Genomic DNA, 63,373 nt, shown 5'->3' with positions numbered 1-63,373 from the left:
ATTCAATCCAATCCATGTTTCTCACGTCTAACCAATGTAATATAATTAGATCGGTAATGATATGTATACCTAAAATATGCACTCAAACATTACACACAGTAGTATGACATTAGTTTTTAAACAATGAGTCCTAGCATAAAAAAATGTGATTGGTTGACAAAAATTGTCACGTCACTGTCGTATATATTGTGTTTATATATAGAGTACCACTGTAGTTTTGAGTGTATTAAATTATCATCTATAGGGTACTTTTAGTATTTTCAATATATAAATAAGTTGCAATTGTATATTTTTTTTTACTTCATTGTGTATAATTTAAAATCCAAATTTTCAGGAAATTCTAAATAATTTAGGATGTTGTAATTAGGATCCAAACAACTTGTACCATGTGTGCTTATTTTGATATTTTTAAACAGTGTAATAAGTTATTTGAATTTTGATTTCGGCATCTTAAATTATTCAAAAAAATTTAAAAATATGTCGAAGATCTCATATAACTATATTATATAACATCATGTAAAAAAAAGTTACAATTTATCCATGTACCGAAAAATACTAAAAGTACCTATGAATAGTAATAAAAACACAATCACTACCCAATAATTTTCCATATATTTAAATATATAAATTTACAATTTAATAACTATGTCGATATATTTTAGTCCGTAGATTTTATATTTTATAATTGATAATAATTCCACTTAAATACCAAATCAATTTTTTTTTTTTTAGGGCAATATAAGCACCTTAGTGCATGACATATTGATGATTTTTTTTGAAGAAATAACTATTTGTTTCTTGGTAATAAAACTCGTATTTAATTGATTCCAAACCAGGATGAAGAGTTGCTTCATTTTAATTTATATTGTGTAATGGTTTTGTTATATGACAAAGGTGAAATTTACAGCATAAACCAGTGGTTCGACACTTTTTGAAGACTAATTTTCCAGCCAAATTAAAACGACAATATATGAAAAAACGACATTAATAAATGTAAAATCACAGAATAAATGAAAACAACAAATATTTGTATAAAACAACAACAAAACTAAAAACGACAATATTTTCAACAAACGACAATTATTATGTAGACAAAACAAAAAACGACAATGATGGTTGAAAACGACAATATATGTGAAAAACGACAATACAAATGAAAACGACAATATTTGACAACAGATATGCTCAAGTTTCACTCCAATCACAAGTGAGGCTGATTTTGAAGCAAAATTCTCAGCTAAAATTTCATCTTACTTTATTGACTTACAACATTTACCCTATCTTACTTTTCCACCAAAATCATTGACTTACAACACCTACCTTACCTTCCATCATATTTTAATTTCCAAAGTTCTCATTTTCTTAACCCAAAAATCATCAACTTACTATACTCTCTCTCTCTCTCTCTCTCTCCATAACTTCTTCAATAATTTCTGCCATACATCATAGTGTGTCCTCTGCATCCACTCCAGGTATTTTTTTTCTCAAAATAATTTTTTCTTGACAATTTCTATATATGATGTAATGTAATTTTCTGTTTTTCTAAGGCCTTGTTCGTACTTTGATTTTAAGAGAGAAAAAAATGAAATTCAAAGGATTCCATTTTCTCATGTTTTGATTGAATCAATAAATTGCGATTTTTTTTTCTATAAAAATTGAAACTTAAATGTAGTATAATTTTTTAAAATTTACAGCGATTATAAATATAAAAAAAAAACTCTATTCTATATAAAAAGTATGTAGATAACGAAGTTCTTGGTTTTAATGATTTTTTATTTTTTTCACATCAACTTTAATGGAATATTCTTATATTTAACGGTAAATTGTTAACATGACTTAAACTTAGATAAAATTAATTAAATAAATAATTAAGAAAATTAAAATAAGATATTTTACAATGATAATTATTTAAAAATAATAAAACCATATGTTTTATAACTTAAATAAAATTTAATTAAACTTAAACTTCACGTATTAGAATAATATCATATTAAATATATAATATAATATAGTCTACTATCAACTATCAACTAGCAACAAACTTAAATCTAAAATCACATATAATATTAATATTATATTAAACATATAATATATAATCCATTGTTGTCACTGTCAAATTCAAAAACTAGAACAAACATAAACTTAAATAAAAATTAATTAATTAATTAAAATATGATATTTTTAAGATATTTTATGATATTTTAAATAATTAAATCATATTTATTAAAAAATAATAAAGACATACATATTATTTTTTTATCATATAAATTTTTGTAATAGTTTATTTTTTATTAAGTGATTGTAGCTCTTTTTCTTCATCAAATTCACTAAAAAGGACATTCCAAAATACATTAAAAAACTAAAATAGTTTATGCATATATACTACGTACTGTCTACACTATGACTTTTTCGATTCTTATTTTATTTCTATTATTAATTTCTTTTTAAATATTATTATATTTTATATATATGTCATGTAGTCGTGTAAATATATATATGTAAATGTTGTGTTTAGATGTCATATATATATAGATTATTGATATAAATATTTATATATATTATAGAACTATAATTCATTCTATTATATATTTTTTTTTAAAAACAGTGAACTAGTTTTTATTAAAATTATAAACAATGTTTACAATTTGTACCTAGTATTAAAAAAAATCTCCTATCAAATTTGTGGAAAACATTTTATTTCATTTTTTTCTTTATAAAATGTTTCCTTGTTAAAATCTAAGGTACAAACAAGGCCTAAGCTCGAGGAAGAAAAATGGCCGAGGCATTCTTAAATCCGATCATTCAAAGTTTGATTCATCTACTTAAAGATGAAGTTAAATCCTTAAAGGGTATCAAAAAACAAGTCGAAAGCCTAAAGAGAGAACTAGAGATCATTGAGGCTCTTCTCAAAGACGCAGATTCAAGAGCAAATAGAGAAGATTTGATCAATGATGCTGTGAAAATTTGGATGAAACAACTGAGGGAAGAAGCTAATCACACAAGAGATTTCATTGATGAATACCGGTGGCATGTGGCGCAGTGCACTACTGACAAGACTGGATTCATTGGATTTTTCTGCAAAATAGGTGGCCGAATCAAAACTTTGAAGTCTCGTCATCTTATTTCTTCTCAACTTCAAGACATCATTGAATCTTTGCAAGTAGGTCAAGGGTTTGGCTTGAGTCAATCTCTGCAAGCAGGTTCAAGTGGCAAAACTTCGTACACAGAAGAGTGTAGCAACCGATTTGGTGCTCACTTTGTCGAGGAAGATGAAGAATATGTGGATGTTCCTTTGTTTCAGGGAGAGCTAAAAAGCTTTTTGGTGGAAGGAGAGTCTGAACTTATGGTTTTATCATTGGTAGGAGAAGGAGGGATTGGCAAAACTACACTAGCTAATAAAGTCTACAATGAGGTCAAACACATATTTGATTACCATGCTTGGATCACAGTGTCTCAATCGTATGATGTGAAAATTTTATTACAGAACATGATGAAACAGATGGGCTTAGTTGCTAGAAGCACTAGTACTAGTTCATATTACGATATGGTGATTCAAGAGCTAATTACACCGCTCAGGAAACATTTGCAGACAAAAAGGTATGTGATCATTTTTTATGATATTTGGGATACAGATTTTTGGGAAAAGATCAAATATGCTTTGCCTGGCAACAATAATGGCAGCAGGGTTGTTATCACAACACGCAATGAAACAGTAGCTCCGTGTGATGATTTAATTCAAAGGTTGGAAACTTGGACTCATAATATGGCATATGAGTTGTTTTGTAAGAAAATATTTAGATGTGAGTTGTTTAGGGGTCGTTGCCCTGAAGAGTTAGAGATATTGTGTCACAAGATAATCCAAAAATGTCAAGGCTTGCCACTTGCAATTGAGGCCATAGCTGGTTTATTATCAAGAAAAAAGAAGGTGCAATTTGAATGGCAAAAAGTTCTTGATAATATTGATTTTGAGTTCAAAACAAATCCTCATCTCCTGAGAATCTTAAAAATCCTTTCTCTCAGTTACCATGACTTGTCTTACCACCTGAAACCTTGTCTGTTGTTCTTTGGTATTTTTCCTGAAGATTTTGTAATTGAGAAAGAAAGATTACGTCAACTGTGGATTTCTGAAGGTTTTGTTCAAGCAAGGGATGGAAAACCATTGAAGGAAGAAGTTGAAAGATACTTGAATGAGCTTGTTGAGAGAAGCTTAGTTTCAACTGAGACACTATATGGACCAGTGAAAGGTTACAAAGTGCATGATTTGATGCATGAGTTCATCACATCAAAGGTAAAGGATTTGTGCTTTTGTCAAATTTTCAGCAAAAACAATGTAGAATTTGATGAAAACAAACACTATTGTCGCTTGTCAATCCGTGGTGGAAGTATGCCAGAAACTATAACAAAAACTATGCAACAGTACACAACTGTTCGCTCAATTTTTTTACTTTTAAACTCCAATGACAATGAGTTGGTTATAAGCAATAAATTTTTGATTGCTTTGTTTCAAAAATTAAAGCTCCTGAAAATTTTGGACTTGGCCAATGCACCTGTTGATCATCTTCCAAAGGAATTGGGAAATTTGTTCCACTTAAGGTACTTGAATCTTAGTGGTACAAATATCAAAGTTCTTCCAGAGTCTATTGGTAAGCTACATGATCTACACTATTTGATTCTCGAGAACACACAGGTGGATAAGCTTCCAAAATCCATAGGCAAGCTTCACAATCTACGTGTTTTGAATATTATGTATGCCCTCGTAGTGGAGTTGCCAATGGAGACTAATATGCTACACAATCTTGAGAAAATTTATGCTTCACAGAAAAATGAGTTACTCAATTTGTGTGGGGTGAAGATACAAGAAGGGTTTAGTTATTTGGAGAATTTGGTAGCATTAATGCATGTGGAAGTGCATCAAGACGTGGCTGGTTTCACAAAGGAGCTTGAGAAGTTGGGCAATTTAAAGATGTTGGGCATTTCGAATTTGACCAAAGAAACTTCTAGGGCTATTTGTGATGTTTCTAAGAAGTTGAATCACCTTCACACTTTGCTTTTGAGTGCTCGTGATGATGATGTTCTGGACTTGGATCCAATCTCATCATCTCCACCACCATTGTTGCATCTATTGTACTTATCTGGACGATTAAACAAGTTCGAGTTTTCAAATTTCACTAACTTGGTGGTGTTGGTATTACGTCTCTCAAAAATGACAGAAAACCCTCTGAAATGTCTGAGAGGCTTGCCCAATCTAAATCATCTTTTCATGGAAAACTCATACGAAGGAGAACAGCTACACTTTGAGGAAGGTAGTTTTCCAAAGATCAATGAGATTCACTTTAAATATTTGCTAGAATTGAAGTTTATCAAGTTAGATAAAGGGACATGGCCTCTCCTTAAGATATTGATTATTGAATCTTGCCCACTTATTGAGGAGGTTCCCTCTAGCATCCAGTATCTAACAAAGTTAAAAAAACTTGGTATCTGGAACATGCCCAAGTAGTTTGTGGATCGAGTACTTCAGTCCAATGGGGGCATTGATTATTCCAAAGTTCAGCATTTTCCAGTATTGGATATTATCTCAACAATATAATGTTCTAAAACAAATTAGGACATGAATTTGATGTGTTTTTATTTTTTAAAAAAAATTATGTTCTTTTGTATTTTATTTATTGAATATGTAGTGCTTTCTCTTAGTATGTACTAATTGGGTGTTTATTTTGCTTTTTGCTTTTCATTTTGTAATTTTTTACTTTGTATTTTCTTTTATGTTAATTGTTCAATAAGGTTTGAATCAGTGTTGAAGATTTTAGAATTGGGTGTTGAAATTTCCCTCTTTAATATTACTGTTGATAACAAGTTCTCATGCAGAACCAAAATACTGTTACAGTTACTCAAAACAGTTACAACAGATTCAGAACAGATTAAACTCACAACAAACTTTTAACAGATAAAAAAAAAAATAGATTCCTATTAACTAACTCTCTACCAGGTACAAAGATATATATATATATATACAACTAGCTGCAAAAGGACTGTGACTTACCAAACTTACCAAAAACCTCATCAAAATAGTGAGATCTAAGAACCCAGATCGACCTTTATTGTGTTCTTGTTCCGAGAGAGAGTGTGAGGGTTTGTGGTTCATGTAAAAGAAAGAAACAGAGGGAAAGTGAGATTGAGAGAAAAGAAAGAATAAAAATCAAAGAGTTTAGAGGAGAAAGTTAAAAGAAATTACCAATTGTTCTGTTGTGACTTGGAATCTCCAAACCTGTTGTAATCACCATTAATGTAGTGCGGGAGCTAATCAAATTTCTGAGGCGATCTCAACGAGGACGTAGCCCCAAAATTGGTGGTGAACCTCGATAAAATCTGTTTGTCCTTCTCTTCTACTTTATCTCTTCTTCTTTGATTGTTTTTTGGATCTCTGGTTTGCATCTGTGCCCTAGCTTCTTGTCTCTGGTTTGTGTGTGTAATGAAAGAGCAGATCTAAAAATTGCAAAGTGTTTAGGGTTAGATATTTAGATAAAGTAATAAACAGAAAAGTATAATAGTGTCTCAATTTTTTTTTGGTCGTTGCTTTGTGTTGAGTGAAAGGTCAAGTTTGACCTTGTAGTGTATAACATACTTACTGAGTTGGTGTAGGGTTAAAATGGTAAATAAAACCTACAGTGGTATCAAATCCAGGTTTATTGGCTGGAAAGTTCAACTTAGAGGTGACACCAAGATTTAACAAGGATGGAGGAAGAAGATCCCCAAGTGGCAGGAGACAATCAAGAAGAGTTTGAGGATATTCCATTATCTGAACCTACTGAGAATTCTAAACCTTTATCTCTTTTAAATTCTAAATATATTAACATGAGAAATATTAAAATAGACATTGACAAGTTTGATGGGTCTGGTGATTACAGAATTTGGAGAAGAAAGATCAGATCTTTACTTGCACAACAGAAGCTATTAAGGGTGTTAGAGGAACCTATTGAGTGGCACCTGCGAGTCCTCTATTTGAGAGCCTTAAAAAATTAATTTGATAGCCAAATCTCCCGCCGGAGCTCCAACATTAATGGCGGCGCCACCACCCCACGATGGTGGTTCAGGAAAATGATCAATCCTTTAGTGGGTTTTGATGCCCAAAGCACAAGGAATGCATTGGTGGTGTTCGTTTGGGTTGGGGTGGCTCGAGGCGGTCGGAAAATACTCGGAAGAGTTTGGGAAAAATAGCACCACCGCGACTTCGAACAACTTTAGGCGACGGAGGGCGGCGCGTGAGGGGCTGGGCTCGTGGGGGTTGAAGGTTGCCGACCTTCTGCGTCCATTGCGCTGACGCGTGTAGGAGAGGGGTGGCCAGAGCGCCGCCGTCCGTGGCTTGGTTGTGGAGTTTGTGAGAGAGAGATATAGAGAGAAAAATGGGGGAAGAGAGCAAGGAGAGAAAGAGAGAGAATGGACTGTTGTGTTATATTTTTCTTTGTGAAGTAATAAATAGTAAAATTTTAGTTACAAAAAATAGGAGGGATTTTGAAATTTTTTAAAATTCAAACTTTTAGGACACACATAAGTTTTTAGGACTCGCACATGTTAGTTAAAAAAATTTGAGGGAATTTGAAATTTTTTGAATACACGTAAGTTTTTAGGACTCGCAATGCGAGTCCTAAAAACATTCTCGTAATTTTAGTTAAAAAATTTGAGGGAATTTGAAATTTTTTAAAATTCAAACTTTTAGGACATACATAAGTTTTTAGGACTCGCAAAACACACATAGTTTTTAGGGCTCGCATTCTGCGAGTCCTAAAAAGTCCAGGAGTTTGTTTTTAGGATTCGCATCTAGGTGAGTGCCCTAAAAAAGTGTCCTAAAATGGTGTTTTTGTAGTAGTGTGGCCAGAGGGTACAACCAAAATACAGCAAGAAGAATGCCTAGAAACAACTACAGGGATTATTATCTTCAATCTTTCAGATGCAATAATAAGATTGGTAGATAAAGAAGAAACACCAGCTAAAATCTGGAAGAAGTTAGAGGAACAGTTTCAGCAAAAATCCCTTACAAATAAGATCTTTCTAAAAGAAAGAATCTTTGGCTACAAAATGAGTCATTCAAAGACCCTTGAATAGAATCTTGATGAGTCTTGAGGATGCATATCGAGTTAGCAAACTCAAGAGAAAATGAAGCCTTGAGTGATGAAAATCAAGCCATCATCATCCTCAACTCATTGCCTGAATCATATAGGGAAATGAAGACAGCAATAAAGTATGGGAGGATAGAGATAACTCTTGAAGAAGTTATTTATGCTTTGAAGTCAAAGGACTTGGAAATGAAATCTGAAAGACCAGGGAGCTCAAGTGGGGAACTAAACTTGAGTCGTGGACATATTTGTCTCTAGGTTTCCAAAAAAATCCAAGCCTAACTCTTATCTATTTTTTTTTAAAGTTTAGTACAAAATAGTACTATGAACATATTTTTGGCCAAACTATTGTTTTTAAATACCAAAATACCCTCAATTATTTGAATACCCTATTATATATATATATATTAGAATTCAAATTATTATCAATACTGAATAATTTTTTCTCAAAAATTAACATTCATAGTATTTAAATTGGGTTTTATGGTCTTCAAAATAAAAAATAAAAACTATTTGACAAAAACCAAGTTCGGAGTACTATTTTCAAATAGATAGAGAAACTGAATGTTGATTTTAGTTTTTTTTTTCAAACTTAGAGACCAACATATAATATAGTCTCTTGACAATTATTTCAAAGTAGTGTCTTTCGGTGTATCGATTAGTTCGATCGTTGACCATGACCCTGGCGTGAGTAACACGATCACTTAGTGATAGAAATGATATGTGTATTAAAATGCACCAAAACATTACAAGAACAGATGTAAAATTGTTTTTTAAAACAGTGGGTCCCAGTCTGATATAGATTTGATTGGCTAAATGCAACTCCTTATATAATGTTGACAAAAATACGATAACCAATTAAAGGTTTTAATATTACTTTCTTTAAATATATATATATATACTTTAGGTACGCAAATCTTTATTGTCATATATATAATATATGGAAATTCTCTGGTGCACCCCTCAAAAAGGTACCCCTGGTGTTTTTGGCTTGGGAAGTATTTTCAGTAAAAAAAAATTATGACCGTGTATATTGTGTAGTATCATTCTGAATAATTTACAATGCTGAAAACTAGGTTTAAAATAGATTGTTGCACTGGTGACTAATTTTTTTATACGCGTGAAAGGTAAATTATTATAATAGAATTAATATATACAGAATGAGTGCACTCTTAATGGTTACTACTCATAGATGATTACTTTAATATTAACCATTAGATTAAGATCAATGATCCATATTTATAGTTGTTAATTAATATTTCTTACACTAGTAAATTTTGATTTTTTCATATTTTTGGAAGGGTTACCTGATAAAAAATGTGTATTTATTATAAAAATATAATATGTAAACTTTTTATTTTTCAAATGCATGTCAATTTCTAAGTATAAGTAGTATCTCTCATTGGTTGGTGTTGAAAGGAATGAATATTCCTTAACCGATTCCAATGAGGACCACCTCAATGCCAGCTAGCATATGATTGGCATCGTACAAGCCGTTTTGCCTTTTCCTAAAATTCAGGGATATTTTTATACAATTGTTTATTCCTTTTATTCTCTGTTTTTGCTCGGTTTAAATAGCCTGTTGCTATTCCATTTTTTTGTATCCGTTGAGCATTTAATAACAGTAAATAGGAGCATTCAATATTAGCCTTTTTTGGTCTCTATATTTTCCTTTTTGTCTTGGTATCAGAGCAGGATAACCTCCACCATTAGTGACGACCCCTGAAGACTCCAATACAGGTAGCTCTGCCACAACCGTTGATGCTCCCCCTGCTCCGGTTCGCTTCACTCCTCCAGTTTCCATTTTTCAGAATCTTGCTCCCTTAACTCTGAAACTTGACCGTGGGAATTATTCCTTCTGGAAGTCGCAAGTGCTGCCTGCTCTTCGTGCTCATGACCTAGAGGGGTTCATTCTTGGCACAAATAAATGCCCTCCTCAGTTTGTTGACAACACGATTGGAGGAACAGTCCTTGGAGAAACTCGTCAGCTGAATGTTGGTTATGCTCTTTGGCGAAGAACAGATCAAGCAATATTAAGTTGGCTGCTGAACTCAATCTCTGAGACCATGTTTGGTCATATTGTCAGGTGCACCACATCCTTTGAGGTTTGGCATACTCTTGAACTTGTGTTCACAACTCAGTCTAAGGCACGCACATTGCAAATTCGTTTTCAACTGCAATCTCTCAAAAAAGGCAATCTGTCTATACATGATTACATGCTAAAAATGACTAGCTTGGCTGAAAACCTCTCTGCTGCAGGCCAACTCATATCTGATGAAGAGTTGATTCTTTACATTTTAGGTGGTCTGAGACATGATTATGACCCAGTTGTGATAACACTAACCTCTCGACCAGACCCCATTACCCTGCAGGAAGTCCAGTTCTTACTACAGAGTCAAGAGATGTGACTGGAGCAGCTCAATATACCCACTGCAGGTGACCTTTATTCTCTAAGTGCTAACTTAGCTGCTCAGTTTCGCAGATCCACATCAATCAGTGGCAGTTCTTCTGGTTCTACCAGTGCTCAAGGCAGAGGTTATTCACCTCGTGGACGTGGCCGTGGACAAGGTGGAAAAGGAGGAAACCGCCCAGTTTGTCAACTGTGCAATAGAGTTGGACATGTTGTCTCTAAGTGTTACCACAGATTTGACATAAACTTCCAAGCCCCATTTGCCTCAAACCAGTCCAACACTAGCTTTTTCTCTGGCTAGCAAGCTTCAAACCAGGGACAACAAGCCCTCTATTCCGCAACTTCAGCTGATGGTCCTCACGACAATGCCTGGTATATTGATAGCGGAGCTACGAATCACATAACTTTTGATGGCCAAAACCTTCAACAAAAAGTTGAGCACAAAGGTAAAACACAACTGCTGGTTGGCAATGGACAGCCACTCTCGATTACTGCTATCGGTAAAAGTATTTTACATTTGCCTGGGCTATCTTCCTTATTGCTAAATAATATGTTCTGCGTACCTGAAATAACCAAAAACTTGCTGTCCATTTCTCAGTTAACTAAAGATAACCCTGTTTACATTGAGTTTTATTCTGACTTTTGTGTTGTTAAGGATCTGGCTACGAGGAAGGAGCTAGCTCGAGGAGTGCTTAGCAATGGCCTTTATCAACTTAAACTCTCTTCATCATGTTTCGGTTCAAAGTTGTCCAGCAACAAGAGTCAATGTTTTTCAATTTCTTTCAATTCCAAGAAGAGTCACAATACACAATCATGCTTTAAAAATCAAACAAATGACATTGTTCAGTCTGCCCAGTCTCTTTTTGTTCAATCTGTCAACACCAGTGATCCTAATGTTTGGCATATGCGTCTTGGACACCCTAGTTTAAATGTAATGAAAAAGATGCTCATTAATGAAAAAGTTTCTTTTCAAAGTCTATCTAATTTCTGTGATGCTTGTCATATTGGTAAATCCAAACATAAACATTATTCCTCATCCACAAAAACAACAAGCTCACCATTAGAGATCATTCATTCAGATGTGTGGGGTCCCTCACCAATTTTATCAAAAGATGGCTATAGATATTATGTGCATTTTGTTGATGAATTCAGTAACTTCACCTGGATCTTTCCTCTAAAACTAAAATCTAATGTGAAAAACATCTTTGTCAATTTTCAAAAACTAGTTGAAAGAAAATTTGATCTTAAAATCAAAACTCTTCACTCGGATTGGGGTGGTGAATATAGAAGCCTAGCTCCCCTTCTCACCTCTTTAGGTATCCATTTTAGACATCCATGTCCTCACACTCATCCTCAAAATGGCAAGTCTGAAAGAAAACATCGCCATATCGTAGAAATGGGACTCACTCTTCTTTCACAAGCCTCTCTTCCACTTCACTATTGGTGGGAAGCATTTAGCACAACAGCTTTCTTAATCAATCATCTCTCAACACCTACACTAAAGCATAAATCACCAATAGAAGTTCTTTTCAAAGTCAAGCCAAACCTGAATTTTCTCAAAGTATTTGGATGTGCCTCTTTTCCTCATCTCCGTGATTACAATCAACACAAACTCAACTTTCGGTCAACCAAATGTGTTTTCTTAGGATACAGTCCAAACCACAAAGGCTACAAATGTCTGCATCCATCAGGTCGAATTTACATAGTCCAAAGCGTTACCTTTAATGAACACGACTTTCCCTTTGCATCTGGTTTTACCACTTCTCAGTTCAAAAATTCAGAAATTGATACATGTTCTAATCACATCCAATATAATCAATGGCTACCTTTTGTTTCTTACTTTGAACAGGCACATGATGAAGCACATGCAGACATTGATAATGATCATAGCTCAGCAACCTCCGTGCTATCTCCAATCTTGAAGTCAGCAGCCTCCACTAGTCATGGTAAGACTCCATCTTCTGTCACCTCTTACTCCACTGTCCCACTTGAAATAAACCTGCCAATCTCACCTACATCTTCCACAAAATACCAGAAACTACATCCACCATCCTCACCTCCCAGTCCCAGCCAAATCGTTCCACCTCCACCCTCTAAACACTCTATGATAACCCGCTCCAAAGCCGGCATTTTCAAGCCTAAAACATTCCTTGCTACCACACCACCCACTACCTCCCTTGATGATTCCATTCCCGACTCTGTTGAAGAAGCCTTGGCCTCTCCCAAATGGATTTCAGCCATGAAAACTGAATTTCTTGCTCTAAAAAAGAACAGCACCTGGGTTCTTGTTCCACACCTACCTCACATGCACATTGTTGATAATAAATGGGTGTATCGTATTAAGTATAACTTCGATGGCTCTGTCAATCGTCTCAAGGCTCGTTTGGTTGCCAAAGGTTTCCAACAACAACCCGACATTGATTTCTTTGAGACTTTTAGCCCGGTTGTGAAGCCTTCCACCATTCGCATTGTTCTCTCTTTGGCTGTCACCTATGCCTGGGACATTCAACAAATCGACATTGATAACGCCTTTCTCAATGGCGCTTTACAAGAAGAGGTCTTCATGGAGCAACTAGCTGGTTTTGTCGATCCTAACTTCCCCTCTGCCGTATGTAAACTCCACAAAGCCCTCTACGGATTGAAGCAAGCTCCTCGTGCGTGGTTCGACAAACTCAAAACCAGTCTTCTTAGCCTCGGTTTCACTCATTATGTTGCCGACACTTCTCTCTTCTTTTATAACAAAGGTGATGCACTTCTCTTTGTCTTGGTTTATGTTGACGATATTCTCCTCACAGGCAACAATGCTGTCCAAGTTTCAACCATCATCAAACAGCTCCAGACCATGTTCTCCCTCAAATCTCTTGGCTCGGTCACCTATTTCCTCGGGTTTGAGATAACTAGGGGGCATGACAGACTACACTTATCTCAAACCAAATACACCATTGACCTGTTAAAGAAAACCAACATGCTTAATGCAAAATCCTGTCCAACACAGATGAACCAAAGCAACAAACTGAGCCTCCAAGACAGTGCCGAGTTTGAACATCCCACTATATATCGAAGCGTCATAGGAGCTTTACAGTACCTAACACTTAGTCGACCCGACATTGCTTATTCGGTTAATAAACTAAGCCAATTCCTTCAAGCTCCAACCCAAAATCATTGGAGTGCCTGCAAGAAAATACTGAGGTATCTAGCTGGTTCAATAGGTGACGGGATATCATTCACCAAAGCATCAAATCTGGACATTGAGGGATTTTGTGACTCAGACTGGGCAAGTTCACTTGATGACAGAAAGTCAACAACAGGATACTGCATTTACTTTGGCAATAATCTGATCAGCTGGGTTTCTAAAAAGCAAAAGGGAGTGGCTCGGTCAAGTACCAAAGCAGAATACAGGGCCTTAGCACAAGCATGTACTGAGGTAGTTTGGTTGCAATCACTGCTTGCTGAAATAGGAATCAAATGCAGAAAACCAGCGATATTATGGTGTGACAATTCAGGTGCACGGCAACTTGCATCAAATCCTGTATTTCATTCAAGGACAAAGCATATCGAAATTGACGTTCACTTTATCAGAGAAAAAGTTCTGAATCAAGAGGTTGAAGTTCGGTACATTCCCACAGAAGAACAAGTTGCTGACATACTTACAAAATCACTGAGTATACCACAGTATCATTACCTGAAGAACAAGCTGGTTGTTATTCATTCCCCACAGCACAGCTAGAGGGGGCGTGTTGAAAGGAATGATGATCCTTAACCGATTCCAATGAGGACCACCTCAATGCCAGCTAGCATATGATTGGCATCGTACAAGCCGTTTTGCCTTTTCCTAAAATTTAGGGATATTTTTATACAATTGTTTATTCCTTTTATTCTCTGTTTTTGCTCTGTTTAAATAGCCTGTTGCTATTCCATTTTTTTGTATCCGTTGAGCATTTAATAACAGTAAAGAGGAGCATTCAATATTAGCCTTTTTTGGTCTCTATATTTTCCTTTTTGTCTGTTGGAAACAACATTAATTATGATAAAAAAATAACTAAATTTGAAATTAATATAGAAAAAAAAATATTTACCTATTGGTGACTTGCTATACCAAGTCACTATGTTGCCACATCATCATAATTATTAGTACACATCTATGGATAGTAACCATTAAGAAGTCTTCCATACATAATAAGACGTTGAATGTGTTTATAGTGTTATTTTGTAACGAAATTATCAATTAAAATTATATATTATATATAGATAAAGTAAATATTATATATATTCCATCATATTTCCCAATTCCATTTTTCAAATCTAATTATGACCAAATTACTTTATTTTCTTTTGGTATATATATGGGAGCTTTTTTTGATGACTTGTGTTGTTGGTCAATATTTATTATCTCGTCCACTACTAACCAACTAATAATAATCAATATTATTTATTCATGTCCTACTCCGTTAAAGTCATACACTACAAAGAAAAAAAATATTTTTGGCATCAGTTTATAACTAAAACTAAAAGTTTTAAGACAAAATTAGCTTGCATCTTCGTGTTAAAAAATAACTAAAAACATTAAAATCCTATAGAAAGAATATGAGAGAGATCTAGACTTTATAAAAAAAAAAAAATACCACATAATAAAGAGAAATAAGATAGAAGATTGAGAGTAAATGTTCATTAGGGCTAGTATTTAATAAGGGTCTTTTCTTGGGATTTTACTTTTTTTTAAATATCTATTCACATTGTAGATATCAGTCCTTGATATTGATGTTTATAGTGTTGATGTAACGTCAGTCACCCCTATACCCAAAACAATTAATTTTTTTGGTGTAAGCCTCCAACTAATGCCTAAAATCTTAACTTTTGTGCATGAGTAGTGTTGATTGACGCTTTTGACTAATTCAATTTTTCGTCTCACAAAAGCGTTTTTTATATTTAGTAGATTTCGGACACCTATATGGAGGGTCGGTCCTACAAAATATGTTATTTTATAAAAAAATTATATATAAAATGACAATTTTTAAAATTTTAAAGCCTATTTATATGTGTAAAATATGGTATTTTTTTCCAAATTTTGGGGTCTCATTACGTAAGGACCCTAGCCCGAGGCCCGAGCCTGCCAATATGATCTAATTTCTTAGCTTTTACAACTTCTCATCCTTGCCTTAGACATTAGAAATATAAGTATTTATTTCAAAATCATGAAATTTTAAAAATAAAAACTTGCAATTTTTCATTAAATTCTTGTCAGTCTGGATGAAGGTAAAATTTTGACAATAAATTTGATACTTTTTGTATTTAAAGCATTTCTGCATAAACCTTGTTCTAATAAAAGTATATTTGGTGAAATAATATAATAAATCAAATTTTGTGTTCTTGGGTGTGTAGGATGATAAAATCCTCTCTTTATTGAGATTCAAATTCATTCACAAAATCTCTCGTGTCATACATATTAAGACACCTCAGCAATCTTGATTTACTTACTCTGTTATGTTCTGTTTTGTGTTGTAACTAGTGGTTATAACCACTCTCTTCTTTCTTCAAGTGTATATATCCTATGTTGTACCTTTTATTCAAACACGATAATACACTTCGTCTTCTCCTCTTTTTCATTTTCTGTTCTAATCTTAAACCTTAACATGGTATCAGTGCTTCTATGCTCCTAAGCCGATCATTCGTTTCTTTGGCTTCCCCATTTCGTTTCTATTTCGTTCTTTGATTCTTCTACTCCTTATCTTCTTCTTCCCATAATCATTTTCCCTTATCGCCATGGCTGCTCAACCTTCGATTTCGAAAGTCACCGTCAATTTCAAACATGCTCTCTCCATTAAATTGGATGACAATAATTTTCTCCCATGGAAACATCAGGTCCTTTCCCATGCACAAAATAATACTGTTTTTAGGTATCTATTAAACCCAGCAACATCACCACAATCAATTCATCTTTTAATAAAGAAAAAAAAACTATAGAACTATCTCAAATGAAAAAGAAAAAAAATGAAGAAGATGAGAAACAATGGGAAGAGAAGAAAAATAATTTTCTTATTTGTATTTTAGTTTCTTTTGTTTTATTTATCATTATATTTTTTTATTAATTATTTTTTTTAAATTAGCTTTTTTTAAAAAAAAATCAAATAATAAGATTTAAAAAAGAATTATAAGGTAGACCACTAATACTCTGACACGTGTCATCTAATTAGTCGTGACAACACTTAGCAGAGCTGGTAGTTACGGAAGTAGAGAAAACATTACGTTCGGTGTTTTTGCCACAAAAAAATATATTGTGTACATAAGCGTATTAAATAAAAAAACATTAAGTATTTATGTCACAAAAATACCCCTAAATAAAAATAAAAATAAAAAAACATATTATTGATTGTTTAATATCGTTACAAAAAATAAATAGAAATAAATCAACTACTTTTTCCCCAAAAAAATAAAGAAAAAGAAAAATGGTAGTACAAATTCGGACCTAACTACTCCGGTCCCCCTAGCTCTGTCATTATTTATTATATGAATAGTTATATATGGTCATATTAGATGCACATTAGTGCACTCACCAAATATTCTATTGAATTAGTCCACATTAGGGTTGTCTCAAGGGTGTGAAACAACTCCACATTAGTGCATGTCATCAAATTAGTCGTGTCAGCACTTAACAGAGTTGGTAGTTACGAAAGTAGAGAAAACATAACATTTGATGTTTTTGCCAAAAAAAATATATTATGTATATAAGCGTATAAAATAAAAAATATTAAGTATTTATGTCACAAAAATACCCCTAAATAAAAATAAAAATGAAAAAACACATTATTGATTGTTTAATATCGTTACCAAAAATAAATAGAAATAAATCAACTACTTTTTCCCAAAAAAAAGAAAAAGAAAAATGGTAGTACAAATTCGGACATAACTACTCTAGTCCCCCTAACTCTGTCCCCGGTCCCCCTAGCTCTGTCATTATTTATTATATGAATGGTTATATTAGATGCACATTAGTGCACAAAGCAAATATTCTATTGAATTAATCCACATTAGAGTTGTCTCAAGGGTGTGAAACAACTCCACATTACATTATAAAACTCCTATTAATTAAATGTAACATTATTATTATAATGTGTCAAAAAAAAATAAACATGTTTATTATGAAGTGATAAAACACAGCTAGCAATTTTAGTTGAATTAGTGTGAAATGATTTTTATAAACACCAAAGAGAACAAAACTCAGTAAAACAAAAACACCAATAATTAAGTAACTCAATAAATAGCAATCTGTTACAATGAAGTCTATTTATATACTTAACTAAAGAAAGGTATTAGTTATTAACATTATAATTAATGACCTGTACAATCACTAATTAAATAATTAACGGTCATTAGCATAACAAATAATATTCTTATTTGTATTTTAATTTCTTTTGTTTTATTTATGATTTATAGTTTTTTTATTAATTATAATAATTTTTAATTATTCTTTGTATAATTAGCTTTTTTTTAAAATCAAATAATAAGATTTAAAAAAGAATTATAAATAGTAGACCACTAATACTCTGACACATCTCATCTAATTAGTCGTGTCAGCACTTAACAGAGTTGGTAGTTTATGGAAGTAGAGAAAACATGTTTGGTGTTTTTGCCTCAAAAAAAATATATTATGTATATAAGTATATAAAATAAAAAACATTAAATATTTATTATGCCACAAAAATATCTCTAAAAAAAAATAAAAAAACATATTATTGATTGTTTAATATCATTATAAAAAATAAATAGAAATAAATCAACTACCTTTTCCCCCAAAAAAAAAAGTGTCCCCCTGGCTCTGTCATTTCTCATAACATGTCAGCCATTTAATAGTCTGGCCCCATATTAAGTAAAACATTATTTATTATAGGAATTGTTATATGTGGTCATATTAGATGCACATTAGTATTACATGATTTTTTTTCATATATTTGACGACAAGTATGTATGATAATAATAAATATTTATTTCTGCAATATACTCAAATAATAAAAATAAAAACAAGAATAAAAAATTTATAATATTACTGAAGTGATATTTAGGACAACGCACATATTTATTACACATACGTTAAATTACACTTTATAGTTTTTTTCTCTAAAAAAAAAAACAAATTTATAGGGTTCCTCTTAATTATTTGTTTAATATAGGAACGTGGTTGAAAAGACTAATTTTTAAAATAAATAAAAAATAATAATAATTTAGCCTCTTTTTCAATCCTCTCATAAATATGCACTCTCCCACTAACTTTGTCTTTGTCGGTTTGTACCCTCTTTTCTATATATTTTGATCCATCTTGTAAAATACAAAATTCTGAATTGTCATTTAACAAAATACATAAGTTAATTGGATATTTGAAAAAAATATAAGAATCAAAATAATATATAATAATTTAGTCTCTTTTTCAATGCTCTCATAAATATGCACTCTCTCACCAACTTTATCGATTTGTCCCCTCCTTCTCATACATTTATATTTTGATCAATTTTATAAAATACAGTGTCTGACTTATCATAATTTAACAAAATACAAAAACTATCGTATGTTTGAGAAAAACACAAAAACCAAAATTGTATTTTCGCAAATGATAATAATTTATTAGTCTCTTTTTCAATGCTCTCATAAATATGTATACCTCTCCATATATATCCACGTTTTTTCCAATTCTTTCATAGCCTAGCTATAATAACGAAAGAGAAAAAATAAATAAAAATAAAAAAATCACAAAAAGAAAATTATAGTATAAAATAGGGTTGGCTCTTACAACAATCTTCACAATATTCTTTATATCAAATTAAAATCTCTTTATCTATCTCCCTCTTTCGATAACATTCTCTCTCTCTCTCTCACTCTCACTCTCACTATATATTTATATATATATAGATATATATATATACATATATGAAAATGGAAAGTATGCAAATTTTGGAGAACAAAACAATTCTAATTACTGGAGCCACTGGGTTTCTTGCTAAACGTACGTATAAATTTCTCTTTACGCATTATTTATATTCTTTACTTTATAAATTGATTTTGCTATGTTATGTTATATATGCATATTATATAGTTATACTTTCAACTGTTTAAAATTTTAAAATTATGTTTATTTTTTAAGCTTTCAAGCGAAATCACTAATTAAGGTGTCTCACATGTTTTTCAATTTAATTTCACACCAAAAATATAACATTTTTTGCACATTATAGAGACGATACTAAGCCTTTTTTCTTCCTTCATCATTTTTTCAAAACATGTGTATATATATTTCAAAATGTTTTGAGACTGAATTTTATGTGGTAATATGAGAGTGGATTTTGCCAATTGTTTTATCTTTAAATATATATTTATATATATATGATAATTATTAATTTAGTACAGTTGGGTGCAGTATTTGTGGAAAAGATACTAAGAGTAGTACCAAATGTGAAGAGGCTCTATCTTCTTCTAAGAGCTTCGGATAGCAACACAGCCAGACAACGCATGCATTCTGAGGTTTACTTAATTATTACACAATACACAATACACAATTTGGGGATATATATTTATCATATAAATAAATATAGTATATATATTGGATTTTTTTGTATGTGCATGGACTAAAACGGTATGCATCAGTGCATACATTTCTGTTTTTGACTTGTGAAGTATTTTCGGCTTAATTTTTTTTATGATTGTATATATTTTACTTATTTAAAGTATCTTATAAATTTTTAGGAAATTTCGAATAATTTACAGTGTTGAAAAACCAGGTTAAAATAAATTACTTTCTACGTGCATAAAAAAAACACTCATGCGTGCAACAAATTTTTTACCCTAGTTTTCGACACTGTGAATAATCTAGAATTTCTCGATCGGTTGCTCTAAATAACTATAATATACAAGATCATAAAAAAATTGTGCCAAAAATTCTTCAAGAGCTGAAAACAAAAGAGTATGCACATGAGGAGTATCATATATAATATATATATATATATATATATATATATGTTTGCGTTTTTCTTGCTCAGGAACCTTATTAGGTGTTACAGAAAGAAAAAGGATATTAGGGAAAGTGGCATGCATTAACAATATAATTAAGGAAACAGTGGAAAATATATATAAATATATTTTTAGAAAATTTTGAATATTCTACAATATAGAAAAATAGGTTCAATTAGTTTGTTTTCCATACGCATAAAAAAAAAATAGTCAAGTGTGCAACGACGTGTTTAAATCTTATTTTCAGCACTGTAAATTATTCAGTTTTTTCTAAAAATTTGTAGGATATTCTAAATAACTAGAATTACTAAACATGGTTATAAAAAAAATTCGTACTGAAAACTATTCACGGTAGGAGAACACAAAAGAGGCGCACCAGTGTGCCTCGTTTTTAGCCCCCCTACCAAAGAGAAATCCCATACATATATATGGTATTTATTTTATATGCATTGCACCTAAATATTACATACAGTAGTATGACAGTTTAGTCTAACTAATCACATTTATTAAAAATTGATATTTACTGATTTAATAAGTAATATCACGTCACTTTGTGTAATAATTACTTTTTTTATATTAATGAAAAGTTTGGCCACAACGTGCATGAGCTTGGCCAACCCTCAATCTCTTACATTAAACTATCAATAATTAGAGTCTTTATTAGTAATAATTTATGGAAAATTTCTCAAATTTTCAATTCCTATATTAGGTTATAGGAAAAGAAGTGTTTAGGGTTTTAAGAGAAGAACGAGGCAAGGATTTTGATGCGTTTATAAATGAGAAATTAATAGCAGTTGCTGGAGACATTGCCTACGAAGACCTAAGAATTGAAGATGTTAATTTAAGGCACCAATTGTGGGACAATTTGGATATTATTCTAAATTCTGCAGCCACAACTGATTTTTATGAAAGGTACCTACCTAAGTATTAATATTCTTCATTAATTATTTTAATTAATAAGTAATAATTAATAATAATGTATATACAATATTGTGTTAATTAGCTAAAACATAAAACTGATTTGGATAAACACATAATATCTCTTTTATATAATAAGTGTGTAGATAACAAAAATTCTTGGTTTTAACGGTTTTTTATTTTTTTAATGTTAACTTTAACGGAATATTCTTATATTTAACGGTAGTTTGTAAATATTTAAATTTAAATAAAATAAAATAACTAATTAAAAAAATTAGGATATTTTACAATGATAATCATTTAAAAATAATAAATAATTAAACAAATTAAAATATGATATTTTTGAGATATTTTACAATGATAATTATTTAAAAATAATAAAATCATACTTTTTATAACTTAAATAAAATTTAATTAAACTTAAATTTACACTTATTAGAATAATATCATATTAAACATATAATATAATCTATTGTGAATTAATAACAAATTACTTTTAAAAAAAAAACTAGTAAGAAACTTAAATGTAAAATCCACGTATAATATTTAAACATAAAATATATAATCTTTTGTTGTCTCGCAAATTCAAAAATTAGAACAAACATAAACTTAAACAAAAATAAATAAATTATTTAATTAAAATAGGATATTTATTTTAAAATTTATATGATATTAATATAATTTTAATCAAAAAATTAATAAATTCTATAAATAAAACTAATCAGACGTGCATATTGCACGTTACTTGTATCTAGTATATATATGTTTGTAAATTAAGAATACAAATTTTGTGTTTTTCCAAGAAAAAAAATAATGGAAAATATTGAGTGTACCTAGTATATAGTACTAGGTAAAAGCAACGTTATTGTTGTAAATTAATGAATTAATAATATTGCAGATATGATGTTTCACTGGCAATTAATACAATGGGAGTGGTGCATATGTTGAACTTTGCCAAGAAATGTCTTAAACTAAAGACATTTCTTCATGTCTCTACTGGTAATTGTCAACCATTTTCTTTTTAATTACTACTTGCTTATATGTAGATATATTTCTCTATAAATGGAGAAAATACAATGCTACTACTCAACTATTATATATAAGAACAAGGGAAAATATACGCTTAAAATTATATCAAAATGATTTTCATTTGAGTGTTACTATTTGGCAATATAAGGTGGCCAATAATTTATGAGGTTGCAACTTATGGTTAGTTATCGATACTTCGTAATATTTATTAAATTAAAATATGGGAGATTTGATATTAAATTACAACAATGAAATGGCAGTATGTCATCTCCTTGTAGTATTAGACAATACTAATTAATGCCCCTTAGCAATACTCTTCATAAATAGTCTATATCATTATGAGAGTTAGGTATAAGTTTTGTGGGAGTTAGGTAATAAGTTAGTTATAGATTAAAGACTACAGCTATTGTTATTTATTACCTAGTACTATACTAGGTACACTTAATATAAATAGCCTATATTTTTAGTTTTTAAAATACATGTTTTAATTTTTATTATGAATTATTTTTTAAAAAAAAATTTCCTAATAAATTTTTAATTAATTTAAAAATAATTAAAAATTAAAAATAGACAAATTAGAAGTTGACACGTGTCACATGGAGTTAGTTTTAACAGTTGACTTAACGACATAGAGTTAAGTGCAAGAAAATCCATTAAAGTAGTTTATCCATAAAAAATAATTACATGAGTATTTAAGTGATCAACATAATTGTAACTATTTAAGTAGTTTTGTCGTCAAAATTTTTATATAGGTAGTTAACAAAAAGAATTGTCACTACTTAAGTAGTCTTGCCACCATTATCCCTTTTTTTAATGCTATTTATATGATTGGCATTTGTTTATAGTTATAGTTGTTGAAGGGACCATTACATGCAATATGCTAAATAGACAGCTCTTAAGGTTAAAAGGTTATTCCGGCCACCAAAAATCTATAAGACATAAAATTATATATAATATTCTTTTTAAAAAAATTCAATACAAAAATAAGGAAACCCAAAACTCATTACATATATATTATAATATATATTCTCTAGAATAAATAGCATTTTTGCTTGATCGATTCTGATTGTGTCCCTTGAATGATTCGCAATGTTGAAAATTCCTCCTAAACTATACACGTTACTAAAATATGAGACTTCTGTTAGATTTTGGCATAGGTAGCTAACTGAATGATGATGTGGCAATGTCACATGCAGAATAATTAATAATTTTGCACTCCGAACTTTGACCACTACTGAATCATACCCCATTTATTATTATTTTTAAATATAATTTTAAAAGATTAAGAAAATTATAAAAAAAATTACTTTAAAAGATTAAGAAAAAATACCAAAATTTTCAAATTATAAACAAATTTGCAGTTCATTAAATGTAAACTCATATTATAAAAAAAATGTAAAATTGAACAAATGGATGTTTTAAACAACCACGAATCTATGCACTGAGAACAAATGGTCCTTTGTCCTCTTGCGTCCTCTAACTGTCTCTGTTGTGTCCTCCGACTGTCTATCTGGCTGTAAAACCTTGAGGGGAAAAACTTAGTTTTAAGGTTTATTTTAATTTTAATTTTAATTTTAAAATATATTTATCTTATATTGTAAAAGAAAATAAAAAAAAATTATTTTTATTAATTAGATTTTTTATTTTTCAAATTTTGATTTTTTTTAATTAATTTGAAATTTTAATATTTTTTTATTTTCTTAATCTTTTAAAATAATTTTTAAATAATTTTTAAGGTTTTAATTATTTGTTTAAGAAAAAAAATTATATTTTGTAAAAAATAAAAGGGGCATGATTTGGTAATAGTCAAAGTTCGGGGGGCAAAATTGTTAATTATTCTACATATGACATTATCACATCAGGAGCAAAACACTGCATCATCATTCTTTTAGCCACCTAGGACAAATTCTAACATAAGTCTCACGTTTGAGTAATGTGTATAGTTCGGGAGGAATATTTAACATCGTGAATCATTCGGAGAGCACGATCTGAATTGGTCATAGTTCGATTTATTTATTATGTATACAATGTTAGAAAATACATATTTCAATGGAGGAAATGTTAAGATTACAATTATAAGCACAAAGTTTACAATGTAACTCTTATAGAGAACAAAATGAGAAGATTACAACTCTAAGAAAAATCAATACACATAAATATAACAATAGATGACAAGATATTTTGAAGAAGAAAGAATACAATACAAGAAAATAATTATACAAATAAACACAATAGAGATAAAGATGAAGGAAAAAAACAAACTCTCATTCACAGGAGATTACAGACTTGAACAAAGTTCAAAACTTTTTCCAAGAACTTAATTATTTCTCCCTATTCTCTTGGCACTAAGGGATTCTCAATGTTTAGAAAATAACTCTATAGAATTATCAAGACTTTTTTGTTTTCTAGCAAGTGCTAAAATGGATGAAAAACTCTTATTCACAAGTGACAAACTAATATCTATTTATAGAGTTTTGAGACACCCTTTGAATTTCGTATTCTACCAACCCCTTGGTTATTACCAATGTTAAATTGGATGTTCATGAAATTAAATTGAAGATTTGAGAGTTACTTGAAGTGTTCAAAATGTTCAAATTGATGAAAATGCAAAAATGAGATTAGTGCCCTATGTCGCGACCTGAGCTATTCTATAGGCTATGGCCTAGAGCTTGTAACCTCCCAATTTTTGCATTTTGCCACAAAAACATCCAAACACTTCATCCCTTTTTTATTTTGTAACTTCTATACACCTAATTGGAGTTAAACCTAATTGGAGTTAAACTCACATATCCAACAGCCATATAACATAATGGCTCATGAAATTCAATTTAGAAATGTGTAACTCTCATTTTACACATTTTTGGGTGATATTTTGGAAGTTACAAATAGTTACTGATTTTGTACGATATGTAACTTCCAAAAGTATGTTATAAATTTGGATACACACATTTTACATACTTATTTATAATGCATGTGTTTGTTTATATACATATGTGTGCCTAGGAATTTTTTTGTTTTGGCTAAACTATAAAAGAAAGTTATTGGACACAATTTATTATGATATTTAAGCTGAAAACTGTACTTTTATCATGCATGCAGCTTATGTGTGTGGAGAAGTGAAAGGAATTATACAAGAAAAGGCCTTTCAAATTGGCGAGACACTTAGGCAAAATTGTCCCAAACTTGATTTTGAAGTGGAAAAACAACTTGTAACACAAAAATTGTATCAACTTCATTGGCAAGAAGTTTCAAAAGCTGCAATTACAACCGCAATGAAAGAGCTTGGCATTCAAAGGTCTTTCATTTTTATTATTATATTAAGCATTGAATTTATTTCTATGCTTATTATGTTTGGAATATATGGTTATGTTTAATTTGTTTTAATTAATAAAAGGGCAAAACTATTTGGATGGCCAAATACATATGTGTTTACTAAAGCAATGGGAGAAATGTGCTTAGAACAAGCCAAAGATGATCTCTCCATCATTATCATACGTCCAACTATGATTACCAGTACATACAAAGAACCATTTCCTGGTTGGATTGAAGGTTTGAGGTAACTAATAATAATAATTCTTTTTCCATATATATATATAATATTATTGATCTTCAATGTTTACATGTATATATACAATATGGTTTCAACAGAACTGTTGATAGCGTAATTATTGGATATGGAAGAGGTAAAGTTACGTGCTTCTTGGGAAGTCCCACGTTGATACTTGACTTGGTAAGTATATATAGTACCAACCGTGATCTATTTATTATCAATATATATTGTGATCTTTTATAGAGTTTTTTTTTATTAGGTTGGACTCTATATATATTCAGTAGTTAAGATAGTTTTATTTAATGCATTCCTCAACCATATTTAGAAGGTTATCTTATCTCAGATAAAACTAGAACTCACATCACACAATTAAGGTCTTATATTTGTCCTATTCAAAATTATTTTGATTATCAAGTATTATTTGCTGAAAAAGTTCTTAGGGATTGGTCCACTGAATATGAAAAGTGTGTTGATTGAATTTAGAAATTAGTAATCTAAAAGTTATGAATAATAAAAGCAAAATAATACATTTTGAAGACTAGCTAGTTCATATATAATAGCATCCATTCAAAAAGAAATGTCCATGTAAAATGAACAAGAAATGGTTAAAGTCTTGCATTATATATTGGGAAGCTTCTTAGGGAGGTACATTTTATATTTTCGGCACTTGGATAAATTATATAACCAAATTTTTTTATATGATACATATAAAATAATTACAGCAGCCATCCTACCAATTTTTTGAGAATTCCAAATATATTATATTTTCGAAATCATGGTTCAAATATGTTATTTTACACGTGTATAAAAAACAATAAGGTACTCTTACAACTAAATAAATCTAAATAAATTAAGTACGTGAGATTCACAAAAATAAATTAAAAAAAAATTATATCGTTATAGATGTTATGTAGTAGTGTACAATTAGTTTTGAATTAATTTCAACAATTGGTGAAGCTATTAATATATAATTTAAATTATTTTTTAACAAATTAGTTTGTTTGAAACTATACTATAATTTCAGATACCAGGTGACATGGTTGTAAATGCAATTATTATGGCAATACAAGCTCAAGAAAAAAACTCATCTGGAATTATTTACCAAGTTGGATCTTCAATGAGAAATCCTATAAATATATCTCAAATATGTAATTTAATATTTCGTTACTTCACTAAACATCCATTGGTCAATAAAGAAGACGAAAAACCCATCAGAGTTGGCAAGTTGACACTCTTCAAACACATCACTACTTTTCGAATGTACATTGCAATTCGATTTGCATTACCATTGAAGGTACGTATATTTTGCTCCTTAATGATGATTATTCTATAGGGGCTTCACTTTAAGCCCTATTGGTGGGGCTCTCAGTGTTCTCGATCTTTGAACAGTTTTTGGCGTTATTTCTTTTATAACTGTGTATATTGTAGCTATTTAAAGCATCACCGCAATTTTTCAGACAATTCTGAATAGTTTACAGTACCGAAAATTAGGTTCAAACATATTGTTGCACGCGTGACTAATTTTTTTTTATACGCGTAGAAAACAACATGTTTGAACCTAGTTTTCGGTACTGTAAACTATTAGAAATTTTCTGAAAATTTGCAGGATGCTCTTAACAACTACAATATACACGGTTATAAAAAAAATCACGCCGAAAACTGTTCACGAGTCGAGAATAGTGAAGAGCATCACCGGTAGGACTTAAAGTGAAACCCTTATCGGAGAATTGTCCAATATTTATATATCATTTCTATCAATTTCTACAATATATATAGGAGGCAGATGTAGTCTCATTCCATTCTGGAGTACGATAAATTTCTAAAATATTACTTCTCGATCGAGTACTATAAATTTAATCATTAATGCAATGTTATTCCTAAATTACTTCGAACTTCTCGATCGAGAATGGAACAACCCTACAAGAACAACACTTCGTCTGAATAAGAAAGCAAAAACATTTTAGAGTGTGTGATACCTCAATAAGAAAGCATTTTTTTATATTGTGAAAATTTAATAAAATGTTTTTCCGTGAATTAAAATCATCTTTTTCGCAATAATATACAGATATGGCACCTAATAAATAGAGTAGCGGGTTTTGGATATAACAAGGAGAAGCACATTAAGAACATGAGCAAACTCAAGACAGTATTGCATTTGGTTCAACTCTACAAACCCTATGTCTTATTTAACGCCATGTAAGTTTCTTGTTTTTTATGATTATCTCTTAATATATATTTTATGAAAATTATTTTTGAATCTTATGTAAAAATAATTTTGATAATTAACAAGTGAATATATACCAATATATTGAATGTGTTTTGTAGATTTGACGATATAAACTTGGAAAGGCTACGACAAGAAGCAAAGGATGAGAAACTCATTGAAACATTTAATTTTGATCCAAAGTGTATAGATTGGGAAGACTACATAATCAACACTCATATTCCTGGCCTCACAAAATTCGTCTACAATAAATGATTTATTATTATTGTTATTATTAATAAATTGATAAAAAAAAAATTGTTATTAATATTGTTATAATAATAAATTGTTATTATTATTGTTATTATTGTTATTATTAAAAAAAAATTGATGTTTAATATGTAATAAGTGATTATGCAAATTGTTTGCAGAAAATCCTTTGAATAATTTTTCTTATAAATCTTCTATGTATTAAATAAGTTATTCCATTGTGTAATATAAAAGTCTCTAAGAGAAAAAATAATAATAATTTGCCATCTTAAATATTTTAGGATAACATTTTCATTTATTATATTATTGTTTAGATATACTTGAGTAATTTTTTTTAGTTTGAATTAGGGTTGATTATTCAATCTAATCCATATTTCTCACATCTAACCAATGTAATCTAATTAGATGAGTGATAATATGTACACTTAATATATATACTCAAACATTATACACAGTGATATGACACTAATTTATTAAACAACGAGTCTCATTATAAAAACATGTGATTGATATTGTGATAACCAACATCACTGAGTTGGTTTTATTTTTGCTCATTTCAGGCTTTGTATTCTGTTAGAGAGCTAATCTGTTTAAGCTAATTAGTTGTTATAACTTTCAGTTGTAATTTCTTATTTTTCTGCTTATGTAATTCTTGATTTTTCACTATAAATAAAAGCTCTCTTTTCACTAAGTGTCGCTAAGTTCTCTAAGCAATATCTCATAGTATTCCTCTGGAAGTTTTTTTCTCAAATACTGTGTTGCTTTCATAGAACTTGTTCAGGTTGATAAAAATTGTTATGTCACTGTGTATACATATCATTACTCATCAAATTTAGCTTTAACATATCTATATATAAGGCAGCTTTGGCATTTAATTTAGTTTTACATTATATATAATAGTATTAAGTGTATTAAACTATCATCTATAGGTACTTTTAGTATTTTCAATATATAAATAAGTTGTAACTGTATTTTTTTTTTTTACTTCATTGTGTATAATTTAAAATCCAATTTTTCAGAAAATTCTAAATAATTTAGTATATACTTATATTATAATACTACTTTATAAGTGGCAAGATGTGCTATATAAACTATTGGAAATAGAGCAAAGAAACACTTATCCATTTATTAAAATAATACAAACAATGTGTTATCATAGACTATACTACAATATTTTTCTGTAATTATGGAAAAGTGTTATACAAAGTGCTCCAACCTATGATAACATCATTTTCCGTAACACATCAAAAAGTTTTATGGTATGTATTTGATAATACTTTTTCGGTCTTATTAAAAGTAGTTTTTCGGTCTCATGTACCTATATTATATAACATCGTGCAAAAAAAATTACAACTTATGTATGTACTGAAAATACTAAAAGTGTCTATGGATATATAATGATAAAAAACAATTACTACCCAATAATTTTCCATATATTTAAATATATAAATTTGCATTTAATAACTATGTCGATATATTTTAGTCCATAGATTTTTTATTTTGTAATTGATAATAATTTCACTTAAATACCAAATCAATTTGTTTTTTTTATTTGTTTTTGTTTAGGGCAATAAGCACCTAAGTGTATGACATATTATTGAAAGAATTTGAAGAAATAACTATTTGTTTCTTGGTAATAAAACTCGTATTTAATTGATTCCAAACCAGGATGAAGAGTTGCTTCATTTTAATTTATGTTCCATATAAACGACAATATATGAAAAAACGACAAATAAATGTAAAATCACAAAATAAATGAAAACAACCATTACCATATATGTGGGAACCAGCAATACAATGAAGAAATAAAAAGTGCGAAACGACAACAAATATTTGTATAAAACAACAACAACAAAACTAAAAACGACAATATTTTAAAAAAAACGACAATGATTATGTAGACAACTCAAAAAACGACAATAATGGTATAAAACGACAATATATGTTAAAAACGACAATACAAATGAAAACGACAATATTTGACAACAGATATGCTCAAGTTTCACTCCAATCACAAGTGAGGCTGATTTTTATTGACTTATCTTACTCTTCCACCAAAAAAGAGGTAATCTTTCTCTTCCACAAGCTATAGTCTTCAAAAATCATTGACTTACAACACCTACCTTATCTTCTCATCATATTTTAATTTCCACAAGCTACCAAGTTCTCATTTTCTTAACCCAAAAATCATTGACTATTACTATACTATCTGTAGGGATTTTACCTATATGACCCTACACAATTCACTCACATATTAGTAACACCAAGGTCAAAACTGACCTTTGCCCTTATTTTACTGAACCTTTGTCTTGTTAGGCTGCTTTACTCTTTATTAGTTTTAACCTAATCGTTTAACAAGTTTTAGAGAAGAAGAAAGATTGAGATGTAATCCTTTGCCCTCTCTGCCCAAACCCAGAAAAAACGAAATACCCAAACAAGAAAATAAACACCACACAACCAAATAAATAAACACAATCGAGAGTGGAGGGAAAGAGAAACAAACAGAGATTTATAGAGGTTCACCACCAAAAATTTGGGGCTACGTCCTCTTGAGCTCGCCTCTGAGATTGAGAGCTCCAAATCCACTAATCAATGGAGAATTGTTACAACCAAGCAGCCAAGATCACGATTACAGCTTCAACAGGTAATCTCGTTCCTTTTTCTCTTATTCCTCTATGTTTTCCCTTAAATCAGAAAACCCTATCACTCTCTTATTATCTTCTCTCTTTTCTTTACAGGAAAAACAACTCTCAAAGCTCTCTGATTTTTCTTTGCTCAAAGACATACACGATTACATGTATTTATAGGCTGATAAAAAAAATAGTACAAAAAAAAATTTCGGTTGTGATTTTCTTGATCTTGAATAGCTTCGGATTTGTTTGTTGTTGAGCTGGCAAGAATTAGTTGTAACAATATTTTTGTAAGTGGTTATAATAGAATAATGGTTCATACTGAGAACTTGTATATAACAATTTCCACCCAAGTTCTCAGTATGAACCATGAATCTGTTAGTGTAAATATCTCTGAGGGTCTTTACTCTTTCCTTGTCCTTGTTATCCTCCAATGTCGACCCCAAGCAAATTCAAGCAGAGCTTGAATTTTTGTAAGGTCACAATCTTAGTTCCCATATCTGCTGGGTTCTCTTCTGTAGGCACCTTCTCTATTAGTACTTGTTCTTGAGTCACCTTTTCTCTGATGAAATGGTATTTAATCTCTACATGTTTTGTTCGGTCATGGAATACTGGGTTCTTACATAAGTGCATACAACTTTGACTATTAGTGTGGATTGTAGGTGTTTCACACTGTAGGTTGATTTCCTTCAATAGACCATGTATCCAAACAGCTTCTTTAATTGCCTCTGTCATTACAATATATTCTGATTCAGTTGTAGATAGGGCTACTACAGGCAGTAACTGAACCCTCCAACTTATGCAATTCCCACCTATAAGAAAATAGTATGCAGAAGTTGACCTTCTTTGATCTCTGTCCCCTGTATAGTATGCATCGTTGTACCCTTCTAATCTTAGAGTATAGTTCTATTTCCTGTAAGTAAGTCTAGTATCCATAGTTCCCAGTAGGTACCTTAGTGTCCACTTCATAGCTTCCCAGTGAGGTTTACCGGAATTTGACATGTATTGCTTAGTAAGCTCATTGCATAGGATAGATCAGGTCTTGTACACACCATTAGATACATTAGGGATTCTACTGCATTAGAATAAGGGACTATGTTCATGTAATCTGCTTCTTCCTTTGTTTTAGGGAATTGCTCTTTAGACAGTTGATGTGGCTGGTAATTGGTAGCTTAGTGATCTTAGCATTGTTCATAGAAAATTTGTCCAAGATTTTTTGTATGTAGTCCTTTTGTCCAAGATTCATCTTCTCTTTTTCTCTGTCTCTGCCTATTGTTATCCCAAGTATCCTAGTAGTTTTTCCCAGATCCTTCATTTCAAACTCTTACCTTAGTAATGTCTTTAGAGAATCTATATTACTTCTGTCCTTGCTTTTTATAAGCATATCATCAACATAGAGTAACAAATAGGTAGCTTTTAGAATCCGAGTTTCTTTGAAATACATGCAAGTGTCAAAATTACTCCTAGTAAATCCCTGTTTGGTCATAAAAGCATTAAACTTCTTATTCCATTGTCTAGGTGACTGTTTTAGACCATATAGGGATTTTTCCATCTTACAAACCATTTCTGAATTCCCTGTTTTTACAAATCCTTTAGGTTGCTCCATATAAATCTCTTCATCTAATTCCTCATGTGTTGACCACGATTTTGGCCAACGACGAGTAGACGTCAAAACTACAATGAACCTTCAAGAGAATAATACGACACAAATAATTTTATAGTGGTTCAGCCCCAATTTATTGGTAATAGCCTAATTCACTTGGAGTTGTGATATATATCCTACACTTAAGATCAGGTGAACTTGAGCCAATTGAGTTTCTTAAGTGTAAGTAGAAAAATACATAGTTTCTCTCTCTAAACTCTCTTAGAAAATGCCCCAAGAATACCCCAAGTAACAGTCCCAAAGTCTCCAAAATAGAGAGTTTTTCTCCGTCTAAAATATCAGATCCCCAAAATGATGCCATGAGTCATTTATTTATAGGCTCATTGATCGTACACCAGATATTCCCTTTGACCGAGTCGGCCAGTAATGGCTTCAGCTAAAATCTCTCATACTCTCACAATATTTAATTAATAATAACATCTAAAATACAACAATATGCGATTCTTTGGGATAATATGAGAGATTCTCGCGCAAGTATGACCGATTCTAGCTGAAGCCATTACTGGGATCTCTTGTGTAGCAATGATCTGTTTAGTCGGTCCACATCACACCCAGAAGGAAAACTTTGAGAGCCAAAACACTTCACCGGTCGGCCAAACCCTCACTGGTCGGCCAAGACAAGTGACTGGTCGGCCAAACACTTGACTGGTCGGACAAGCACCTGACTGGTCGGTCATGACATTTGACTGGTCAGACGAGCACCTGACTGGTCAGTCACGCACTCCACCGGTCGGCCAAACACTTCACTGGTTCGCCATGCACTCCACCGGTTGGCCATGCACTCCACCAATCGGCCAAACACCTCACTGGTTGGCCATGCACTCCACCGGTCGGTCAAATACTTCACCGATCGGCCATGCACTCCACCGGTCGGTCAAATAATTCACCGGTCGGCCATGCACTCCATCGGTCTAACATGACACATCTCTGGTCTAACATGGCACATCTCTGGTCTAGCATGACACTTCTCTGGTCTAACATGACACATCTCTCGTCCAACATGGCACATCTCTGGTCTAGCATGACACTTCTCCGGTCTAGCATGACACATCTCTGGTCTAGCAAAACACTTGATTGGTCGGCCAAAACAATTGACTGGTCGGCCAAAGCATTTGACTGGTCAGTCAATACGTTTGACTGGTCAGTCAAAAATCTTTACCGGTCGGACAAAAATTCTATCAGATCAGTCAGATCACTTTATCACAACTCCGAAGAGCCAACACATTTATTGACTATTAATGTGCCACTTACTGACCATGCATTGCCACTTGTCACTTCTGATTGCCACATCATCGAACTGAAATTTTGGGGATAACATTTGCTCCCCAAGTTTATTATATGATTTACTCGTATGATAAACTTTTTCACTAGCAAATTGTTTTTGAGGTCATCCAAAAGCTTCCATCCGATCATTAACTTTCACTTTTGTAGTAAACCCACGATCAAACGTTTCCTTTTGCCCATCAAACTTGTTTCTTTTACCATTCCTAACCGATCAAATTTCTTTTGTCTCTCAGAAGCCTTGTGCCTCGGAACCTAAACTGTAACGCCCTGGCTACCCCAGAACAGTTACGGTGAACAGTGAACCGGAAATTTGACCCGCTACCCGAGTCCTTTGGTTAAAAACGTGATCTAATGGTTATTATTAGGTTAAGGTAAAAACCAATAAAAGAAAGGATACATTTCATTAAGTAAACAAACTGCTCATGAGCCTTTCAAAACATTTACAAGTTGTTTTTAATACAAAAGGGTTGTTACTGTTTCAAATTTACAAACCCCGCCGGCCTAAGCGGAAAAAATAGGATAAACCCCTAGTCCCTCTGAGAACTCCCTGACCGTGGTGATCAGGCGGCCCAGTATGTACACAAAATCGCCCAAGCTCTCCACTCAGGGTTGGTGAAGCTTCTCTTTCCCTTTACCTGCACCACATAGCATCCATGAGCGAAGGCCCAGCAAGAAAACATAATAAAGCATGATATAATATCATGCTGCGATCATAATAAATAATCAGAACTATCAGTCCAAACAAAATAGGTGACAATGGCCAAAAGTCACAATAATGAGCATCTCTCTCTCTAGCCATGTGACGATAGGGTCACCAGGGCTTAACTAATAAGTGATTCGTTCATAAGTGTGATTAGGATAGGTGCATGGTGATTGGTCACCAACATAACCTTCCTCCCGACTCTAGAGTCGTAACTATGGACAGCGTCCCCTAGCCTTGTGACAAACCGTCACCGGGGTCAAATCCCTTGGCTATAAACATCTGGTCTTAGACCAGGCAAGCGCTTATAAGTTCTTCGACCTTAGAGTCGGTCCCGCATTAATTCCATGGAGCCATTCAATGCGTGATCATCGACTTTAGAGTCGATCCCTGACTAGTCAGTGCCATAAACAGGTAATCAGCGTTCACTAGCATTTAATATGCAATCCAAGTCCACATATATCAACCAACATGTTTTAATACAAACCATGCATGTCATATACATATACAGGGTGCAACTGTATTCATACACTGTTTTCTTACCTCTGGTTCGAGTGAGAATTATTATATGAACGACCCCTGAGAACGATCAACCTTTAAATTCCTCGACGGTCACCTGGTCATAACCAAGTTATAGGATTCATCAATAAAAAAAATGATAACTGAGGGTTCCCAAACCAAATCCCAGCCCCCGAGACATCAAATACTACTCAACCGGGTACTAGGTCCAATCCCGAGGCCTACGGTTTGAATCCCCAGGCTAAAAACCACTTTTTGGCAAAAATTGACCCTTTAGGGCCGCGGCCCTACCCTGCTACTGCGCCGCGCCGCGCCCCTCAAACAGAGAGGGCTCTCCCCCTGCCAGACGCAAGGGCCGCGGCGCACCCCTGCAGCGCCGCGGCGCCCAGCCAAAACCAGCAACCGACCTCAACGAACCCAGATTTTCCCCTGCTTTCTTTCCTCCCAAACCAGTCCCTCAAACATCTCTAAACCTCCTCCAAACATATAATTAAACCCCCAAATAACCTCCATAGCTCACCCTCATCAAACCCCAATCAAAACAACACAAAAACCCCCTTTGATTCTCACTTCCCACATCAAAAACAAGAACTAAGAACCAAAAGAGAAAACAGAGCATACATGGAAATTAGTGGCTAAAAGCTTACCTCAAGTTCAGGTTATGGTGCTCTTCAATAGTGGAACACTCTCTCAAAGTATCAAGGCTTAGCTCCCAAGCTCAAATCCTCAACAAGTTCACAAAATCTCACAAGGAAGAGGAGGAAGAAGAAGGTACGGGAAGAAGAAGATGATGACCTCTGTTTTTGATCTATTTCAACAAGTTTCCTAAGTCATATATATATCCACATCTAAATGACCAAAATGCCCTTAAGTCATCAAAAGCTTCTCAAACTATTCTAAGGGTAAAATTGGTACATTTCGCTTAACCCTTTAATCATAAATAACGCTTCTCAATTCCCGCTAATCTCAAAACTCTCAAACTCCAATAATTCATATCCCGTTACCCTATTATTCCTGGTAACGCTCTAATCATTAAAATCATCCCGAGACTAACCCCGAGCCCCGAGCTTAAGCTTGTTATGACCAAACCGATAAATCATATTTTAGAGATCGTCTCATGCCGAAATACTCGAACCAATCCACATTATAATGTGGTCTCATAATATATCATTGACATGCTAACAAGTATACAATTATGCCCTCAACGGGCCAAATTACCAAAACACCCCTGTAAACAAATGTGGACCCACATGCATGCATTTAACATTATATTATCATATAATTCTCATAAACATGCATAAATACATTTAGTAGCATAATTAAACAGTTATGGCCCTCCCGGCCTACTAATCCGTCCATTAAACCATATTAGGGAAACCGGGGCATTACATAAACAGCTTCTTGGCAATGCTACTCCTCAGACATGCTGCTCCTCGGTCGCACGCCATCTACTTGGATACCACAGCCTAACCGCTCGGATGCATGCCCTTATGTCCTCGGGTTTGCACAAAATCTGTATGGTTCATGCAATTATACTTTACTTTTCTTTGTTAACTTGAAACATTCTAAGTCTTTTTAGACTTAAAAAGTTATAAGTTTTTTGTGAATAGTAAAGTCACTCTGATGTATGTCTTATATTTTTGTATGAGTACTTAGTGTTCTAACTTAGAAATTCTAGACATTTCATAAGTCCATACTAAGTATACTTTCTCACACTCTTAATGCTCTAACATTTTATGAGCATAACGTTTATTGTCACACGAATATTTGCTTCTAACTTGAAATTTTTCAAAATTTCAAGTTACTTAAGCTTTGTCAAACAAGTTAGCTTAATGGCCTTTTTTTACTTCAAAATTTTACAAGTCAGCCTAAAAACAAATATGTTTACTCATGCTCTTATTGCCTGTGTTAAATTATATACCAGCATACCCCATGTGCCCCCCAATCGATCGAGGGTTGAAAGATCCTGGGTCACTTGCTACTTGACCGAATCTGTTCGAGCAGTTAATTGCTCGTGAAACACATAGAATATATTGAAAAATATTCGAGCAGTTGAACACTACTTGAATGTATCGACCGGTTGAACACTGTCTGATTTTACCGACTAGTTGAACATTGTTCGAATAATTAACACACATGCACATTTGTAGCAAGAATCGACCACACTGCGCGTAGTCTCTTTTATTACTCGTAAATTAAAAAGGACAAAACTGAGAACACCAAAGAGAACAAAACTGAGTAAAACAAAAACACCAAGAATTAAGTAACTCAATAAATAGCAATCTGTTACAATGAAGTCTATTTATATACTTAACTAAAGAAAGATATTAGTTATTAACATTATAATTAATGACCTGTACAATCACTAATTAAAGAATTAATGGTCATTAACATAACAAATAATTGGAGAAAGTTGAGAACTACCCACTTTTAAGAGTAGTTAACTAAAATTAGACACTAAATATATTTAGTTGAAATTTACTCATTATTATCACGAGACTTCCTAAATTACCCTTATTTAAGCACATGGTTCTGAGTATTGTTGTAATGTGTATTATATTTGTCATATTATAGTTAAATTGGAAATGCATTCTAATTGTAGCGTGTTTAAGGAGAAAAAAAAACATGTAATTGAAGGGGTATAATGGGTACATTAATTGAAAATTTGGGTACTAAAATAAGAGTTAAAAATAGTGGGTAAATATTAAAGTGGATCATTTAAAATGGATACCGGATCTAATTTCCACCAAATAATATTCTTATTTGTATTTTAATTTCTTTTGTTTTATTTATCATTTATAGTTTTTTATTAATTATATTAATTTTTAATTATTCTTTGTAAAATTAGCTTTTTTTAAATCAAATAATAAGATTTAAAAAAGAATTATAAATAGTAGACCACTAATACTCTGACACATGTCATCTAATTAGTCGTGTCAGCACTTAACAGAGTTGGTAGTTACAGAAGTAGAGAAAACATAACGTTAAGTGTTTTTGCCACAAAAAAAAATTATGTATATAAGTGTATAAAATCAAAAAAAATTAAGTATTTATGCCACAAAAATATCCCTAAAAAATAAAAAAACATATTATTGATTGTTTAATATCATTATAAAGAATAAATAGAAATAAATCAATTACCTTTTCCCCCAAAAAAAAAAAAACAGTGTCCCCCTAACTCTGTCCTCGGTCCCCCTAGCTCTGTCATTTCTCATAACATGTCAGCCATTTAATAGTTTGGCCCCATATTAAGGAAAGCATTATTTATTATAGGAATTGTTATATGTGGTCATATTAGATGCACATTAGTATTACATGATTTTTTTCATATATTTAGACGACAAGTATGTATGATAATAATAAATATTTATTTCTGCAATATACTCAAATAATCAAAATAAAAACAAGAATAAAAAATTTATAATATTACTGAAGTGATATTTAGGACAACGCACATATTTATTACACATACGTTAAATTACACTTTATAGTTTTTTTCTCTAAAAAAAAAAAACAAATTTATAGGGTTCCTCTTAATTATTTGTTTAATATAGGAACGTGGTTGAAAAGACTAATTTTTAAAATAAATAAAAAATAATAATAATTTAGTCTCTTTTTCAATCCTCTCATAAATATGCACTCTCCCACTAACTTTGTCTTTGTCGGTTTGTACCCTCTTTTCTATATATTTTGATCCATCTTGTAAAATACAAAATTCTGAATTGTCATTTAACAAAATATATGAGTTAATTGGATATTTGAGAAAAATATAAGAATCAAAATAATATATAATAATTTAGTCTCTTTTTCAATGCTCTCATAAATATGCACTCTCTCACCAACTTTATCGGTTTGTCCCCTCCTTCTCATACATTTATATTTTGATCAATTTTATAAAATACAGTGTCTGAATTATCATAATTTAACAAAATACAAAAACTATCGTATGTTTGAGAAAAACACAAAAACCAAAATTGTATTTTCGCAAATGATAATAATTTATTAGTCTCTTTTTCAATGCTCTCATAAATATGTATACCTCTCCATATATATCCACGTTTTTTCCAATTCTTTCATAGCCTAGCTATAATAACGAAAGAGAAAAAATAAATAAAAATAAAAAAATCACAAAAAGAAAATTATAGTATAAAATAGGGTTGGCTCTTACAACAATCTTCACAATATTCTTTATATCAAATTAAAATCTCTTTATCTATCTCCCTCTTTCGATAACATTCTCTCTCTCTCTCTCACTCTCACTCTCACTATATATTTATATATATATAGATATATATATATACATATATGAAAATGGAAAGTATGCAAATTTTGGAGAACAAAACAATTCTAATTACTGGAGCCACTGGGTTTCTTGCTAAACGTACGTATAAATTTCTCTTTACGCATTATTTATATTCTTTACTTTATAAATTGATTTTGCTATGTTATGTTATATATGCATATTATATAGTTATACTTTCAACTGTTTAAAATTTTAAAATTATGTTTATTTTTTAAGCTTTCAAGCGAAATCACTAATTAAGGTGTCTCACATGTTTTTCAATTTAATTTCACACCAAAAATATAACATTTTTTGCACATTATAGAGACGATACTAAGCCTTTTTTCTTCCTTCATCATTTTTTCAAAACATGTGTATATATATTTCAAAATGTTTTGAGACTGAATTTTATGTGGTAATATGAGAGTGAATTTTGCCAATTGTTTTATCTTTAAATATATATTTATATATATATGATAATTATTAATTTAGTACAGTTGGGTGCAGTATTTGTGGAAAAGATACTAAGAGTAGTACCAAATGTGAAGAGGCTCTATCTTCTTCTAAGAGCTTCGGATAGCAACACAGCCAGACAACGCATGCATTCTGAGGTTTACTTAATTATTACACAATACACAATACACAATTTGGGGATATATATTTATCATATAAATAAATATAGTATATATATTGGATTTTTTTGTATGTGCATGGACTAAAACGGTATGCATCAGTGCATACATTTCTGTTTTTGACTTGTGAAGTATTTTCGGCTTAATTTTTTTTATGATTGTATATATTTTACTTATTTAGAGTATCTTATAAATTTTTAAGAAATTTCGAATATTTTACAGTATTGAAAAACCAGGTTAAAATAGATTACTTTCTACGTGCATAAAAAAAAACACTCATGCGTGCAACAAATTTTTTACCCTAGTTTTCGACACTGTGAATAATCTAGAATTTCTCGATCGGTTGCTCTAAATAACTATAATATACAAGATCATAAAAAAATTGTGCCAAAACAAAAAAGTATGCATAGGAGGAGTATCATATATATATATTTATATGTTTGCGTTTTTCTAGCTCAGGAACCTTATTAGGTGTTACAGAAAGAAAAAGGATATTAGGGAAAGTGGCATGCATTAACAATATAATTAAGGAAACAGTGGAAAATATATATAAATATATTTTTAGAAAATTTTGAATATTCTACAATATAGAAAATTAGGTTGAATTAATTTGTTTTCCATACGTATAAAAAAAAAATTAGTCAAGTGTGCAACGATGTGTTTAAATATTGTTTTCAGCACTGTAAATTATTCCGTTTTTTCTAAAAATTTGTAGGATATTCTAAATAACTAGAATTACTAAACATGGTTATAAAAAAAAATCGTGCTGAAAACTATTCACGGTAGGAGAACACAAAAGAAGCGCACCAGTGTGCCTCGTTTTAAGCCCCCCTACCAAAGAGAAATCCAATACATATATGTGGTATTTATTTTATGTGCACTGCACCTACATATTACACACAGTAGTATGACAGTTTAATCTAACTAATCATATTTATCAAAAATTGATATTTACTGTTTTAATAAGTAATATCATGTCACTTTGTGTAATAATTACTCTTTTTATATTAATGAAAAGTTTGGCCACAACGTGCATGAGCTTGGCCAACCCTCAATCTCTTACATTAAACTATCAATAATTAGAGTCTTTATTAGTAATAATTTATGGAAAATTTCTCAAATTTTCAATTCCTATTGTATTAGGTTATAGGAAAAGAAGTGTTTAGGGTTTTAAGAGAAGAACGAGGCAAAGATTTTGATGAGTTTATAAATGAGAAATTAATAGCAGTGGCTGGAGACATTGCTTATGAAGACCTAAGAATTGAAGATGTTAATTTAAGGCACCAACTGTGGGACAATTTGGACATTATTCTAAATTCTGCAGCCACGACTGATTTTTATGAAAGGTACCTACCTAAGTATTAATATTCTTCATTCATTATTTTAATTAATAATTAATAATTAATAATTGATAATTAATAATAATAATTTATATACATAGTCAATGTCAATAGAAAATTAATAAACCCTACAATATTGACTTAATTAGCTAAAACATAAAACTAATTTTGATAAACACATAATATCTCTTCTATATAAAAAAAATGTGTACATAACGAATTTTTTTTCATTAATTTTAACGGAATATTCTTATATTTAACAGAATATTCTTATATTTGAATATAGATTGTAAACATGACTTAAACTTAAATAGATAGATAATTAAACAAATTAAAATAAGATATTTTACAATGATAATTTTTAAAAAAATAATAAAACCATATATTTTATAACTTAAATAAAATTTAATTAAACTTAAACTTAATATTATATTAAACATATAATATATAATATTTTGTTGTCACTGATAAATTAAAAAATTAGAATAAACATAAACTTAAGCAAAAATAAATTAATTAACTAAAATAAGATATTTTAAAGATATTTATGATAATTTAAATAATTAAATTATATTTATTTAAAAATAATAAATGCATACATATAATTTTTTTAACTTATAAATTTGTGTGATAGTTTATTTTTTATCAAGTGATTGGTGCTTTTTTTTTCATTAAATTCACACCAAATGACATTATGAGATACATTAGAAACTAAAAATAGTTGATATAAGTAAACTACTGTCTACACTATGACTTTTTCTAATCTTGTTTTATTTCTATTATTAATTTATTTTTAAATATTATTGTATTATATATATATGTCATGTAATTATATAAATATATATTTATGTTAACGTTATATTTAGATGTTATATATATAAATATTATTTATAGAGATATTTATATATACTGTAGAACTATAATATAATTTATTTTATTATATATATATTTTTTAAAATAGTGAACTTATTTTCATAAATAATAGATATTATTTATAATTTTAAAATTAAAGAAACGCTATTCTATTATATATATAAATTAACAATACCAATTTTGTATAGTATAGTATATTTATTATTGTTGTTGTTAATTAATTAATTAATAATATTGCAGATATGACGTTTCACTGGCAATTAATACAATGGGAGTGGTGCATATGTTGAACTTTGCCAAGAAATGTCTTAAACTAAAGACTTTTCTTCATGTCTCTACTGGTAATTGTCAACCATTTTTTTTAATTATTACTTGATTATATGTAGATATATTTCTTTAAATGGGGAAATATATAATACTACTACTCAAAAATTGCATATTTATCAACGATTATTTATAAGAACAAGGGAAAGTATACCCTTAAAATTATATCAAAATGATTTTCATTTGAGTGTTACTATTTTGTAATATTTATTAAATTAAAATATATGAAATCCGATATTAAATTATAACAATAACAGCATGTTATCTCCTTTTAGTATTGGACAAAACTAATTAATGCCCCTCAGCAATACACTATTCATAAATAGACTATATAATTATGGGAGTTAGGTATAAGTTTTGTGCGAGTTAGGTAATAAGTTAGTTATAGATTAAAGACTACAGGCTATATATTGTTATTTATTACTTAGTACTATACTAGGTACACTTAATATAAATAGCCTATTTTTTTAGTTTTTAAAATTCATGTTTTAATTTTTTATGAGTTAATTTTTTTTTTTTGGAATTTTTTTCCTAATAAATTTTTAATTAATTTTAAAATATTTAAAAATTAAAAATAGACAAATTGGAGATTGACACGTGTCACATAGATTTAGTTTTAACAGTTGACTCAACGACATGGAGTTAAGTGCAAGAAAATCCATTAAAGTAGTTTTCCATAAAAAAATTTACATGAGTATTTAAGTGATCGGCATAATTGTAACTATTTCAGTAGTTTTGTTGTCAAATTTTTTCTATAGGTATTTAACTAAAATAATTGTAACTACTTAAGTAATCTTGCCACCATTATCCCTTTTTTTAATGCTATTTATATGATTGGCATTTGTATATAGTTATAGTTGTTGAAGGGACCATTACATTCAATATGCTAAATAGACAGCTCTTAAGGTTAAAAGGTTATTCCGGCCACCAAAAATCTATAAGACATAAAATTATATATAATATTCTTTTAAAAAAAATTCAATACAAAAATAAGGAAACCCAAAACTCATTACATATATATTATAATATATATTCTCTAGAATAAATAGCATTTTTGCTTTATCGATTTTGATTGTGTCGCTTGAATTATTCGCAATGTTGAAAATTCTTCTTAAACTATATACGTTATTGAAATATGAGATTTTCGTTAGATTTTATCATAGGTGGCTAACAGAATGATAATGTGGCAATGTCACATGTAGAATAATTAACAATTTTGCACCCCGAATTTTGACCACTACTGAATCATGCCCCATTTATTTATTTTTTTTAAATATAATTTTAAAAGATTAAGAAAAAATACCAAAATTTTCAAATTATAAACAAAAAATTTTCAAATTATAAACAAATTTGCAGTTCATTAAATGTAAACCCATATTATAAAAAATATAAAATTGAACAAATGGATGTCTTAAACAACCACGAATCTATGCACTGAAAACAAATGGTCCTTTGTCCTCTTGCGTCCTCTAACTGTCTCTGTTGTGTCCTCCAACTGTCTATCTGGCTGTAAAACCTTGAGGGGAAAAACTTAGTTTTAGGGTTTATTTTTATTTTTATTTTTAAAATATATTTATCTTATATTGTAAAAGAAAATAAAAATAAAAAATATATTTTTATTAATTAAATTTTTTATTTTTCAAATTTTGATTTTTTTAATTAATTTGAAAATTTAATATTTTTTTATTTTCTTAATCTTTTAAAATGATTTTTAAATTATTTTTATGGTTTTAATTATTTGTTTAAGAAAAAAAATTATATTTTGTAAAAAATAAAAAGGGCACGATTTGGTAATAGTCAAAGTTCGGGGGGCAAAATTATTAATTATTCTACATATGGCATTGCCACATTAGGAGCAAAACACTGCATCATCATTCATTTAGCCACCTAGGACAAATTCTTACATAAGTCTCACGTTTGAGTAATGCGTGTATAGTTCAGGAGGAATATTTAACATCGTGAATCATTCGGAGAGCACGATCTGAATTGGTCATAGTTCGATTTATTTATTATGTATACAATGTTAGAAAATATATATTTCAATGGAGGAAATGTTAAGATTACAACTATAAGCACAAAGTTTACAATGTAACTCTTATAGAGAACAAAATGAGAAGATTACAACTCTAACCAAAATCTATACATATAAATTGAACAATAGATGACAAGATATATTGAAGTAGAAAAAAAGAATACAACACAAAACAATATTATACAAATAAACACAATAGAGATAAACATGAAGAAAGAAAACAAACTCTCACTTACACTACCAAAGTGAAGAGTAGTGGAGATCACTAAACTTGAACAAGGTTTGAAACATTTGTCCAAAAGCTTATTTCCCCCAAAAAATCACATAAATAAGTGAAGAGTAGTTAACAAATCACATAAAGAAAAATCGACTATAAATATCCTAACTAAATCAATAATAAAATATAACTTAAAGAAAACAAACAGTTTAATATATACATATTTAAACAATTAAACCCAACATTTAAAAAGTTAACAAAATATAAACAAAAATTTACTCAAAATTTTCAAACTAAATAATTAATAAATTGGACGTTTAAATATCTTCTAATCTAAGTACTATATTTGCAAAAAGCAAAAGAGAATAGAAAACAATAAATTTGTATGAACCTCATTCATAAAATTTTCTTATTCTCATTTCTATCACCATAGGAAAGACATTAGATCTTCTAAGAAAAAACAAAGAAAAACATTACCTTATCTTATCACCTTTTAAAGTTGAATCCTCACAAGATCTTGATAGTTTCTCCTTCCATTGAAGAGGAAATAATAAGCTTTTGATTGTTAGAGAAAATATATTTCAATGGAGGAAACATTAAGATTACAACTCTAAGCACAAAGTTTACAAATGTAACTTACAGAGAACAAAATGAGAAGATTACAACTCTAAGAAAAATCAATACACGTAAATCTAACAATAAATGACAAGATATATTGAAGAAGAAAGAATACAATACAAGAAAATAATTATACAAATAAACACAACAGAGATAAAGATGAAGGAAGAAAACAAACTCTCATTCACACTACCAAAGTGAAGAGTAGTGGGGATCACTAGACTTGAACAAGGTTCAAAACTTTTTCCAAGAACTTAATTATTTCTCCCTATTCTCTTGGCACTAAGGGATTCTCAATGTTTAGAAAATAACTCTCTGGAATTATCAAGTCTTTTTTGTTTTCTAGCCAAGTGCTAAAATGGATGAAAAACTCTTATTCACAACTAACAAACTAATCTCTATTTATAGAGTTTTGAGATACCCTTTGAATTTCAAATTCCACCAACTCCTTAGTTGTTACCAATGTTAAATTGGGTGTTCATGAAATTAAATGGAAAATTTGTGAGTTACTTGAAGTGTTCAAAATGTTCAAATTGATGAAAATGCAAAAATGAGATTTAGTTGTCAGTGCCCTAGGCCGCGACCTGAGCTATTCTATAAGCCATGGCCTAGAGCTTGTAACCTCCCAATTTTTGCACTTTGCCACAGAAACATCCAAACACTTCATCCCTTTTTTATTTTGTAACTTCTATACACCTGATTGGAGTTAAACTCACATATCCAACAGCCATATAACATAATGGCTTATGAAATCTAATTTAGAAATGTGTAACTCTCATTTTACACATTTTTGGGTGATATTTTGGAAGTTACAAATGGTTACTGATTTTGTACGATATGTAACTTCCAAAAGAATGTTACAAATTTGGGCACACACATTTTACATACTTATTTATAATGCATGTGTTTGTTTATATACATATGTGTGCCTAGGATTTTTTTGTTTTGGCTAAACTATAAAAGAAAGTTATTGGACACAATTTATTATGATATTTAAGCTGAAAACTGTACGTTTTATCATGCATGCAGCTTATGTGTGTGGAGAAGTGAAAGGAATTATACAAGAAAAGGCCTTTCAAATTGGCGAGACACTTAGGCAAAATTGTCCCAAACTTGATTTTGAAGTGGAAAAACAACTTGTAGCACAAAAATTGTATCAACTTCATGAGCAAGAAGCTTCAAAAGCTGCAATTACAACCGCAATGAAAGAGCTTGGCATTCAAAGGTCTTTCATTTTTATTATTATATTAAGGTCACAATATATATATATACTTATGTTTAATTTGTTTTTAATTAATAAAAGGGCAAAAGTATTTGGTTGGCCAAATACATATGTGTTTACTAAAGCAATGGGAGAAATGTGCTTAGAACAATCCAAAGATGATCTGATCTCCATCACTATCATACGTCCAACTATGATTACCAGTACATACAAAGAACCATTTCCTGGTTGGATTGAAGGTTTGAGGTAGCTAATAATAATAATTCTTTTTCCATATATATATTTATGTATAATATTATTGATCTTCAATGTTTACATGTATATATACAATATGGTTTCAACAGAACTGTTGATAGCGTAATTATTGGATATGGAAGAGGTAAAGTTACGTGCTTCTTGGGAAGTCCCACGTTGATACTTGACTTGGTAAGTATATATAGTACCAACCATGTGATCTATTTATTATCAATATATATTGTGATCTTTTATAGAGTTTTTTTAATTTGGTTGGACTCTATATATATATAATCGGTAGTTAAGTTAGTTTTCTATTAATTTATAATTTAAATTATTTTTTAACAAATTAGTTTGTTTGAAACTATACTATAATTACAGATACCAAGTGACATGGTTGTAAATGCAATTATTATGGCAATACAAGCTCAAGAAAAAAAGCCATCTGGAATTATTTACCAAGTTGGATCTTCAATGAGAAATCCTCTAAATATATCTCAGATATATAATTTAAGTTTTCGTTACTTCACTAAACACTCATTGGTTAATAAGGAAGACGGAAAGCCCATCAGAGTTGGCAAGTTGACACTCTTCAAACACATCACTACTTTTCGAATGTACATTGCAATTCGATTTGCATTACCATTGAAGGTACGTATATTTTGCTCCTTAATTATGATTATTCTATAGGGGCTTCACTTTAAGCCCTATCGATTAGGCTCTCAGTGTTCTTGACCTTTGAACAGTTTTCGGCAATATTTTTTTTTATAACCGTGTATATTGTAGCTATTTAGAGCATCAACGCAATTTTCATAAAATCCTGAATAGTTTACAGTACCGAAAACTAGGTTCAAACATGTTGTTGCACGCGTGACTAATTTTATTTTATGCGCGTAGAAAACATGTTTGAACCTAATTTTCAGTAATGTAAACTATTAAGAATTTTCTAAAAATTTGCAGGATGCTCTTAACAACTACAATATACACGATCATAAAAAAAAATCGCGCCGAAAACTGTTCACGAGTCGAGAACAGTGAAGAGCATCACCAGTAGGGCTTAAAGTGAAGCCCCTATTAGAGAATTGCCCAATATTTATATATCATTTCTATCAATTTCTACAATATATATAGGAGGCAGATGTAGTCTCGTTCCATTCTGGAGTACGATAAATTTCTAAAATATTACTTCTCGATCAAGTACAATAAATTTAATCATTAATGCAATGTTATTCCTAAATTACTTCGAACTTCTCGATCGAGAAAGGAACGACAACCCTACAAGAACAACACTTCATCTGAATAAGAAAGCAAAAGCATTTTAGAGTGTGTGTGATACCTCAATAAGAAAGCATTTGTTTTTTTTTTTTAGATTTTTTTTATATTGTGAAAATTTAATAAAATATTTTTCTGTGAATTAAAATCACATTTTTCACAATAATATACAGATATGGAACCTAATAAATAGAGTAGCGAGTTTTGGATATAACAAGGAGAAGCACATTAAAAACATGAGCAAACTCAAGACAGTATTGCATTTGGTTCAACTCTACAAACCCTATGTCTTATTTAACGCCATGTAAGTTTCTTGTTTTTTATGATTATCTCTTAATATATATTTTATGAAAATTATTTTTGAATCTTATGTAAAAATAATTTTGATAATTAACAAGTGAATATATACCAATATATTGAATGTGTTTTGTAGATTTGACGATATAAACTTGGAAAGGCTACGACAAGAAGCAAAGGATGAGAAACTCATTGAAGCATTTAATTTTGATCCAAAGTGTATAGATTGGGAAGACTACATAATCAACACTCATATTCCTGGCCTCACAAAATTCGTCTACAAATGATTTATTATTATTATTATTATTATTATTATTATTATTATTATTATTATTATTATTATTAAATTAATAATGTTTAATATTATTATATGTAATAAGTGATTATGCAAATTGTTTGCGGAAAAACCTTTGAATAATTTTTCTTATAAATCTTCTATGTATTAATAAACAAGTTATTCCATTATATTTTATGTATAATTTATTTTTAAGTAAGTTTGTGTAATATAAAAGTCTCTAAGAGAAAAAAAATAATAATTTGCATTTTCATTTATTACATTATTGTATAGATATACTTAAGTAATTTTTTTTAGTTTGAATTAGGGTTGATTTTTCATGCCAATTCATTTTTCTCGCATCTAACCAATGTAATCTAATGATATATACACCTAAAATATGCACTCAAACTTTACACACAGTAATGTGACACTAATTTTTTAAACAACGAGTCTCACTATAAAAAATGTGATTGGTTGACAAAAATTGTCATGTAACTATGAATAATGTTTACATGCAAATATCACTACTCGTCAAATTAAAAGTTGGATGTTGTCATCATCCAATCCTGTCTAATTTAGCTTTAACATATCAAATCCAATCACGGTCTATGTAACGTCCCGATTTCCCGAGACGTTACTTAGGGAGTCCATTTAAAAATAATAAACAATAAATACTTTAAGACACTAAGAGAAAATATTTATTTAAAATTTAAAGAGACAATGAGATCTCATTATTTAAAAATAAAAATGTTGGACGCTGAGTTTAATAACAAAACATAAAGAAAATAACCATTCAAGTCTGAAAATTTTAAAAAAACATAACATTTATTTCTAAAAACATAAAATAACTGGAGCCTAGCCTCTAACATGTTCCGTCCATCCCTCGAGCCCGCACTACTCATTGCTTTGTTTTGCCTTTACCTGCACACAGAGTACCCGTGAGCTAACGCCCAGTAAGAAGAGCTATGTAGAACATAACTCCCCAAACCAGAAAACATAAACTTTCAACTAAACATAAAAAAACATCTTAAGCATAATAATCATCGTGCGATATATAAACACCATATCACACTAACATAATGTGTGTTACACTCACACACATAAATACTAACAAGTCATGTTGATCGGACATGAAATGTAATATGCCTTGCCTGCGCTGTACTCACACTCGGCATTCCCACGGTGGCACATAGTCTAGCCTGCGCTGTACTCACACTCGGCCGTTCCCTCGAGACATCGTTGCCCTGCCTGCGCTATACTCACACTCGGCAGTTCCGTGGTGGCATCCTATTATCCTGAGTTATACACACCCAAGATAATTCCTGCAAGTGCTATACTCACACAAGCAGCTAAAATCTAGTAGCACGCCTACTCTATCATCTAAGCATGTCTACTAACTAAAATCCCTAGCACTATCCTCATGCTAGTCAACCTAATGCAACAATTCAGGTCACAAATATAATTACATAACTAACAAATAAGAAAACAAGGTTGTACGCATAACGTACACCCTATGCGCAGATGTCCACTCTTCTTACCTTAAACAGTGCGTTTTCCGTTGACGTGTCTCGAACCACTCGCTGCGTCACCTCGATGACCGCTAGCTCCTAGACGTCCAATTACACAGCGAAAATTTAGGAAAAATAAAATAGGCGTTAAGGTTTTATTTCGAAACCTTAATTATCGAAATAATTTAACTATGCCATTTTAACATGCATGACACGTAAATTAAAACAATTTTCCACAAAAGGTTCAAACCATCATGTCACATACACAAACAATGATGTTTTTAACATATCGCATGAATTCATATAATTACTTTTTATGTGAAAATTACCAAAATACCCTTTAATATCATAATTACATTAAAGACTCAATAATTTTATAAAAATTATCATATGACAACAAAATTTAATAAATAACTTTTCCAGAACCCTAAATAATCAGCAAATTCTCATATACGACCAGAAAAATAATTTTTAACATTTATAAATTATTTTTCCTCAATTTCTCAAATAAAACCCAAATAATATAAATAAATACACAACCAAGCCCAAAAATCAAACTAACATACAGAACTGTTTAAAATTCCAAAATAAACTTATAAAAATTATTTTAGAATTTTCTGGACAAAATAACTAATTTTCTTAATTAATTTTATAGAAAAACTAATTAATTAATGAAAAATTAATAACTGATTAAAAATAGAATCTAACTATACAGATCGGTTTCTACACCCTACAGTAACACATAAAAATTATCTAAGGTTCAGAACAGTAGCATTAATATTTTTTTATATTTAAAATATAACATAAGCCAAATAAATCATGAAAATTTCATAAATGATACAAATTCGAAATAAAATTACAGAGAGCCTTAGAATCTCATTTTAAACATATACAAAAATTCTCAGAATTTTCAGAATACTTTAAATAATTTTCCACATTTATTTTCTTAAATCACACATTTAAAAGTAAATAATTGAAGAAAATTATCAAATACGATCAAAACTTAAATCTAAACGTACAGAGCCATTCTAAATGATATCTATATCATTGAAACATAGAATCATATTTTTCCGAACAATAAAAATATTTTTCATAATTAATATTTATTTAAACTTCAATAAATCATAATAATTAAAAGAAAAATCAGAAAAATATGAAACCAGTTGGAAAATGCTCTAAAATTAATTTACTAATTTTTAAGATTGAAAAACAAAAAAAAACACCTCAGTAAACACCCAGATCGGGTTCGCCGGAAATATCGCCGGTTTTGTCTTCTTCTCCGGCGACGGCGACTCTATGGCTGAGTTTTGCTGCTTTCCAGCCCTTCTCTTGCTTGGTAAATGATCCCCTTATGTCCAGAACTTCAAAGCAATAGACCCCAGCCCAAAAAGATGTCCGTAACCCCTTGTTCCGAAGTCTTCTTCTCCAAGTCCGGTGTACCGCCAAAAATGGAGCTCAAAATTAGTTTTTCTTGCTCTAGACCATTTCAGCCCGTTTCTTCACGTCAAAACCGATTATTGGAGTCCCCTAAGCTTGTTTATCACCAACCACGCACACCATACACTCTTGAACACACTTAAATCCAAAATTATCCAAGAATATGCATTTTCTTGGATAAAAATGGTGAATCACAATCCGAGGCTTTATAAATGTATTTCTCACACTCAAAATGTTTATTTCGTCCCCTAGAATGATTCTACAATGTTCATTACTGCCCAGATTTTTCCCAAGTGCAAGAACTCAAAAATTTATTCTCTTTAAAAGAAAACGATAATAACACTCTCTCTCTTCAATCCTTTGATTCCCTCAATATTCCCACGATTTCTCCATCAGATTATCATGGTAACACGTTTTAGAATAGGTTTAAAAAATAAATTAGCGTTTGAAGTGGTAAAATCCTCTTTTCAAGGAATTTTTTTTTATTTTTTTTCCTTAAAAAATATAAAATAAATTGACTAAGTTCCACAACTGATATTATCAATTAAATTTCAAAAATTTAATCAATTTTATGAATATTTAATCATGTTAAAACAGAAGAAATAAAGTCTCTAAAATGCCCCTTGAACCAATCCCAAACTTGAGGGTATTATGGTCTTTTCACAAATTCTAATATTTAATATTATGGCAAACCAAAAATTACACATAATAAGATAAAATAATTTCAAGCATATTATTATTACTATTATGCTCATAATAATAATAATAATTACTATTATAATTTTTAAATAAATAAAATAACTTAACCCGAGCCATTATTTATTCACTTGAAATTATTCTCATGTTGTGATTCCACAAAAACTCAAACATGAAAAACCATGAATTTTATTTCCATTGGAAGTCATACATATCTAATAATCCATCAAAGGAAAAGAAAAAAAAAATGACAAGGATGCACACAATGGGAAAATTACGAAATTGCCCTTCCGGGAAAACGGATATTACAGTCTACTTCATAGATCTTATAGCTTCGATGGTGGTTGTGGAGTACCATTGTAGTATTGAGTGTATTAAATTACCATCTATAGCGGATTTTTTAGTATTTTCTATATATAAATAAGTTGCAAACTGTAATTCTTTTACTTCATTGTGCATAATTTAAGAACTAAATTTTCAGGAAATTCTAAATAATTAGAATACAAACAACTTGTAGCACGCATGCTTGTTTCGATATTTATAAGTTTGTTGCAATAAGTTATTTGAATTTTGATTTCGGTATCCTAAATTATCTAAAATTTCTTAAAAATTTGTTGAAGGTCCCATGAAATTATATTATATAACATCATATAGAAAAAAGTTACCACTTATCCATGTACCGAAAAATACTAAAAGTACCTATAAATATCACTACCTAATAATTTTCCATATATTTAAATATATAAATTTGTATTCAATAACTATGTCAATATATTTTAGTCCATAGATTTATATTTTATAATTGATAATAATTCCACTTAAATAACAACAAAACTAAAAACGACAATATTTTCAAAAAACGACAATGATTATGTAGACAAAACAAAAAACGACAATGATGATATAAACGACAATATATGTGAAACACGACAATATATGTGAAAAACGACAATATTTGACATCAGATATGCTCAAGTTTCACTCCAATCACAAGTGAGGCTGATTTTGAAGCAAAATTCTCAGCTAAAATTTCATCTTACTTTATTGACTTACAACATTTACCCTATCTTACTTTTCCACCAAAATCATTGACTTACAACACCTACCTTACCTTCCATCATATTTTAATTTCCAAAGTTCTCATTTTCTTAACCCAAAAATCATCAACTTACTATACTCTCTCTCTCTCTCTCTCTCTCCATAACTTCTTCAATAATTTCTGCCATACATCATAGTGTGTCCTCTGCATCCTTTCCAGGTATTTTTTTCTCCAAACAAATTTTTCTTGACAATTTCTATATATATATTTTTTCGGTTCCAAAACTATTGGTTATTAGGAATCATTTTCTGTTTGTCTAAGCCTTTTTTTGTACCTTGATTTTAAGAGTGGAAAAAGATGAAATCAGAAGGATTCTATTGTTTCATGTTTGGATTGAATTAATTAGTTACGAATTTTTATTTCTATATAAATTGAAACTTAAATTTAGTATAATTTTTTTAAATTTACAACAATTATAATTATATACCAAAAAAGAAAATATTTTCAATATAAAAAATGTATTGATAATGAAATTTTTTTGTTTTATTGTTTTTTATTTTTTCCACGTATTCTTATATTTAACAGAATATTCTTATATGTTTAACGGTAGATTGTTAACATAACTTAAACTTAGATAAAATAAAATAAATAATTAAACAAATTAAAATGAAATATTTTGAGATATTTTACAATAATAATTATCTGAAAATAATAAAATTATACGTTTTATAACTTAATTAATTAAACTTAAACTTCACGTATTAGAATAATATCATATTAATTATATAATATAATATAATCTACTATCAACTACCAACAAATTTAAATTTAAAATTACACATATAATATATATAATCTATTGTTGTCACTGTTAAATTCAAAAACTAAAACAAACATAAACTTAAATGAAAATTAATTAATTAATTAAAATAAGATATTTTTAAGATATATATTTTATGATAATTTTAAATTAAATCATATTTATTTAAAAATAATAAAGGCATACATATCATTTTTTTTATAATTTAAATTTGTATGATAGTTTGTTTTTTATTAAGTGATTGGAGCTCTTTTTCTTCATTAAATTCACTAAAAGACATTGCAAGATACATTAAAAAACTAAAATAGTTGATGCATGTATACTATTCTCTACACTATGACTTTTTCTATTCTTATTTTATTTCTATTTTAGTTTCTTTTTAAATATTATTGTAATTTATATATATGTCATGTAGCCATGTAAATATAAATCTATGTCAATGTTGTGTTAAGAAATTATATATGTAGAGTTATTGATATAAATATTTATATATACTATAGAACTATAATTCATTTTATTATATATATTTAAAAAAAACAGTGAACCAGTTTTTATTAAAATTATACACAATATTTACAAATTTAAAACTAAGCAAACGTGCATTGTACGTTGCTTGTTGTACCTAGTATTAAAAAAATCCCTTATCAAATTTGTGGAAAATATTTTTCTTTATTTTTTTTTTCTTATAAAATTTTTCTTTGTTAAAATCTAAGGTCCAAACAAGTCCTAAGGGCGAGGAAGAAAAATGGCTGAGGCATTCTTAAATCCGATCATTCAAAGCTTGATTCATCTACTTAAAGTTGAAGTTAAATCCTTAAAGGGTATCAAAAAACAAGTTGAAAGCCTAAAGAGAGAACTAGAGATCATTGAGGCTCTTCTCAAAGACGCAGATTCAAGAGCAAATAGAGAAGATTTGATCAATGATGCTGTGAAAGTTTGGATGAAACATCTGAGGGAAGAAGCTAATCACACAAGAGATTTCATTGATGAATACCAGTGGCATGTGGCGCAGTGCACTACTAACAAGACTGGATTCATTGGATATTTCTGCAAAATAGGTGGCCGAATCAAAACTTTGAAGTCTCGTCATGTTATTTCTTCTCAACTTCAAGACATCATCCAATCTTTGCAACAAATCAAAGAAGTAGGTCAAGGGTTTGGCTTGAGTCAATCTCTACAAGCAGGTTCAAGTGGCAAAACTTCGTACACAGAAGAGTGTGGCAACCGATTTGGTGCTCACTTTGTCGAGGAAGATGAAGAATATGTGGATGTTCCTTTGTTTCAGGGAGAACTAAAAAGCTTTTTGGTGGAAGGAGAGTCTGAACTTATGGTTTTATCATTGGTAGGAGAAGGAGGGATCGGCAAAACTACTCTAGCTAAGAAAGTCTACAATGAGGTGAAACACATATTTGATTGCCATGCTTGGATCACAGTGTCTCAATCGTATGATGTGAAAATTTTATTGCAGAACATGATGAAACAGATGGGCTTAGTTGCTAGAAGCACTAGTACTAGTTCATATTACGATATGATGATTCAAGAGCTAATTACACCGCTCAGGAAACATTTGCAGACAAAAAAGTATGTGATCATTTTTGATGATATTTGGGATACAGATTTTTGGGAAAATATCAAATATGCTTTGCCTGGCAACAATAATGGCAGCAGGGTTGTTATCACAACACGCAATGAAACAGTAGCTCCGTGTGATGATTTTATTCAAAGGTTGGAAGCTTGGACTCATGATATGGCATATGAGTTGTTTTGTAAGAAAATATTTAGATGTGAGTTGTTTAGGGGTCGTTGCCCTGAAGAGTTAGAGATATTGTGTCACAAGATAATCCAAAAATGTCAAGGCTTACCACTTGCGATTGAGGCCATAGCTGGTTTATTATCAAGAAAAAAGAAGGTGCAATTTGAATGGCAAAAAGTTCTTGATAATATTGATTTTGAGTTCAAAACAAATCCTCAACTCATGAGAATCTTAAAAATCCTTTCTCTCAGTTACCATGACTTGCCTTACCACCTGAAACCTTGTATGTTGTACTTTGGTATTTTTCCTGAAGATTTTGTAATTGAGAAAGAAAGATTATGTCATTTATTGATTTCTGAAGGTTTTGTTCAAGCAAGGGATGGAAAACCATTGAAGGAAGAAGTTGAAAGATACTTGGATGAGCTTGTTGAAAGAAGCTTAGTTTCAATTGAGACACTATATGGACCAGTGAAAGGTTACAAAGTGCATGATTTGATGCATGAGTTCATCACATCAAAGGTAAAGGATTTGTGCTTTTGTCAAATTTTTAGCAAAAACAATGTAGAATTTGATGAAAACAAACATTATTGTCGCTTGTCAATCCGTGGTGGAAGTATGCCAAAAACAATCCAACAGTACACAACTGTTCGCTCGATTTTTTTACTTTTAAACTTCATTGACAATGAGCTGGTTATAAGCAAGACATTTTTTATTGCTTTGTTTCAAAACTTAAAGCTCCTAAAAATCTTGGACTTGGCAAATGCACCACTTGATTATCTTCCAAAGGAATTGGGAAATTTGTTCCACTTAAGGTACTTGAATCTTAGTGGTACAAATATCAAAGTTCTTCCAGAGTCTATTGGTAAGCTACATGATCTACACTATTTGATTCTCGAGAACACACAGGTGGATAAGCTTCCAAAATCCATAGGCAAGCTTCATAATCTACGTGTTTTGAATATTATGTATGCCCTCATAGTGGAGTTGCCAATGGAGATTAATATGCTACACAATCTTGAGAAAATTTTTGCTTCACATAAAAATGAGTTACTCAATTTGTGTGGGGTAAAGATACAAGAAGGGTTTAGTTATTTGGAGAATTTGGTAGCATTAATTCACGTGGAAGTGCATCAAGACGTGGCTGGTTTCACAAAGGAGCTTGAGAAGTTGAGCAATTTAAAGATGTTGGGCGTTTCGAATTTGACCAAAGAAACTTCCAGGGCTATTTGTGATGTTTCTAAGAAGTTGAATAACCTTCACACTTTGCTTTTGAGTGCTCATGATGATGATGATGTTCTAGACTTGAATCCGATCTCATCATCTCCACCACCATTGTTGCATGAACTGTACTTGTCTGGTCGATTAAACAAGTTCGAGTTTTCAAATTTCACTAACTTGGTGCGGTTGGTATTACGTCTCTCAAAAATGACAGAAAACCGTCTGAAATGTCTGAGAGGCTTGCCCAATCTAATGCATCTTTTCATGGACAACTCATACGAAGGAGAACAACTATATTTTGAGGAAGGTAGTTTTCCAAAGCTCAATGAGATTCACTTTAAATATTTGCTAGAATTGAAGTTTATCAAGATAGATAAAGGGACATTGCCTCTCCTTAAGATGTTGATTATTGAATCTTGCCCACTTATTGAGGAGGTTCCCTCTGGCATCCAGTATCTAACAAAGTTAAAAAAACTTGGTATTTGGAACATGCCCAAGCAGTTTGTGGATCGACTACTACCGTCCAATGGGGGCATTGATTATTCCAAAGTTCAGCATTTGCCAGTATTGGATATTGTCTCAACAATATAATGTTCTAAAATAAATTAGGTCATGAATTTGAGGTGTTTTTTTTTTAAAAAAAAAATTATGTTCTTATGTATTTTATTTATTGAATATGTAGTGCTTTCTCTTGGTATGTACTAATTGGGTGTTTATTTTTCTTTTGCTTTTCATTTTGTAATTTTTGACGTTGTATGTTTTCTTTTATTTTATTTGTTCAATAGGGTTTGAACCAGTATTGATGATTTTAGAATTGGGTGTTGAAATTTCCCTCTTTAATATTACCAAGTAATGAAAATATAAAAAGTTGTTGAAGTACTATTGTCGGTTGCTATAGCAACATTAAATAGAGAGAATTGAATACAAGAAAAACGTAAATGATATAATAACATTTTTATGTTGTTTAGTTTCCCTAGTCCACCTGGTGAGGTCTAGAGATAAATGTAATATTTGTTTTCCCACAGAAGGCTAATTTCGTAATTTTTGTTACTGAATGCATTTTTGTCATTTTCTTTTCTTTTGATGAAGTATTAGATATGTATCGTTTTCAATGTCAAAAAAATTCATGGTTATTATGTATGAATTTAATTGTATGGAATCACGGCATGAGTATAATGTCTAGTTAATAAATAACGGTTCGGGTTAAGTTGTTATTTATTTAATTTAATATTATTATTATGGGTATAATAGTAATAATAATATGGATGATATTATTTTAATTTATGATGTGTTATTTTTTCCCATTTTATTATATAGTTTGTCATTATATTATTATTTAATTGAATTAAATAATAATAACTAATTGAATTTGTGAAAAGATTATAATGCCATCAACTTTGGGATTTTCAAGGGGATTTTTAGAGACTTTCTTTTAATTATTTTATATGATTAAAAAAACCATAAAGAATTGGTTAAATTTCAACTTAACTGATAGCATCATTTGTGCAACCTTAGTTTATTTTTTTTAAATAAAAGAATTCCTTGAAAAGAAGATCTTAACCCATCAAAAGCTCAACTTCTTTTCTATATTTTCTTAAATCATGCTTACCATGAGTTTTTGAAGAAAATAAATTGTAGAATAGAGAGGGAAGCAAAGAGGTCAAAGTAAGAGGGAATAATTATTGTTTTTTTTTAAGAAAAAGAGAACAAATTTTTGAGTTCTTGCACTAGGGATATTCTGGGTGGTACTGGACATTCTAGAATCATTCTAAGGGGGGAAATAAACCTTTTGAGTTGAGAAAAACAAGTGCAAGGCCCCAGGTCGAGATTCATCATTATTATCTAAGAAAATGCATGTTCTTTGATAGTTTCGGATTTGAGGGCGTTTAAGAGTGTATGGTGTGCGTGGTTGGTGACAAACAAACTTGAGGGACTCCAAGGACCACATTAGACGTGAAAAATCAAAGCTTAAAGGCGTAGAACGCAAAGTTCATTTTTTTGCTCCATTTTTTGCGGTACACTGGAGTTGGAGAAGAAAGCATCGATACGAGGGGCTACGGGCAAGTTCTTGGGCTAGGGTTCATTGTTTTGAGGTGTTGGACACAAGGGGATCATTTCCAAGCAAAAGAAGGGTCGAAATAAGCAAAACTCAGCCCTAGAGTTACTGGCATCGGAGAAGACGCCAACTCCGGTGAAGCTTCGACAAAGCCCAATTTGAGTAGCTGTGAAGGTCTTTTTCTCAACCAAAAAAAAAAAAAACTCAATTTTGGATTCTATATGATTTTTAAGGATGATTGGTGAAGTTTGAGATTTTTTTTTTTTTGAAATTTTCATGAATTATTTTGTGTTTTTCAATGAATAATTATGCAAAATACTTAGACTAGTGTAAAATGCTTGAAATAATTTTTAATGGGTTATTATATGTTAGGAAACAGTTATGGGCAATTTGTTTGAGTTTTTTATTGTTAGTGTATTTATTTGTAATTATTTGATTTAATTCCTTGATTAATAATGAAAATTACCTAGTACATCATATATAAAAATGAAACATAATAATAAATTACGTAGAAAAAGAATGAGAAATTATTGCATTTGGGTAAATTCCCTTTTTTTTAATTTATGAAATATAGTATATTTGACTTGAAATGTATGGTCATTTATTTATCTAATGTAAATATATATAGCTACCGACATCAAATAAATAAAAACAAACAAAGGTAACAGATTTGATTGTACAAATCTTTATGAAAACTTTCCCCAAAAAGAAAATCTGTGTTATATATAGAACCACAAATTAGTAGATAGCTCATTTAACATAAAGGTCACATGTGAGTGTGCCCCTTTATTGATGTATAGTTGGCCATATTTAGTGTTATTTCTTTTGCTGAGGACAGTTGTGGTTGTATTAATTAGATGCACATTAATGGTGATTGGTGTATGTGTCTTTTGTGGCCTAAATTTGCAACAAAGAGTTCATGTTTGAATTTGTAGGTATAATTGGATCAAAAAAAATATCAAATAAAAATACTAAAAATACTTTAGTGACAACTTTTTAGTTACAATATATATTTTGTGTGACTAAATGCTACTTTTAGTTATAACAAAAAATTATATGTGACTAAAAAGTCATACTTAAACACAAGTTATCAATAATGTATTTTTAGTCATAATCTATTATTTTTAGTGATAATGTTTGTTGTGACTAAAAACACATTTAATGACAACAAATTGTGATTTTTGTGACTAATAATTTTAGTCACAGACTTTTTAGTAATAGCACAGGTAAGATGATTTTTCGTTAGTCACAATTTTTTTACTTGTAATCACAAAATTTATTGTGACTAAAACTAAAATTTTTCGTTGTGTATTATATGTTGAATTTTTCCACAATAGGGGCATTGCCTTTTTTCGAAACCTCTTTTTCAAAGCTTTAAATTCATAAGACCAACACACATGATATGGTTAGAAATTTCGGTGGGATAAATCGGCATAAAATAGCTTACAAACTTTTTTAGGAAACACTATAAATAAATGTGATTAAATCAAGTCGGCATGATTTGTAAATATATAAAATCATGTTGGACATGTAACAAAATTTTATATTGTCAATAAAATAAATAAAAATCATTTAGTATGACAACCTTGTTTCTTGCTTGTTTTATTACATGATTATTTGAATAATACAAACATTTATAAAATTCTGAACATATAAATAATTACAATTATACTGACTACGTCACAGTGGGTTATATGTTCAAAAGAACAAGCCCTAAGATTAAGTCAGTACATTGGATTTTCACTGATCTGGTAATTTACGATATGATCTACTTACATATTCGGGGTGTGATGTCTTATCTAATGCATTAACCAAATAGATAAAATATGATGTATTTTGTTACATTAGACTGGGCCGATATTGATTATTGATAAGATAAGTAAGTATCGTTATTATCTAATCATATCACAATGTTGACCATAGGTCAATTCAATCTTAATTATGGGTGATTAATATTCTGTTAGTAGTATTATACAAGTCTTTTGATTTGTTCGTTACCACCTTGCCCTGCAGACTAACTCATACTTACATATTGGAGATTTGGTAGTAATTGAGTGCGAGTATTTATCATAGACATGAAATCTATAGCTTCTGTTTATTAAGAAGTGAAACGATGGTTTACTTATAGCTTGGTTCAAGTGTTAAATGATAGAGTACTCATTTCTGTAATTAAGTTTACGGAAATATCATTTACAAGAGACTTTGTGGGAGTTAAGGATAAAATATCAATGAGGGGTAAAACGGTAATTTTCACTCGTCTCATTATAGTAGATCATCCATAGAGGATCATTCATATGGTTATAACAATGGATAACGTATTTACATTTGGTGTAAAACATTCTATGAATTCAAGAGTGCAATTCTGAGTCTATAGTAGAGTCACGAGGAATTAATAAGGTAATGAAATTATTTGTTCTAAATGAACTCACGGTAACTTATTGGAACTTGAGTTCATGGATCCATGGTCCCCATGTCATCTTTTATCAAAATGAACATAGTAGTCTTGAATAATTAATTTAATTATTAATTATAAAAATATCATATTGACTAGGTCAATGAAAATAAATAATGTTAAATTATTTATTGATATTTTGTGAGAAAAAAAATAGAAGAAAATTTGAGGATTTTATTGCAAAGTCTCAAAAAGAGAGTATTATAGCTAATTGGGACAATTTTGTTAATATTGATAAATTTGTATTAATATTAATAAAATGAATTAAATAAAGGTCAAAATTATAATTGGTTAATTTTGACAAGTATTTAATTAAATATAATTATTAAAAAATTAAAATAAAATGGGTAACTAAAATCTATTTATATCCTAGCCAATTGCATATATATACAAGTGTTATAAAATGCATTAGGTCAGATGAATTTGACAAGGTAAAATTCAACTAATATTATATACCTAGCTGCCCACTATTTCTTAGTTTTCTCTCTAGGAATTCTCTTCTCATATGTTGAGACTTGCCCACACAAATACTAGGTTGTTTTCGAGAAAGACTTGGAAGACTGTGGTCTTATTTCAAAGCGATTTTGGATTCCTTGCAATACCTACCATTCAACAATGACAAAAGGTTAGGAAATCCAAATAATGTAGTTGTTCCGCTACGCATCTCGTAAGTATAATCTAATAGTTTTATTATTGTATGTATGAAAATCACTTCTATACATGTATTTATGTTTTTTTTATTATATGTTATTTTGTACAATGGGGAGCATACATATAGTTTTATATAAATAAGATCCTATATATATATATATATATAAATTGTATAATCATCGACATTTTTTAAGAACATAAATGTCAAGCTTGAATTTTCTACTCGAGCTGATTTGATATTGTTTTAAATGACGAATAAATTGTTAAAGCTCCTTATTCATCAGATTTTTTTTATAAAACAATAATAATAATAATAATAAAACACGAAATAATTCGTATTGCTGCTCGTCCATCAAATTAGAAGCTTTTATTAGAAAATAAACAATAATTAAAAAAAATATTCAAGTTAGTAGCGATGATTTAGAAGAAGAAAAAATGATATTAAAAGTACAAAGAAATTAACTACAAATTTAAGGAATTAAAAAAAAAAGTTATTAATTACAGAAAATTATGTTGAGGCTTGAATTGAACTCGAGATCAGAAAAAAAAAAAGTTTCTCAACTTGCAATGAAAATAAAGCTGTTCTCTTCAGAGCATTGCAAATCACAACAAAAATCACTGCCAAATAATCTGTTAAATTAGTTTAATTAATACTAATAGAGAGCTCACAATTTATAATAATAATATAAGTTAATTATTGATTTGATCACCCCTCTTCATTATTGTCAAAAAAAAATTAATTATTCATATATATTGAAAGTTTATATTTGAAATATTCTCAAATTAATTAAATTATATTAAAAAAGAAAAAGTGTGATCATAACACATCAAACATTATATCTAATA

General features: G+C 30.2%; 4 protein-coding genes across 5 annotated transcripts; all 4 read left to right on the top strand.

The window, feature by feature from the left end:
• Nucleotides 1-2,773: 2,773 nt before the first annotated feature.
• Nucleotides 2,774-5,497, top strand: LOC133792678 (disease resistance protein RPM1-like). The gene has a single exon (XM_062230586.1). It carries the CDS (start codon nucleotides 2,774-2,776, stop codon nucleotides 5,495-5,497), a length of 2,724 nt encoding a protein of 907 aa, XP_062086570.1.
• Nucleotides 5,498-19,076: 13,579 nt separating this feature from the next.
• LOC133792677 (putative fatty acyl-CoA reductase 7) lies at nucleotides 19,077-28,487 on the top strand. The gene is made up of 10 exons (XM_062230585.1): nucleotides 19,077-19,513; nucleotides 19,922-20,025; nucleotides 21,221-21,423; nucleotides 22,328-22,428; nucleotides 25,558-25,753; nucleotides 25,853-26,014; nucleotides 26,107-26,188; nucleotides 27,033-27,302; nucleotides 28,074-28,204; nucleotides 28,334-28,487. Exons 1-10 carry the CDS (start codon nucleotides 19,438-19,440, stop codon nucleotides 28,485-28,487), a joined length of 1,479 nt encoding a protein of 492 aa, XP_062086569.1. The 5' UTR covers nucleotides 19,077-19,437.
• A 10,761-nt stretch (nucleotides 28,488-39,248) lies between these two features.
• On the top strand, nucleotides 39,249-49,025 carry LOC133789309 (alcohol-forming fatty acyl-CoA reductase-like). 2 transcript variants are annotated; one of them, XM_062227119.1, is made up of 10 exons: nucleotides 39,253-39,658; nucleotides 40,067-40,170; nucleotides 41,335-41,537; nucleotides 42,645-42,745; nucleotides 46,625-46,820; nucleotides 46,899-47,063; nucleotides 47,162-47,243; nucleotides 47,433-47,702; nucleotides 48,497-48,627; nucleotides 48,757-49,025. In XM_062227119.1, exons 1-10 carry the CDS (start codon nucleotides 39,583-39,585, stop codon nucleotides 48,905-48,907), a joined length of 1,479 nt encoding a protein of 492 aa, XP_062083103.1. In that variant the 5' UTR covers nucleotides 39,253-39,582; the 3' UTR covers nucleotides 48,908-49,025. The 2 variants fall into 2 exon arrangements, with proteins under 2 accessions (XP_062083104.1, XP_062083103.1); XM_062227120.1 differs by lacking the exon at nucleotides 48,497-48,627 and having other exon boundaries at nucleotides 39,249-39,658; nucleotides 48,757-48,812.
• A 6,117-nt stretch (nucleotides 49,026-55,142) lies between these two features.
• Nucleotides 55,143-57,959, top strand: LOC133792676 (disease resistance protein RPM1-like). The gene has a single exon (XM_062230584.1). It carries the CDS (start codon nucleotides 55,143-55,145, stop codon nucleotides 57,957-57,959), a length of 2,817 nt encoding a protein of 938 aa, XP_062086568.1.
• Nucleotides 57,960-63,373: the final 5,414 nt, after the last annotated feature.

This window comes from Humulus lupulus, chromosome 7, assembly GCF_963169125.1.
Source record: "Humulus lupulus chromosome 7, drHumLupu1.1, whole genome shotgun sequence".
NCBI classification, from domain to species: domain Eukaryota; kingdom Viridiplantae; phylum Streptophyta; class Magnoliopsida; order Rosales; family Cannabaceae; genus Humulus; species Humulus lupulus.
The sequence above is the reverse complement of the archived record's forward strand: the minus strand, read 5'-3'. Positions and strand labels throughout refer to the sequence as shown.

Excerpts from the sequence above, each read along its gene's own strand:
- LOC133792678 (XM_062230586.1), top strand. The coding sequence starts at position 2,774 with ATGGCCGAGGCATTCTTAAATCCGATCATTCAAAGTTTGATTCATCTA.
- LOC133789309 (XM_062227119.1), top strand. The coding sequence starts at position 39,583 with ATGAAAATGGAAAGTATGCAAATTTTGGAGAACAAAACAATTCTAATT. Across the intron at positions 39,659-40,066 it reads CACTGGGTTTCTTGCTAAAC|TATTTGTGGAAAAGATACTA; the intron begins GTACGTATAAAT and ends AGTTGGGTGCAG. Across the intron at positions 47,703-48,496 it reads GATTTGCATTACCATTGAAG|ATATGGAACCTAATAAATAG; the intron begins GTACGTATATTT and ends AATAATATACAG.
- LOC133792677 (XM_062230585.1), top strand. The coding sequence starts at position 19,438 with ATGAAAATGGAAAGTATGCAAATTTTGGAGAACAAAACAATTCTAATT. Across the intron at positions 19,514-19,921 it reads CACTGGGTTTCTTGCTAAAC|TATTTGTGGAAAAGATACTA; the intron begins GTACGTATAAAT and ends AGTTGGGTGCAG. Across the intron at positions 20,026-21,220 it reads GACAACGCATGCATTCTGAG|GTTATAGGAAAAGAAGTGTT; the intron begins GTTTACTTAATT and ends TTCCTATATTAG.
- LOC133792676 (XM_062230584.1), top strand. The coding sequence starts at position 55,143 with ATGGCTGAGGCATTCTTAAATCCGATCATTCAAAGCTTGATTCATCTA.